General features: G+C 38.6%; 1 long non-coding RNA gene across 1 annotated transcript; it reads left to right on the top strand.

The window, feature by feature from the left end:
- Window positions 1-19475: 19475 nt before the first annotated feature.
- Window positions 19476-20208, top strand: LOC149843319 (uncharacterized). The gene is made up of 2 exons (XR_016431130.1): window positions 19476-20058; window positions 20157-20208. It is a non-coding gene; the product is annotated as an uncharacterized LOC149843319 (long non-coding RNA).
- The last annotated feature ends 40740 nt before the right edge of the window (window positions 20209-60948 follow it).

Here is a 60948-nt window from a genome sequence, read left to right as displayed (position 1 = left end):
AATACACTGTGATTTGTTTAGGAAAATCCGGATCTCCCACAAGGGTGGTGCCGGAGGTTCTTTTCTGCTAAAGCAGAAATTGGAAGTTCAGAGAACTGCGAAATCCCAGCTTGGGATTCGATTTATTTAACAAGGTTCTAAAATCTTAACCGATCCATATTTTTTACATACAATCATAGACAAACAGAGACAGACATAACAAAATTTTTGAGATTTATCGACAAAAAATTGAGCATAAAATGATGACTAGACTGGACGGCTAAATGGAAAATGTATAAACTAATAGGACATGCATTAATGAAACAAGTGAAATGTATCTAATGAAATCAATTAAAAAAAAAAAAAAACAATACCTAAATTATACAATCTATATAAAATCAAAACAAAGGAAAGAGGTGAAATATTTATTTGATATAGCCATTGAAATGAGGGGTTCAATCCATCGGCTAGATGAACCCTCTCATTTACGCATGCTTTGTCATGAAAAGTAAAAAAATAGAAACTTAAGGTTTCCTACCTTCTAACACCATAAAGAAAGCCTTACCTTGCAATAATTTCAACCCCAAATTCCTCATCATTTTCATGAAAGCCATAAGGGTCTCATTTCGACGATCAACCAAGAAACCCAACATGTGGTACTTAATAAGATCAACAAGACATACAATATGTCTTACCTTAAGGGGCAGTTACGGCAATGGAGGAGTGGAACGATGGTTGGCTTCCACAAGTGATGTCACCAGTAAAGATGGTTGGAGCTCTTGGGGAAAACAAAAGGGAATAGAGGAGACTGCACGGTGAAGAAGGCTGGAACAAGGCTGCAGCCGTTTGAAGGTTGAAGGAGGAGGTTGCAGCGTCAAAGAGGCTGCTGTAATAGCTTGCTGCTGTAGCTGTAATGAAAGGCTGTGGATGGCAGCTGTTGGTGGCACTGTTGGGTGCTGTGTAGAAGAGGTGAACTGGCTGGTGGCTGTTGGCTGGAGCAGTGAGCGTGGAACCGGTGGAAGAAGCCGTTGGCTGGTGGCTGTTGGCTGGAGCAAGGAGCTTGGAGGTGGGCTGCAGCAAGGATGGTGGCTGGAATGGAGAGCTGGCTGAAGCTAGAGTATTTGAAGAAGATGGCTGAATGTTGCTGCAGCTGCAAAGAGGATGTCGGAGGTTGAAGATGATCTGGAGCTGCTGGGCATGGAGCTTCAAAGAGGTGCTGCTGGCTGCAAGGAAGAAGATGGCTGAACCGTTCTAGTGGTGGCTGCAGCTTTTGTTCGATGGCTGGGCATCCAAAGAGGTGGCTGTAGAGAGGTTGGAAGACTGCTGTGGCTGTAGCAGCTAAGGAGAGAAGAAGGGAGGTAAAGAGAGAGAATATGAGAGAGAATAGGAGAGAGGCGTGAGATGGGAGAGGAGCCGTAAGTGGCTTCCTTTTCTCTTTCCTTTTAACCAAACCCAACTTAGGTCTTTAATCAGCCTCAACTTAGGGTTTTTAGGGGTTAATGAAAAGAGAGGGAAAGAGTGTACGTGAATGGGTTGGAGAAGGGAAAGGAAGGAAGGGAAGGGAAGAAGAAAAGAAAGGGAAGAAGAAGAAAAAGAAAGAAAAGGGAAAAAGAAAGGAAAGAAAGAAAAGGAGGGAAAAAGGAAAAGGGAAAGAAAAAAATGAGAAAATGGAAAGTGGGGCTGGGGGCTTGGGTGACCACCTTGTGGGTCCCACCTCCTCTCTAAAAAAATAAAAATAAAAAAATAAATAAAAATCAATAAAAACAAAAATAAACAAATAAAAAGAAGCATTTTTTTTATATAAAATAGAAAAGTAAATGAATGGGACATCTCAGAGCGGGTCCAAATTCCACATTTGAAATTCATTTTGACGATTAGAGGGGTAAAATAGTCCTTTTAGAAAGTTTCTAGACGAAACGAGCTATTTTTGGCAGTTTTTTAAACGAGTTCGGATTTTGAAGTTCAATACCCCGTTGCGAAGCAAATCCAGAGTAGAATTTAAAAATGTAATTTTGAAAGAAATCCATATTGTTTTTCTCGAGAAAATGCTTCCAACCGAAACGAGCTATTTTTGGCAGTTTTTGAAACAAGCTCGGATTTTGAAGTTCAATACCCCATTGCGAAGCAAATCCAATGTAGAATTTGAAAATTTGATTTTGAAAGAAATCCAGATTATTTTTCTTGTGAGAAAATATTTCCAAATTTAGACTCCCGGGGGTAAAAATGTCAATTTTGGAAACCCAGGGTTTCAAATTGATTTCTAAAAGCTTTTAAAACTCGATCTGGATTGAAATTTATAAAACTGGAGTTCTGGACTTCGAAAATGAAATGAAATGTGATGAAATGATATGAAATGATGAGAAATGACATGAAATGTTATGCGAAATGCTAACCTTGAATAAAGAATTTTGGATGTCAGACCCCGATTGACACTTGTACCAGTTTAAAAATCATTAAAATTGATAAAATTTGCAAAATAGCTCAAGAAATGGTTTTCGGGACTCTACTGGGTCAGAGTGACACTGAAAATTGGGGTTCGAGCTGGATTGAACTGAAGTGAGCTGAATTGAGTTGGGTTTTAGAGTTTCAGAACTCAAATGAACAGACCAGGCACTGACTCAACTGACCTTTCCGACTGAATTTTCAAGAAAAGCTGCCATTTTTAGAGAAATGGTACGGAATGATCACTAGAGTGAAGTGAATTACGAACCTGAACTGGGTTTGAGCTAGAACAAAGGTCAGTAATACTGATATGAACTAAAATCAAAGCTTGAACACTAGCTCAATTGACTGAACTCAGCTCAATTTCAGCTGAAAGAGCTAAAATGGACTAAAATGGGCTCTTAGACACTTGAAAATGGTTTTGAACTGAAACTGGAGCACTTGAACTTCTGGTGAGCTCAAGTTAGACTCTGGGGAACATGACTGACTGAGAATGACTGACTTAGAGACAATTGGCTTGGATTCAAGTGAGAAATAAGCTCATTTTTGAAGAAATGATCCCATTTTGGCAGGAATGGTCAGAAATGAAAATGGTCTGTTCATTGTGAGCTCAGATGAGCTTGAGATGACTGATATTCTAACTGTCTTGAACTGACCAATGAGCTTGGTTGACTCCGACTGACTGGGGTCTGGGATGACCTAGGGGTAAAATGGTAATTTTCTTAATAAAAATGGGTAAAATGGTGATTTTCTGAAACTGACTCGGGGTTTGACTCCTACATTGACCTAACAGGGTTGGCACTGCCTGAGGAGGATTGTTTGAGAATGGATGTGGAAAATTTGGGGTGTTTACAGATGCCCCTCTTTGCTACTAAGCCGGCTTGAAGATGAGCTTAGTGGCAAAGAAAAACACACCAAATTTGGCCATAAAAATGCCCCAGTTTGATGGATCTGACTGGGTATGAAGAGATTAGCCTTGATGAAAATGGTAGATATGAAATGAAGAATGAAGAAGAGAAATTTACTTCAAAGAAGTGAGATTCAGGTTTTTTCCCTTAACCTGGATGGGACATGAAATACCTCGTGTAGAAACGAAGCTCAGGTTTAACCCTTAACCTGACCGGGAAATGAAATACCTCATCAAAATGAGGCTCAGGTTTGTACCCTTATCCTGATTGGGCGGAAAATGAAATACCTCATCAAAGGAGGCTCAGGTTTGTACCCTTATCCTGATTGGGCAGAAAATGAAATACCTCATCAAAGGAGGCTCAGGTTTGTACCCTTATCCTGATTGGGCAGAAAATGAAATACCTCATCAAAGGAGGCCCAGGTTTGTACCCTTATCCTGATTGGGCAGAAAATGAAATACCTCATCAAAGGAGGCTCAGGTTTGTACCCTTATCCTGATTGGGGAATGAAATACCTCATCAAAGGAGGCTCAGGTTTGTACCCTTATTCTGATTGGGCAGAAAATGAAATACCTCATCAAAGGAGGCTCAGGTTTGTACCCTTATCCTGATTGGGCAAAAAAATGAATAGAATCCTCGAAGGAAGAAACCATGATGGAACCTTCGGATTTCCGCACAATGAATCCGATAGGGGTTTTGCAAAAGGATGAAATTGGGGTCCCTAAATGTTGAAAAGGGGTTTGATTTTGGGCGCCTCATTGCTGAGACTAAATAACTTTTGAAATTGGTGACCTTTTGCGAGAAAATGATTGGTGGCTTAACCTCAAGCCGAAATTGGACTGTCTATGGTGGGACAGTGGGGACACAGGGAAGTGTGCGAATCTGAGAGCCCATGCGCTCAGATTATACCAACAGAAGGGAAGGAATCTTGAAAACTCCCATTATCAAGTCCTTAAAAGGGATAACAACTGATGTCAGGATGCGCCAAAGATGAACCTCAAGCTCTCGCTTCACGCCAGGATAGCTAGAAAATATTGTCAAAATGTTGAAAATTATTGTTGATTCGAAATAATTGAAAGTGATGACATTGCTTTGAAAATATTCCCTCTTTTCTACCTGAAGTATTATCTCTGATTGGGCTTAACTTCGTAAAATCAAGATTCGAATTCAAATTGCTTGCAATTGGCTTTCTTTCAAGGAAGCTATCAATTTCCCTGATATGAGCAGAAAAGAGAGTATTCTTGATATTGTGAAAGCAATTTGTAAAAGAATATTGATAATAGAATTTCACAAAATTTAAAGAGGATTCTTTGGCAGTTTTGGCAGTCTGATATCCTGGAATTCTTTCTCATGACGATCTTTCTGCCTACTATTTTTTTTTGGCAGAATTAGAGCTCTCTTGGGTTTTTGGAGATTACATCATCCTTCATTTTGGAAATGTCTTGACTTTTCTCTCTCTCTCTCTTTTTTTTTAGAAGGGTACGTCACAAACTCCTTCATCTCAGAGATGCTCCGATCCTTCTTTTTCTCTCAGGGATTATATTGACGGTTATTGGCTCTTTGGTTGGAAATCTCTTGATGATAGCAGAAATTAAATATCCTTTAGGGTTTGTCGGGAGGCTCATCGCAGTCGCCTTCATCTTGACGGTGCTCTGAACTTTCCCTGGAAGGATCCGTCACAAACTCCGTCATCTTGGAGATGATTCAAATCTTCTTTGGCCCCGGGGGTCTACTCGCCTAATTCGCCTTCATCTTGACGACAATTGAGAGATCCCTTTTGCAGATATTTAATTGCAGCTTTAGGTGATTGAGGAGATATAGGGATTGGATGGATTTTTCTGTATCACCCAGGATATTTTGACTGCTTTATTTTCCAAGAATGATCTTTAAAAATGTGTCATTGACTGCGATCAATACCGATCACTTATGGCTTTGCAACAACATTGAATTTCCTTTGCTGGCCATATCGAGGATTTATTCTTCATCCTTTTGATCGGCTAATAGAAAGAATTTGAATTTTGAATCCTTTTTCACGAAAGCTTTGACCTTTCAGAAATAATACTGAAGGTATTCTGAGGTAATGTTTTTGTGCAATAAAAATTTTGAAATCAACAAATATTTAATGATAAATTGACAAGATTTTCTTGAAATCCTTTGTGGAAGCGAGTATTTGAAGCACAACGTAACACATCCATGACAAAAATTTTCTTCTCCTTTCCCCAAAGGAGAAGATTCAGACATTGGAAATAGAAATTACTCCTCTCTTCCCTGAAGAGGAGGTGTTTGCAAAACGAACTTTCGAAGAGAAATTAAGCTTTCGTCAAAACTTCCTAACATTAGGCTTCTCTTATGGAAAGGGGGCCGGTAATGGTGAGGTCGGTGAATTGGTCATGAAGGAACGAGTCCATCACACTCTCCCTGAAAAGAGGGTCCTTCATGATGAAATGGCCTAGTTTGAAATTGCGGTCACAAGGAAAGCGAGCTTCCGTCGAAGCTCTCCCTGAATTAAGGGTTCCTTGTATGGAATTGGAAATTTGTTTTGCAAACGGTTTACATAGACACGAGTCCCTTCAAACTCTCCCTGAAAAGGGGCTAGGTGAACAAAGGATAGCTTGCGAAAAGAACGAGCTCCCTTGAACTCTCCCTGTACAAAGGGTCTCTCGCAAGAGGAAATGATTGGAATTGGTATGAAATTGGAATTTGGAAAATTTGAAAATTTGAAATTTGGAATTTGAAATTGGAAATTTGGAAACTTGGAAATTGATATTTGGAAACTGGAAATTGATTGACTCGAAGGTCAAAATTGGTTGACCCAAAAGGCGAAATTGGAAATTTGGAATTTAAAAATTGGAAATTGGAAATTTGGAAATTTGGAAATTGATATTTGGAAACTGGAAATTGATTGACTCGAAGGTCAAAATTGGTTGACCCAAAAGTCAAAATTGGAAATTTGGAATTTAAAAATTGGAAATTGGAAATTGGAAATTGGAAATTGGAAATTGGAAATTGGAAATTGGAAATTGGGAAATTGATTGACCCGAAGGTCGAAATTGGAAATTTTGGAAATTGATTGGCCCGAAGGTCGAAATTGGAAATTGAGTGACCCGAAGATCGAATTTGAAAATTGGTTGACCCGGAGGTCAAAATTGGAAATTTGGAAATTGGGTAGCTCGAGGGCCGAATTGGTAATTGAAATTTGAACTTTGATGTATGATCAACACAAAGACTGAACCCGAGAGGTTGACTGATACGACCCACCAGTGAGACAATAACACAAGTGCTCAATCTTGAAAGAACACCAGCATGAATACCGGGTTTTGAAAATATGTCAACATAGACATTGGATTTTAAAAATATATCAGTTCGAGCACTGGATTTTGGAAGTGTACCAGTTTGAGCACTGGATTTCAAAATTGTACCAGTTCAAGCACTGAGTTTTGAAAATATACCTTGTTTTTAATTTGAAATTTGAATTTTTAAAAGAGACCTATGCTCTTAAAGTATTTGGGAATTGTAACGAGAATGATTGTCGGGGTCTCAGGATTATCCCTTATCCTGAATGGGTAGCGAACTTGATGCAAATGCATGCCAATGAATGCAGATGTATGCAAATATGAAAATGATATAAATGAATGCACATGCGTGCAAAATGAGAGATTTATTTATCCTGCCTACATACAGGATATTTGTAGATAAAAACAAAATTTTAAAAATGCCCCAGTATAACTAGGAAAGGAGAATTTAATCACTATTGAACAAAATTTGGAGGAATTACAAAGAATAAGACATGGTTTAAGTATAGAATTTTTTCAAATGCCGAGCATTGATGGGATCTGGTAATTCCACTCCGTCGGCATTTATGAGCCGATATGAATTATGAGGTAATGCCTCTTTGACAACATAGGGACCTTCCCAATTTGGTGACCACTTGCCACCTGGGCGGTGCTTGAGATAAGCCGTTGATCTGAGCACTAGATCATTGACTCGAAATTTTCTTTCAATGACTGATTTTGCATATTGTCTGGCTATTCTCTGACGATATGATTGAGCGTGCTCTGCTGCTCTGAGTCTTCTTTCATCTAGCAAATCAAGTTGTACTAGCCGCTGTTGCTGATACTGATCAAGAGGTAATTCGAGAAGTGATGCAAATTTCAGAGCAGGTTTCTGAACATGTAGAGGCAATACTACTTCGGTTCCGTAGACAAGTTCTGACGGAGTAGCATTAGTTGGAGTTCGAATGGTGGTTCGATACGCCCACAATGCATCATGAATCTTCTCATGCCAGTCACGGTCTGTTTTCAAAGTTTGCTCGAGGATTCGAATCAAAATCTTATTGGTGGCCTCTGCTTGGCCATTTCCTTGAGGATAATAAGGAGCGGAGAAATGATGATGAATTTTGAACTTCAAACAGAAAGTCCTCATTCTCTCATTCTTGAAATGACTGCCATTATCTGACACAATATCATGTGGTATGCCGAAACGACATAGGATATTCTTATGGATGAATGAGACCACATGCCGACCTTCTACTGTGCATAGAGTGACTGCTTCTACCCATTTAGTAAAATATTCTGTTGCAGCAAGAAAATATTTATGGCCATTTGAAACAGAAGGAGTAATGGGACCAACAACATCAAAAGCCCACATAGAAAATGGCCATGGCGAGACGACAGATTGCAAATATGTCGTTGGCGCATGAATGGAAGGTGCATGCATCTGGCATTGAACACACTTTTTCACAAAACGATAACAATCTTGTTGCATAGTTCTCCAGTAATAACCTGCTCGGATAATTTGTTTGACAAGAGTTTGGTAGCCAACATGACCACCGCAGATACCTTCATGTGCTTCTTGCACAACTTCTTTGACTTCTTCTTCGTCCAAACATCTGGAATATTCAGAGCTGAATCCACGACGATAAAGGACGTCAGCAAGAATAAAATATCGAGCAGACATGCGCTGAATTGCTCGCTGCTCTCTCTTTGATAATTCGGGAGGAAATTCGCCAGTTTTAATGAAATTCTTGATATCATGATACCAAGGCTTCTTCTTTTGCTCAGCCTGGTTTATCTGCTCTACTGGGACGAAAGCGGGTTGATTAAGTCTGCCAATTTCAAATGAGCGACAAGATTCTCCACCCTTGAAAGACATGATGGATCCCAGATTGGCTAAGTTGTCTGCAATTTGATTGAAGTCTCTCTTGACATGGAAAAGCTGGAATTCTTCGAAATTGCTAACAAGAGCTGAGACGATCTTCTGATAAGGAAGTAACTTCTGATCCTTCACTTGCCATTCAGCTAAGACTTGATTGACGACGAGCAAAGAGTCGCCATAAGCATGCACTCTTTTGACATTGAAGTCTTGTAGAATTTTCAGACCTTGTATCAAAGCTTCATACTCGGCCATATTATGAGTGCACTGAAAATCTAATTTGAAAGAAAAGGGGATCATCTCCTTCTCAGGTGTGATCAACAGAATCCCGATTCCTATGCCTGCCATATTCTTGGAACCGTCAAAGAATAAATTCCAAATTGGGGATTGTTGAATATTGCAGATCCGCTCATCGGGGAAATCATCCTCGACTTCAACATCTTCTGCTAGAGAAAAATCTGCTAATTGATCTGCAATTGCTTGGCCCTTGATAGATTGCTGAGAGACATATTCCAAATCGTATTGCATCAATAAAACCTGCCATTTGGCAATCCATCCACTGAGGAAGGGTTGCTCTAGAATATACTTGAGAGGATTTAATTTGGATAGGATCTTGACTTCAGATGTCAACAGATAGTGTCTCAATTTCTGACACATCCAAACCAGAGCTAGACATGTCTTCTCTATCTGAGAGTATTTCTTCTCATAATCAATGAAGGTTTTACTCACATAGTAAATGGCATGCTCTACCAGACTGCCTTTTTCGTATTGCGCCAAGAATCCGCCACAAGCCACTTGATTAACTGAAATGTATAGCAGTAGGGGTTTCCCTAATTCTGGCGGCTTTAACACAGGAGGATTGAGCAAATATTTCTTGATGCGTTCGAACGATTGCTGACACTCTGGTCCCCATTCGAATTTCACTCCTTTTCTGAGCAAATGATTGAAAGGCTCACATCTCATGGCCAAATTGGATATGAATCGCCGAATTGATTGCATACGTCCCTGAAAGCTACGTAATTCTTTCAAATTAGTCGGGGGAGACATGTCAATGATAGCTTTGGCCTTAGCGGGATCAACTTCTATCTCCTTTTTGCTGACTAGAAAGCCTAACAATTTGCCAGATTCGACTCCAAAAACACATTTTTGTGGATTGAGTCTTAGCTTGTAAAGAATGAGCCGCTTGAAAACTTGATTGAGAGTTTCGATGTGATCTTCCTCTTCTTTGGATTTTACCAAAATATCATCGACATAGGCATCCATGATTTTGTGCATCTGATCATGGAAAATGACGGCCATAGCACGCTGATAAGTGGCTCCATCATTCTTAAGCCCAAATGGCATGACTGTATAACAAAAAGTGCCCCAAGGAGTAGTGAAAGATGTCTTGGACTGATCACGAGCGGCCAACTTGATCTGATTATATCTGGAATATCCATCCATAAAAGAGAACATAGCGTGACCTGCTGTGCTATCAATCAAAAGATCAATATTAGGAAGTGGATAATCATCCTTAGGAGTCGCCTTATTGAGATCTCTGAAGTCGATGAAAATTTGAACTTTACCATTTTTCTTGGGAACAACAACAATATTTGCTAGCCAATCTGGATAGTCAATGGTTCGAATGAACCCTGCTTTGAGTAGGTCTTCTAGACCTTCCTTAACTTGTTGTTCCACTCGAGGATCCATCTTTCTCAGTTTCTGCTTAACCGGCTTGACATTTGGTTTTAGGATGAGACGATGTTCAACCAATTTGGTATCTAGACCTGGCATGTCCTCATATGTCCACGCGAACACTTCTTCATGTTGCTTGAGAAAACGGGTGAGCCTTTCTTTCTCTTCCGGGCTCAAACTGCTGCCAATCTTGAGAATTTTAGGATCGTCTTCTGATCCAATATTGATATCCTCAGTCGGATCCTGAACTAAGGATGATGGCTCATCTTGTTTCTGAATTGCTGCAAATTCTGGTAATTCTTGAAGAGCTGAATCAAATTCTGCAGGTTCTTCTGACTGCTTTGTAATCTAACTACATTCTGCTCTTATTTTAACCTGATGAATCACTGTTGGCTTTGAAAAGGCCTCTGGATTAAGAACGAGCTTCTTGATAGATTGGGAAGACATTCTGAAAATTGGAGAATAAATCGATTCAGGAAAATCTCCTATCATAAAACAAATTACTTTTGTTAAGAAAATAATTTGAAAGATAAAAGAGAAGAATAATGGCAAATTTTCAAAGATTTGATAACGAGAAGTAAAGAGACAAATGACATCCAGATAGACAAAGGAAATTTGCAACTTTATTAAAAGATTGAATTGAGGACAATGATTGAAATGAAACGGGATATCATCCTAAATGTGAAAACAAAAGAATAGAAATGAAAGACAAGCAGATGCCCTTAGTGCGTCCCTTTGATAAAGATAGTGCCCTTCTGAGATCTTCTGCCACTAAAGCCCAATCCGGCCCTCTGAGGATAGTGCTGAGGAATTACTGGCTCGAGACGACCATTCCCATTTTTTTTTTCAGGCCTTGAAAAGGCTGATAACCATGCTTTACTAACAGATCAAATCCCTTTTTGGCCTTCATAAATTGGGAGAACAGTGGATGATCTTTGAATGTACTATAGTCAATTCGTCCTCCAATCTTGAAAAACTGTGGGCCTCTCCATCGAGTCATGGCCACTGTATGTGCTAGCTGTTCAGCCGTCTGCAGTATTCCCGAATTTTCTTCAAAGCTGACCTCATCAATGCCCCTAATGCTAGGGATATCAGTAGTGAAAGTGGGCCTAGGAACCATGGGTTGTGCAAGCCTCTTCTCCGGATCCTCGCCCAAGACTGTTGTGATCATTCCACCTTTTGACCACTTGACACACTGATGCAGAGTAGACGGCACCACGTTCGTGTTGTGAATCCACGGTCGTCCCAACAACAGATTATACGTTGGGGGTACATTGACCACATGAAAGAGGACAGAGTGGACCGAGTAGTCAATGAAAATTTCCAAGAAAATTTTTCCTTTAGCTGTCTGGCCATGATTATCAAACCCGTAGATGGTGATCGGGTCCGGGATATATTCCTCTTCTCTAATGCCCAAAGCTTTGGCTGTCATTTCTGGGCATATATTGAGGCTGCTGCCTCCATCTATCAGCACATGAGGAACAGTCATTCCTCTGGCTCGAATCACAACATACAAAGCGTTGTTGTGAAACACATGCGGCTTAGAAAGATCTTCATCTAAGAAAGTGATTGGAGCATTTGTCATGGCCTGATTGACTATCTGGGCCATGTCTTCAGGAGTTATGCTCGGTTTCACTTTGATTTTCCGCAACAGATCATTCAACACTTGCTGGTGCTTGGCGGAAGCTTGGGCTAAATCCAAGATTGAGACATGGGATAATGCAGTAATCGGCTTTGGTGCCGATGTCTCACCTTTCTCCGGAGCGGGCTTAATAAAGTGCTTGGGGAGCCATGGCATTCTTTTAGCCACCTCAGGAGATACTCCAGCGGGTTTATCAGATACTTTCATTTTACCAAAAGCTGCAATGAGATCCATTTTCTGAGCTTTGGACTGAGCCTGCTGCAGCACAAGGACCTGATGTTGGACTTGCATATCCCTTTTAGAGCATGGCCTAATATGCTCCTGCGGCTGAAAAGGCTGTTCAGAGACGACCGCCGTAGAATGATGGGGAAAGGGTTTCTTTAGAATATCCATATTTTCATCTTCGGCACCCTCTACCAGAAGATTCTTGTCGATGAGATCCTGAACAATATTCTTGAGAACGAAGCAGTTCTCAGTATTGTGCCCCACTGTTCTGTGAAATTTACAAAATTGATCTTTGAATTTCCCCATGGGAATAGGGGGATCAACCAACCTAGGCAGTTTGACCATCTCCTTGGTCAACATATACTCGAGCACAGTCTCGAGGGATTGGTCTATTGGAGTGAATTTCCTGTCATAACTCCACCCTTCATGCTTTACTTTTTCTCGGGGCTTCGGTCCCTGTTCTAATTGAAGTGGCTTATTGAATTGAGGGACTGACTTGCCTTTCTGATCGTTCTTGTTGGAACTTCCTACCCCATAACAGAAATCTTTGTTCTGCCCCTTACGGTGTTTCCAATTATTATTTATGACAGAATTAGTGAAGTGAGTCTTCTTCTTCTGCTCAGTTTGGCCGTTGTTCTTAGTAAAGGTGAAACCTTCATAGAAACCATTTTCCATACTCAACTCGAGCCATTCGGCTCGCTCTGTCAGTTCAATGAATGTTCTTGATGGTGCAGTAGAGATGAGACCTCTTAGAGGCTGTGAGAAGTTACTCAGAATTAGGGACAAAGCATGTCCCTCTGATATGGGGTCCCTCATCTTGTTGCAAGCTGACCTCCATCGGTGGATAAAATCTCTGGCCTTCTCATTTTCTCTCTGTTTAAGGCCACAAAGATGGCTGAGGGTGGGAAGTGCCTCAGCATTGAAGAGAAATCGCTCAATGAACATGTTTACCACTTTGTCAAATTCTTTCAACTCAATTGGATTTACATGCTCCGAGTACCATTTAGCTGCGGTTCCCTCCAGACTGCGAGGGAAACATAGGAAAAGTGCACGGTTGTCTCGCTTGAATCTGGAGCATTCAGCGAAGAACATGGCGAGATGAGCTTTAGGATCGCCAGAACCATCGAATTTGATAAACTTTCTGGGGAGATTCTCGAGATTGTCGTCCCCATCCAAACCATCATAGAAGTCTTCACTGGTGAAGACTTTCTTGCCCTTGTCGCGGGCCTGTAGGTCTCGAAGCATTCTGACCACATCTTTGAACTGCGGCTGGTCAGAGTCATTGACAGACTGCTCTTTGAATTTGTGGGCTGACCCCTGCCCCTGGGTAGACTTGCGAAATGCCTGATGGGTCTCAAACTCTTCATCTGAATCTTCCACTGATTCCTCTTCATCAGTTGCATCAACATGCTGGGCAGGCTTCTTGGATACCTTCAAGGCTTTCTTGACTGCCCGACCTTTTGTCTTTTGCTTCACCTGTGCTTTCTCTGTACTGGCTTCAGCTTGTTCTGCCAGCATCTTAGTCATCATCTTCTTAAACATGGCATACATTTGAGGATCAATGTCATCCTCAACCTGTTGCCCCTGATTTTTGCCTGAGCGCGGGGAATCCATTTCTTCGTCTGAAGCTGTCGAATATGCGATTCCCTCGACTGGTGCAGTCTTCTTCCCTGACCTTGTTTGAACCATTGACTGTCACGAATGCTCTCTGCAGAGCAAAATCGATGGTTAGGCTTTTGAGAGAGATTTTGATTGGAAGAAAATATTCGCTGAGAATTTTGGTAGACAATTTGAAAGAATATCCCATTACTAGGGATTGAGTCGTCGCTGGGATTACGACAATTGCGTTGTCATTCCTTTGCAAAGAAAATAAACAACTGAAAATTAAGCCTTGTTACCTAGGCGAGGTCGTCAAACCAAAAATTGAAGAATTTGCAAGATTTTTATTTATTGAAAGAAAACATGATTGCATTAATAATAAACTTGAGAAAGAGGGGGCGGACAAACAATTTGCCACCACTCTTTATAACTAGCAGAGACACGAGGACCGGGAAAAAGCGGAAGAGTAACAAAAGAGTCCCAGCCATATCTGGCAGAATGGTATGCTTCGGACCACTGTGCTGATGTAAGGTCGAACTCTGGCACGACTCCTGATAGCAGCCGCATCTCTTTGTGTTTCTGTCTCTGAGAAAACTATCGAACACACCGCTCCGGATGATAGTAAGCACAGAAGAATGGACCAAGCAACTTGAATCTCTTGCCATATGCATAGGTGTATCTGGGAGGCGATAATTCTCGATCAAAATAGTCCCACACCACTTCTTCTTCCTGCAGATAGTCGATCAGGAATCGGTACCGCGCAACTGGAAGGAGCTCCTTACCGTTGTATCTGAATGAACTAGCTCTGGTCGGTACATGCTGAAGGAACCAAGATTGAAGAGCATAAGTACATCCCTCGACTAAGACGGACTCTCCAAGTGTGAAGCGGGTCAATCCTCTGTATAGAAAAGCAAGCGCGGCCATAGCTATCGAGAGATGGCTGGTCTGTCGACTTCCCCATCTTCTCAAAAGTTGAACTATTCTGACATCCACATAATTCTGTCCATCTGGAAAGAAAGCAAGTCCCACAGTACACAAAACCATCGCATGCTGAATTCTCTCTCGAGCTGTCCTGGACAACGAGCTGACTTCTGCGAATTCTCCATACTGTCGGTAGATCTCGATCAGACTCACGTACTCATTCCCATTTTCTTCAATCAGCGGCCAAGACTTGCGCTCTGTCACGCGAGCTACGGCATCTTTGGGGTCCAGACCCTTGACATTGATCAGAAACTGCTGCTCTAACGGATCTCCAGGCTGACCGGCTGGCTCAGGCAGTCCCATAATCTCTGAAAATTCATCCATCAGTAGTGTCATCTCGCCCCACGGGAACCAGAACGTGCAAGTGTGCGGATTCCACCGCTCTGCCAGTGCATGAATCAGATTGCCGTTGACTGTCAACTTTCCCACTGCAGATGCCAATTCCAACCCACAATCGCTCAAGTGGTCCGGAAACATACGAGAGAAATTTTTGAACCAGACATAGTACCACCGGGGAAAGAAGGGTCCGGTGCTAAGAGATCGATGCTCAGGAAGACTTTGTCGCACCTCATAGGAGATGTGACCCTCAGGAAAAACAGAATCGAGCTGACTGGATGCCATTGGACTGAAAGATAAGAAGACTGGAATTAGACTTTGGAAAAATACAAGAATTTTGAAAATTGTAGGCAGGATAAAATGAAAGATGGAAATTCGAAGTCCAGAGGAATGAAAGAATGGAAAATTTCCTGGAGTTTTGAAGGAAAAGGTGGATAATTTAGAAAAATCGTCCAGGTTTTTTGAGAAAAAAGGAGATATTTCATAAAAGATGAAAAATGAGGTATTTTGGAAAATTGTTTGGTATTTTGGAAAAATTGGGAAAAATATGAGAAAATAAGGCGAAAATGAATATCATATATTCAATTACAAACAATTATGCACATACAACAATCCCTAGGAAGCCAACTCTAAATGCATTGATTTTGAAAGAGCTTTAGGACCCTAATCCTGACTCTAGGCTTAGATCAACTGTGTCCAATCATGCTATGCCGATATACTCGAGCCGAGGCTCGATGTACGTGGCATAAAACTCATCTCCGGGTCTAGGCTTGTGTTTTCCCAACATCCTTGAGCGCCTGCCGATATACGTTGGACTATGACCCTTGGTACGTGGCAGGGGGGCGTTAGCCCAAATAAGTGGCCCAGTTGTGAGGCTCTGTCCCGAACTATGGTTCTGGAAGAGAGCCCAGCAACGTGAAGACCGGGTAGACATAAGTGGGGTGGTTTTTGAAATATGATCACATGCAGGCAAACAGAGGGCTCTAAGTCCTAAAGAGATAGAATTTTGAATTTTTTTGAAGAAGCAAACATTGTTTTCATACAAGTCCTAGATTGAGGAGTGTTGTATTTCAGACCTAAGTCTAAGTGAGCATGCATAATTCTCCTCAATATGGTCCTATCAAACCATGCCTAGTCTACATGCAATCCATGTCAGCTGGGTTCAAGTCTAGTCTCCTAGGTTCACATGATATCAGAAATTAAAACTGACAGTTCAAAGAGCATAATTTTGATAATTGAACTAAGTTAAAGCACACAATTGATCAGGCGAAGACAGGTCCCATCACGGTCGCCAAACCTGTTATCATCGCAAAATTTTTCCCCTCCCTTGCGAGAGAGAAACGAATTTTGCGAGTCAAACTCGACCAAAGTTTTGAAATTGGTTTTAAAAATTACTCGCCTCCGTTTTGAAAATTTGCGGGAAAATTCCGTAGAATGGGATCCGCCTGTCGGTACGAGGTTCAACCGTTCCTGGCGCCTTTACCAGGGATAATTGAACCAAGGATCAATTATGTACTTTAACTTGACTCAAATATCTAAATGATGCTCTATTTTTCCTAGAATGCACAAAGAATCAAGCTTGTGCTATGGAATTTTAAAAAAATGCAAGTTTGAAAAAAATATGATGTTTGCTTTGGAAAATTGAAATATGCTGGAAAAATGATTGGAAAAGTACTTGAAATTGGGATTCTTGGGAAAATCATTGAAGTTCATTGAAAATCAGAAATTTGCATTGGAAAGTGATTTCTCAGGAAAACTTGAACTTTGGAAAATCGATTTTGAAATTTGGAATTGCTTTCCTGAGAAAATGGATTTGAGAATTCTAAGAAAATCTAAGAAATTCATTGGAAAATGACTTTTGAAATGGAAAATAAATTCTCAGGAAAACTGGAAAATATGAGAAAATAGATTTCTGAAAACTTGAGATTTTGAAATTTGAGAATTTGAAAACATAGGAAAATCTTGGTTTGAAATTGGGAAATGCTTTGAAATCTCTTTTGAAAACTCAGGATTTTGAGAAAATCAGATCCTGAGAAAAACTTGGAAATTTTTGAGAAAGCTGAATTTTCTGAAAATGAAATTGGAAAATGAATTTGAGAATAATGCAATTTGAATGATATGAATGAATGAATATGAATTTGAAAAAGGAATTTCAATTGAGAAATTGGGAAATCCTTTTAAAACTTTGAAAAATGCAGTGCATTTTTGAAGTTAGCCTAAGAGTGTAGGCTGAATGTGGTTGATATAAAGATCATAAATCTTGGTTTTCTTCGTATTCTGACTATGGCCATAAATACGAATCCCACCGAGTTTATAAACTCCATAAAAGCTTGTGCACGTGCCATTCGTGTAAACCATAGTGGATTTGAAATAAATGCACATGAATCATACATCACATATTAAAATTTGCATAAATTAAACTATATGCAATGCAGCCCTATTCTAAGCAGAAATGTAACTCTTATTCCAAATATTACATTGATTTTTACATTGAATTGAATAAAATAAATAAATAAAATGGCTAAGTCTTCTTCTTGAATATTCCTGCAAAACTAGAAAACAAGGTTAGCACAAAAATGTAGGTTATTCTGAATTTATCCGAAAATATGAGAAATTATCGGATATTATTCAGATATAAACCCAAATTCATACCCCCCCTTTGATATAAACATAATAAATAATGAATAAATTTTGAAAATAAACTTGAAAATTCGAAATTGGGGTTCAAAATGACCAAAATACCCCTGATGACCTTGAAATCAGGGTTTTATGAAAGAATTTTTGTAAATTTTGGAATTTTGAAAATCAAATGAAATAAATCAAACATAATATGATAAAATATGATGATATGCATGAAATTTTGTAGAATTATAAATTGAAATTTCAAAATTTAGGTCAAAATGACCAAAATACCCCTGATAACAAGACTATGGCCTTGAAACCAGGGTTTTCTGAAATAAATTTTGCAAAATTGAAAAATATGAAATGCAAATGAGATTAAAATTAACCCTAATATGATTCTACATGCTTATGTACATGATACAAACCCTAACATGGCGAAAATATCACAAAATATCGAATTTAACTTGATTTTCGCTTCTGAATTTAAAGATAAACTAACACATGGAGCAAATGAACTTGGAATTAAACCAAATTTGGCATGGACAACTAAAATAACCCTATAAACATAATGGATCTATAAAATATAATTTTTTTGTATTTTTAAATATGGAAATTCAAATAAAAACCCTAAATTTTGTGATTTTTGCCTAAAATGTTGATTCTAAAGGGGATTTAGGATATCAAAATTCCATAAAAATTTCCCAAATTTCACGGGGTGACAGAGGACAGTAAGGCAAGGATTTTTGCTTTTAACACTTTCTGGTTTTGACCTACGGTCGGAGCTGTACTACTCCGGCAAGTCGGATTGGAATCCGGCGACCCTAGGATTTAGGGGAAACAGACAGGTTTCGGTAGAAAACATGGGAAAAATGGTATACAGATGGGAAAAAGGCTGAAATTATGGGAAAATGTCCCTGACAAACATAGGAAGATTTTATATTTTGACACTATTGGGATTCGGGTTACGGGTTGGAAAAAACCACACTGTTATCAGAAACCTAAATCTCTGGAATTTCTGGATATTGGAATCTGTCAGACAGAAAATAAAATTTCGGGAAAAATACTGAAACAGTTCCAAAAATCCCCAAATTTTGGAAAATGACAGTAAAACATGTTAGGAACAACTTTCATGTTGAAAGTTTTTGAAGATGAGCTACGGATTGGGTGGACTTGATGCATTAGGGTCTGTCTATACCCTGACAAAGGAAAATTGAGATTTTCCCAGGGAGCTGGGAAATCCGATTTTTTACAGAGGTCAAAACTAACTAGACAAACTTCAAAATTTCCAGATCATTAGTAGATTTGATTATGAATACACTGTAATTTTTTAGGAAAATCCGGATCTCCGACAAGGGTGGTGCTGGAGGTTCTTTTCTGCCAAAGCAGAAATTGGAAGTTCAGAGAACTGCGAAATCCCAGCTTGGGATTCGATTTATTTAACAAGGTTCTAAAATCCTAACTTATCCATATTTTTGACATACAATCATAGACAAACAGAGACAGACATAACAAAATTTTTGAGATTTATCGACAAAAAATTGAGCATAAAATGATGACTAGACTGGACGGCTAAATGGAAAATGTATAAACTAATAGGACATGCATTAATGAAACAAGTGAAATGTATCTAATGAAATCAATTAAAAAAAAAAAACAATACCTAAATTATACAATCTATATAAAATCAAAACAAAGGAAAGAGGTGAAATATTTATTTGATATAGCCATTGAAATGAGGGGTTCAATCCATCGGCTAGATGAACCCTCTCATTTACGCATGCTTTGTCATGAAAAGTAAAAAAATAGAAACTTAAGGTTTCCTACCTTCTAACACCATAAAGAAAGCCTTACCTTGCAATAATTTCAACCCCAAATTCCTCATCATTTTCATGAAAGCCATAAGGGTCTCATTTCGACGATCAACCAAGAAACCCAACATGTGGTACTTAATAAGATCAACAAGACATACAATATGTCTTACCTTAAGGGGCAGTTACGGCAATGGAGGAGTGGAACGATGGTTGGCTGCCACAAGTGATGTCACCAGTAAAGATGGTTGGAGCTCTTGGGGAAAACAAAAGGGAATAGAGGAGACTGCACGGTGAAGAAGGCTGGAACAAGGCTGCAGCCGTTTGAAGGTTGAAGGAGGAGGTTGCAGCGTCAAAGAGGCTGCTGTAATAGCTTGCTGCTGTAGCTGTAATGAAAGGCTGTGGATGGCAGCTGCTGGTGGCACTGTTGGGTGCTGTGTAGAAGAGGTGAACTGGCTGGTGGCTGTTGGCTGGAGCAGTGAGCGTGGAACCGGTGGAAGAAGCCGTTGGCTGGTGGCTGTTGGCTGGAGCAAGGAGCTTGGAGGTGGGCTGCAGCAAGGATGGTGGCTGGAATGGAGAGCTGGCTGAAGCTAGAGTATTTGAAGAAGATGGCTGAATGTTGCTGCAGCTGCAAAGAGGATGTCGGAGGTTGAAGATGATCTGGAGCTGCTGGGCATGGAGCTTCAAAGAGGTGCTACTGGCTGCAAGGAAGAAGATGGCTGAACCGTTCTAGTGGTGGCTGCAGCTTTTGTTCGATGGCTGGGCATCCAAAGAGGTGGCTGTAGAGAGGTTGGAAGGCTGCTGTGGCTGTAGCAGCTAAGGAGAGAAGAAGGGAGGTAAAGAGAGAGAATATGAGAGAGAATAGGAGAGAGGCGTGAGATGGGAGAGGAGCCGTAAGTGGCTTCCTTTTCTCTTTCCTTTTAACCAAACCCAACTTAGGTCTTTAATCAGCCTCAACTTAGGGTTTTTAGGGGTTAATGAAAAGAGAGGGAAAGAGTGTACGTGAATGGGTTGGAGAAGGGAAAGGAAGGAAGGGAAGGGAAGAAGAAAAGAAAGGGAAGAAAAAGAAAAAGAAAGAAAAGGGAAAAAGAAAGGAAAGAAAGAAAATGAGGGAAAAAGGAAAAGGGAAAGAAAAAAATGAGAAAATGGAAAGTGGGGCTGGAGGCTTGGGGACCACCTTGTGGGTCCCACCTCCTCTCTAAAAAAATAAAAATAAAAAAATAAATAAAAATCAATAAAAACAAAAATAAACAAATAAAAAGAAGCATTTTTTTATATAAAATAGAAAAGTAAATGAATGAGACATCTCAGAGCGGGTCCAAATTCTACATTTGAAATTCATTTTGATGATTAGAGGGGTAAAATAGTCCTTTTAGAAAGTTTCTAGACGAAACGAGCTATTTTTGGCAGTTTTTTAAACGAGCTCGGATTTTGAAGTTCAATACCCCGTTGCGAAGCAAATCCAGAGTAGAATTTAAAAATGTAATTTTGAAAGAAATCCATATTGTTTTTCTCGAGAAAATGCTTCCAACCGAAACGAGCTATTTTTGGCAGTTTTTGAAACAAGCTCGGATTTTGAAGTTCAATACCCCATTGCGAAGCAAATCCAATGTAGAATTTGAAAATTTGATTTTGAAAGAAATCCAGATTATTTTTCTTGTGAGAAAATATTTCCAAATTTAGACTCCCGGGGGTAAAAATGTCAATTTTGGAAACCCAGGGTTTCAAATTGATTTCTAAAAGCTTTTAAAACTCGATCTGGATTGAAATTTATAAAACTGGAGTTCTGAACTTCGAAAATGAAATGAAATGTGATGAAATGATATGAAATGATGAGAAATGACATGAAATGTTATGCGAAATGCTAACCTTGAATAAAGAATTTTGGATGTCAGACCCCGATTGACACTTGTACCAGTTTAAAAAGCATTAAAATTGATAAAATTTGCAAAATAGCTCAAGAAATGGTTTTCGGGACTCTACTGGGTCAGAGTGACACTGAAAATTGGGGTTCGAGCTGGATTGAACTGAAGTGAGCTGGATTGAGCTGGGTTTTAGAGTTTCAGAACTCAAATGAACAGACCAGGCACTGACTCAACTGACCTTTCCGACTGAATTTTCAAGAAAAGCTGCAATTTTTAGAGAAATGGTACGGAATGATCACTAGAGTGAAGTGAATTACGAACCTGAACTGGGTTTGAGCTAGAACAAAGGTCAGTAATACTGATATGAACTAAAATCAAAGCTTGAACACTAGCTCAATTGACTGAACTCAGCTCAATTTCAGCTGAAAGAGCTAAAATGGACTAAAATGGGCTCCTAGACACTTCGAAATGGTTTTGAACTGAAACTGGAGCACTTGAACTCCTGGTGAGCTCAAGTTAGACTCTGGGGAACATGACTGACTGAGAATGACTGACTTAGAGACAATTGGCTTGGATTCAAGTGAGAAATGAGCTCATTTTTGAAGAAATGATCCCATTTTGGCAGGAATGGTCAGAAATGAAAATGGTCTGTTCATTGTGAGCTCAGATGAGCTTGGGATGACTGATATTCTAACTGTCTTGAACTGACCAATGAGCTTGGTTGACTCCGACTGACTGGGGTCTGGGATGACCTAGGGGTAAAATGGTAATTTTCCTAATAAAATGGGTAAAATGGTGATTTTCTGAAACTGACTCGGGGTTTGACTCCTACATTGACCTAACAGGGTTGACACTGCCTGAGGAGGATTGTTTGAGAATGGATGTGGAAAATTTGGGGTGTTTACAGGTTATGGCTAATGCCCCTATATTTTAATATTTTAGGTAATGTATAAGCTAGAAGGCGATGACAGGAGGCTCGAGGTGGTGTCAAGAGGGTCGCATTTCTTTAGGCTTGTTGGAGGGACTAAATGATTTAACTTACTCTATTATTGTTCTTTAGTCTTATAAACTCTAATGTTTGAAAGACTCATATTGGATTTATTGCAATTTAGTTAATGATTTAATTTAATTATTCTAGTCTTTCAAGTATGTGTTGATAATTGTAACCCGCCTAAGGTTTGAACCAAATCTAAAAACAGTTTCTGCTGTATTTCTAAAAATCATGTAAAGGGATTCAAATTTAAAAAAAATAAAAATAAATCTAAATTTTTTGGTTTTAAAAATTGGGGTATTACAGACTTGGTATCAGAGCCTAAGTTAAATGATTTGGGACTCTTGACCCGTCAAACATCTAGTCACCACTGTAAGTATGATCCAACTTATTCGTAGTTTCTTTTGATATTGTTGTTGCTTGAAAATTGTAGTGTGGTGTGTGAACTTAGTAATATGTTGGGGACACTATATGGAGAGTTTAGTATAAACTCATTTATTTTCTTTGTTATTTTTTTTTAATAAATGATATTAGAAGCTTTAGTACTGAGGTCCTCTTTGATTCGAGAGCGACCCATTCTTTTGTTTCTATTTGGTTTGCTTGTATGTTAGACCTACCTCCTGTAGTTTTGGGTTATATACTTGAGATCATAATGCTTTTGATTGATAGGTCTATTGCTCGAGATAGAGGTCAGTATTATTGGATAGAACCTATCTGTCAACCTAATCGTTTTGGATATGATTGGGTACGATGTCATCCTAGGGATAGACTGGCGATACGAGCATTATGCATGTATGGATTGCCGTAATTAAAAAATTAGGTTTATGTGTCCAAATCACCCTATCTTAGAGTATCGAGTAGGGAAGCATTTGGATAACGTTACTGATCCTTCTTGGCCAGCGTTACTGATCATGCATATATTTTAAGGTGATTTAACATTAAAATATGCATGATTTTATGAAAAAAATGTTTTAAAAACCCAACTTTAGGCCAGTTTTCGTTAAATGAGCCAAATTGATTTCAAAACAGAAAATGTATGAAAAATAGCTTTATTTGTATATTTTAGTACATATTTTAATGTTTGATATTAACATAGTATTTTAGTTTTAGTTTTCAATAAAAATAAAAATAAAAAAATAAAAAATGGAGAAAAATAGTTTTATATTCATTTTAAGTGTTTGTTTTTTTTAGAAATGAAAAAAAATTAATATAAATAGTTAGAATAGTTTTTGAGTTTCTTTATAAAAAAATTTTGTTTGTAACTTTTTGAATTTTTTTTCTAATAAACCGGTTTACACGGTTTTTGATTTTTAACTGAAAAAATTCTGTTTTGAACCGGTTCAAGCCGGTTTTGTTTTTTTTAAAAACTGAATAATAAAACAAAACAGCAACAAACCGGTTTCAAACCGGTTTGCTTGCTGTTAAAAACCCCAAAAACGAAATTTTCAATCGTCTTCACCCTGTGCGCCAAACCCAATCCTCTTTCCCCTCTGTTCCCTCTCTTTTCCCCCTTCTCCATCACCGGATTCTCCTTTCCCATCTTTTCCCCCTTCTCCATCACCGGATTCTCCTTTCCCATCTTTTCCCTCTCTTCTTTCCTCCTTCTTCCCCTTTTCCCTATTATCTTCCTCAATTCGGTGGTGGATCTTCAGTCCGGCGGCGACGGCGTGAATGGTGGAGGCCACCTCTTCCCCGATTTCTTCCATTTCACGGTAAGCATTTCTTCTTCTTCTTCTTCTGTTCTTTTTCCACATTTAGCGTTTTCTTCTGGTTAATGAATTCAGGTTGTCTTCTTCTGTGAAATTCATGTTGTGTTCTGTGTAAAGAAAAACAGAAAAAAATTGATCGTCGATTGCTGTTCCTGAATTTTTTTTCCCGATCTTCAATTCTGAAATTGATTCTTTAGTTAGATGAATATTAACTCTAAATTCCAGTTTACATTCTGAAATCCATTGCTCCTTTGATTTAAAAATCTATCATCGGATTCCAATACAATTCTTCAAATATTGGATCAATCATCTGGATCGATTTTTAATCTTGTTTTGGATACAGATTTGTGATTATGTTGCTTTGACAATCTGGTTTGATCATTTGGACATCAAGAACTCTAGTACCGATCAGAGCTTTAGATTTGCAGTGAATAGCTGATCGAAATCCCTTGTGTTAGCCACAAATTTCACAATCAGAGTGAAGATTTCTACATGGCTGTTGTTTCTGGTGGAGGATTTCTATTATGAATATGTTCATTGATTGTTATTGAACATTTGATATCCGGTGAACACTGTATATTTACTGTGCTACAGTGAAGTCCATAAAATCTGGATTGTGCTTTCACTGAATGTTGCTGAAAATTGTTGGCACTCCACTGTTCATTACTGGAAATCAGTAAAAATCACTTTTCAGTATTATCTAAATTCCGGCAAGAGCTATTGACAGATTAGATTAAATTGAAAGTGGAAATTGTTGTTGATTATCTTTAGATTTCAAGTTGATGAATGTCTGAAATTCTAATTAGCATGATTTGAAATGTAACTAAGTTTTTAATGAAATGTTATAAAGTGTAGTTGTTGTTAGGTTAGTTGTTAATTGACCTGTTAGTTGCTGAGTTACATAGATAAGTCAGCTGATAAGTGTGTTGTAATGAGTTTAGGTAATTGTTAGCATTAGTGTGATTCGGTAACTATTAGTCATTAATTGCATATTAGTTAATTAGAAATTAGTTTTACTTAGTTAAGATAATGTGGTCGGCTAGTTTTTTATTTTAAATTTAGTTTTTAAAAGTGCTTAGTGAATGGTTTAGTCATAGTATTTTAGCATTTACTTTGCTTAGTGTAGTCACTATTAGTATCTTTGGTACTGCTCGTGTTCATTTGAATTGTGCAGGATAGCACAGGAGTGGAGCGGAAGTGATTACGTGACACGAAGTACGAAGAGTAGAGCTTCTTTTTACTTTTTAGTTTAGAATTAGGAATTTAAAATTTGAGTTTGTAAATATTGCACTTTACGCCCTCTGCGAAGGGTATTCATTTGTTGTAATAGTTAGTTGTTTTTACCTTTCTTGAACATTTTACATTTCAATAATTCGACAATAAAGAATAGTTTAGATTTGTGTGTTTGAATACGATATATTCCCGTTCCCTGAGTTCGACCCGGTCTCATCCACTAGTGAGAACCGATTTTTATTATTTGATGTCTGGTTTTCACATGTTTTTCAATTAAAATTCTTTTCAAAATTACAACGATTATAAAGAAGACATCAAATTTTTGCCCCCTTCTGTTGAGGTATCATGGAGATCGACTCGTTAGTAGAAATGATATGGGGCTCATGAGTCGATTCCCGAGTGGAGTGACACGCCTTCCCATACTGAAGGGATGTAACAGATTTGACTTGCTCATGATGTGAATCAGTTTCGCCAACCTGGGTTATGGGATGGTGCAAATAAATCAGGCATGGGTTTAGCGAAACCTTGGGCAGCATTCACCTGCTCCTGAACGAATTCAGGATATAATGGCGCTGCCGGACAATCGGAAACACAATGTGCAGGGCTAGCACATAGCTCGCACACTCTTTCTACTGGATTTCTCGAGGAATTGGCTACGAATTGATCTAACTTCCTAGTCAACTGGTCAACCTTGGTACACAATTCTAACTCGGACCCAACTTCGGAAATCCCTATTTTCCTAGGACCACTAGACAGAGATGTAGTCCTATCGAGCCGTGAAGACAAAGCATGATGCATCATGTTTTCACTCAAGGTCTCAAATAGAGACCACGCCTCATCCTCACTCTTGAGCATAAAAGTGCCCCCACAAGACGAATCAACCATTTGACGATGCTTCTCAGTAAGCCCATCATATAAATACTGCACCAACTGCCAATGAGGCACCTGGTGATGGGGACACTTGCGGAGAAGATCTTTCAATCTCTCCCAAGACTCGTGAAACTGTTCTCCCTCAAGTTGAGAAAAACTTGTTATAGCTTTACGAAACTGATTCGTTTTACCAATTGGGAAGTACTTTTTTAGGAATTCGCGTTGCATTCCTTCCCAAGTAGTAATACGAACCGTCTCAAGAGATTTTAGCCAGTGCTTGGCTTTATCTTTGAGAGAGAACGGAAACAAAGTCAACCTCATAGCGTCATCTCCAAAATTATTGATTCGCACTGTCGAGCAAATCTCAAGGAATTCGTCGAGATGACGATATGGGTCTTCATTGCTAAGGCCATAAAACGAAGGTAGCATTTGAATCACACTGGCCTTAATCTCAAAATGGCTCGCTCCTACATCAGGTCTCGTGATGCAGGAGGCGGGAGTATACGTATTTGGCATGAAGTACTCCCTCAAAGGACGGATCAATTGATGATCGTCAGCCATTGCGTACACCTTGGAGTAGACCGGTGTAGCACATGTCCTAATTTGGGTTTTTTTACCTAACTAACGCACTAAGCGGCCAAACCACGCAAACCACAAAGCGAGTAAACTAAAAACAACAAAAAAACTAAACAAACACCACGTAGTTACACATAACAGAGATTATGCATAGAAATATAAAATCTATGTGTACGGTACCAATCGTACACAGTCACCTCTAAAGGGATCCTAGTAGGTGGGTTGTGCAGAAAAGTAAGCTCGTCTCTAAGATATGCACATACATGGTTCTAAACCTAAATGCAACACCAACACTAGGCAATAAAGTGAATACTAATATTACGTCGTTCCCCGGCAACGATGCCAAAAATTTGATGTCTTCTTTATAATTGTTGTAATTTTGAAAAGAATTTTAATTGAAAAACATGTGAAAACCAGACATCAAATAATAAAAACCGGTTCTCACTAGTGGATGAGACCGGGTCGAACTCAGGGAACAGGAATATATCGTATTCAAACACACAAATCTAAACTATTCTTTATTGTCGAATTATTGAAATGTAAAATGTTCAAGAAAGGTAAAAACAACTAACTATTACAACAAATGAATACCCTTCGCAGAGGGCGTAAAGTGCAATATTTACAAACTCAAATTTTAAATTCCTAATTCTAAACTAAAAAGTAAAAAGAAGCTCTACTCTTCGTACTTCGTGTCACGTAATCACTTCCGCTCCACTCCTGTGCTATCCTGCACAATTCAAATGAACACGAGCAGTACCAAAGATACTAATAGTGACTACACTAAGCAAAGTAAATGCTAAAATACTATGACTAAACCATTCACTAAGCACTTTTAAAAACTAAATTTAAAATAAAAAACTAGCCGACCACATTATCTTAACTAAGTAAAACTAATTTCTAATTAACTAATATGCAATTAATGACTAATAGTTACCGAATCACACTAATGCTAACAATTACTTAAACTCATTACAACACACTTATCAGCTGACTTATCTATGTAACTCAGCAACTAACAGGTCAATTAACAACTAACCTAACAACAACTACACTTTATAACATTTCATTAAAAACTTAGTTACATTTCAAATCATGCTAATTAGAATTCCAGACATTCATCAACTTGAAATCTAAAGATAATCAACAACAATTTCCACTTTCAATTTAATCTAATCTGTCAATAGCTCTTGCCGGAATTTAGATAATACTGAAAAGTGATTTTTACTGATTTCCAGTAATGAACAGTGGAGTGCCAACAATTTTCAGCAACATTCAGTGAAAGCACAATCCAGATTTTATGGACTTCACTGTAGCACAGTAAATATACAGTGTTCACCGGATATCAAATGTTCAATAACAATCAATGAACATATTCATAATAGAAATCCTCCACCAGAAACAACAGCCATGTAGAAATCTTCACTCTGATTGTGAAATTTGTGGCTAACACAAGGGATTTCGATCAGCTATTCACTGCAAATCTAAAGCTCTGATCGGTACTAGAGTTCTTGATGTCCAAATGATCAAACCAGATTGTCAAAGCAACATAATCACAAATCTGTATCCAAAACAAGATTAAAAATCGATCCAGATGATCGATCCAATATTTGAAGAATTGTATTGGAATCCGATGATAGATTTTTAAATCAAAGGAGCAATGGATTTCAGAATGTAAACTGGAATTTAGAGTTAATATTCATCTAACTAAAGAATCAATTTCAGAATTGAAGATCGGGAAAAAAAAATCAGGAACAGCAATCGACGATCAATTTTTTTCTGTTTTTCTTTACACAGAACATAACATGAATTTCACAGAAGAAGACAACCTGAATTCATTAACCAGAAGAAAACGCTAAATGTGGAAAAAGAACAGAAGAAGAAGAAGAAGAAGAAGAAGAAGAAGAAGAAGGAATGCTTACAGTGAAATGGAAGAAATCGGGGAAGAGGTGGCCTCCACCATTCACGCCGCCGCCGCCGGACTGAAGATCCACCACCGGATTGAGGAAGATAATAGGGAAAAGGGGAAGAAGGAGGAAAGAAGAGAGAGAAAAGATGGGAAAGGAGAATTCGGTGATGGAGAAGGGGGAAAAGAGAGGGAACAGAGGGGAAAGAGGATTGGGTTTGGCGCACAGGGTGAAGACGATTGAAAATTTCATTTTTGGGGTTTTTAACAGCAAGCAAACCGGTTTGAAACCGGTTTGTTGCTGTTTTATTTTATTATTCAGTTAAAAAAAAAAACAAAACCGGCTTGAACCGGTTCAAAACAGAATTTTTTCAGTTAAAAATCAAAAACCGTGTAAACCGGTTTATTAGAATTTTTTTTCAAAAAGTTACAAACAATTTTTTTTTATAAAGAAACTCAAAAACTATTCTAACTATTTATATTAATTTTTTTTCTTTTCTAAAAAAAAACAAACACTTAAAATGAATATAAAACTATTTTCTCCATTTTTTATTTTTTTATTTTTATTTTTATTGAAAACTAAAACTAAAATACTATGTTAATATCAAACATTAAAATATGTACTAAAATATACAAATAAAGCTATTTTTCATACATTTTCTGTTTTGAAATCAATTTGGCTCATTTAACGAAAACTGGCCTAAAGTTGGGTTTTTAAAACATTTTTTTCATAAAATCATGCATATTTTAATGTTAAATTACCTTAAAATATATGCATGATCAGTTACCTTGTTGGAGTCTGGACCGACTAGCTTGTGTGACCTGGATGTGGTGAATGAGTTTGAGGATGTGTTTCCTAAGGAGCTACCTAGGTTACCTCCTACTCGAGAGATTGTCTTCGTTATAGAGTTGGTGCCTGAAATGACTTTAATCTCAAAAGCCCCTTACCAAATGACACCAACTGAGTTGGAGGAGCTGAAGAAGCAGTTACAAGAGCTGCTTGACAAGGGGTTTATTTGACTTAGTGTTTTGCCATGGAGAGCACCAGTCCTTTTCATAAAGAAGAAAGATAAATCAATGACGTTATACATTGATTATAGGATGCTTAATTAACCATGCCACTGTGGAGAATAAGTACCCATTGCCGAGGATCGAAGACTTGTTCGACCAACTTCAGAAAGCCAAGGTAAATTTAAGTTAGAGAATTTTGAATGCTATACCCTAATTAATAACATTGATTTTGGATCTTTTAATTGGGTTGTTGGTGTTTTAAAGGTATTTTTGAAGATCTATCTGCGGTCTGGATATCATCATTTGAAGATTAGAGAGGGAGATATTCTAAGATGACATTTAGAACATGTTATGGGTACTATGAGTTCGTAGTTATGCCCTTCAGGCTTACGAATACCCCAACAGTGTTTATGGATCTCATGAACCAAAAATTTAGACTGTAATTGGATCAGTTTGTGATTATCTTTATAGACGATATCCTGGTTTATTCGGAGAGCATGGAGGATCATAAAGTTCACCTAAGGATAGTATTGCATACCCTTAGAGAACATCAGCTATACGTTAAGTTCTCTAAGTGTGAGTTTTGGCTCGAGAAGGTTATGTTCTTGGGCCACGTGATCTCGAAGGATGGAATGTTTGTGGATCCTTCCAAGGTAAGTGATTAATTTTGTATCCCCAACTTGTGTTAAGTTATCATTATTTATTATTTCTGTTGGTATATTGAAGGTGGCGACAATATTGGATTGAAAACCATTAAAGAATATCACTAAGATATATAGTTTTTTGGGGTTAGCAGGCACTACAGGCATTTTATTAAGGATTTTTTCTAGATTGCCCTACCTATAACCAAGTTACTATAAAAGGGGACTAAGTTTGTATGGGACATCAAGTGCGAAGAGAGCTTAAGGCCTCTAAAGGAGAAGCTCACGACAACCCTAGTGTTGACCTTGCCATCAGGGCAAGGAGGGTTCATAGTCTACACAGATAACTCAGGTACAAGTTTGGGAGGTGTTCTTATGCAACACGGGAAAGTGATAGCCTATGCTTAACATCAATTGAAGGTGCATGAGAGAAATTACCCTACTCACAACCTTGAGTTAGCCGTGGTTGTGTTCACATTAAAGATTTGGAGGCATTATTTATACGGTGAGCAGTTTGAGGTATTCACCGCACACAAGAACCTTAAGTATCTTTTCACCTAGAAGGAGTTGAATATGCGGCAATGCCAATAGTTAGAGTTCATGAAAGACTATGAGTTCATGATTTCCTACCACCCAGGGAATGCAAATTCATTAGCAGATGCCCTTGGTCAGAAGGCGAGCAGTGTCTTGTCTAGTTTATGGAGTTTGACTGAAGACCTTATTGAGTGAAATCCTTTTAGATCAGATCAGGAAATGATTTTCTTATGTAGCATGGCCATAAGAACTGAGCTGATGGAGCGAATTATCGAAAAACAGAAAGATGATCCATAATTCTCACAGATGTTGGATATGTGCAAGCAAGACCAAACATCCCTACACTTAGAGGAGGCTGAAAGCATTCAGTTCAGATACAGATTGTGGGTGCCTAATGACCCGTAGATTAAAGGCGATTTGTTAGATGAGGCTCATTGGAGCAAGTACATCATCCACCCTAGTAGTACTAAGATGTTCAAGGATCTACAAAGGAATTATTGGTGAACTTGTATAAAGAAGGAAGTGGTTGAGTATATGTCTAGGTGCTTGACTTGTCAGCAGATCAAGATAAAGCACCAAAGGCCCGGCGGTTTGATGCAACAAATAGAGATCTCTTAGTGGAAATAGGAAGAAATCATAATGGACTTCATGGTTGGCTTATCGTGGACCCGCAGGGGTAAATATGCGATATGGGTGATAGTGAATCAACTCACCAAGTTGGCTCATTTTCTTTCGATCAAGATCAGTCAGTCTTTGGAGAGTCTGGCAGACTTATACATGTAAGAGATAGTATAATTGCATGGGGTGCCACTATCGATCATTTCAAACAGAAATTCAATGTTCACATCCAAGTTTTGAGGACAGTTGCAGAAGGCCTTGGGTATGAAGTTAAAGTTTAGTACAACCTTCTATCTTTAGACAAAAAGGCAGTCAAAGTGGGTGATTCAGACTTTGGAGGACATGTTGAGAGCCTGTGTCCTGGACTGGACATGCAAGTGGGATAGACATGTTGTGTTGGCAGAGTTTGCCTATAACAACAATTACCATGCCAATATAGGAATGGCATCTTACGAGGCACTGTATGAACGATCGTGCATATCACCAGTATACTGGGATGAGATTGATGTAAGGTCAATTGATGCACCAATGGTGATTGAGCATTACACTGAGTAGGAACAGAAAATACAAGACATACTTTTGGCAACTCAGAGCAGGCAGAAGAGTTATGCAGACCGACGACGTAGAAAGCTCACATTTGAGGTATAAGATTTTATTTTTGTATGAGTGTCTCCTACCAAGAGTGTGTTGAGATTTAGTAAGAAGGAGAAGCTCAGTCTCAGGTATGTAGAACCGTTTAAGATCCTAGAAAGAATCAGCACAACAACTTACTGGTTAGAGTTACCACCTCAGTATTCATAGATTCATAATGTATTTCATGTGTTGATGCTAAGAAAATATGTACCTGACTCATCACATGTGATCCAGTATAAGGATATTGAGATTCAGGAAGATCTGACTATTTAAGAACAACTTATTGAGTTTGTTGACCGTAAGAAGAAAATATTGTGATCAAAGACTATTTTCTTAGTAAAGGTGCGCTGGCAACATCACGAAATTGAGGAGTGTACATGGGAGCCTAAGTCTGGCATGAGGGAGAAATACCCTCACTTATTCGATTAAGGACTAAATTTTGTGAACAAAATTTATTTAAGGGGGTAGAATGTAACACATGCAATTTTGTTTCAGTTTTAGCTTTTAAATTTATGTTAAAACCAATTTTATATTTAAGCAAAATTCGAGAATCTAAGTTGACCGAGTTGTGTTTTAAACTCAAATCAGGTTTCATGAGAGGCTTAGAGGGGTCACGCCTAGCCCAGTGGGGTGCCAGGTATGGTCATTGTGGCCTACAGGGGTTCAAGAGACTCAAGGTTTTGGATCTTGGATAAGTTAGGTTCGGATCCAAACCTAAGTGGATTGGACCCATAGGGTCAGATGCTCTGAATAACATCATTATTGTTTTATCAAAAATTTTGGCCGATCGATGACTCACATATTAGATCGAAGTTGACATTAAAGTTTCTCATTTTGAGGGCATTAAAACTGACTATCTATATGCTCAAATTGGTGTTTATTTGAGTGTTTTATTATTGACGGAAGTTCATGCCTAATTGTAGGTAAAAAATTAACGTTGTTTATCATCAACTAAATTTTTTTGTCGATCTGTGTATGTACGATTAAATTTATGACGATTAAGATGATCTACATTTTAAGGGCTATCAAATCGACTATTTAAACGTCAAATTCTATTGAGTCTTTGTGTTTATAGGCCTTTCAAAAGGTTAACATGTCACTAGAGCCCAAGTCAGGGTAAGAAGTTTCTACTTTTCTTTTATAGCTTAAGTAATTTCGAAATTTAATGAATTAAGATCAATAATTTATTTACTTATTTTATTAATAAATAAAATTATCAAATATTAAACTCTTATATTAGAGATGAGACTCTTGTCTAAGCCCATCTATAAATATAGGCTCTCGTGAGGAGGATTAACAAAGTTAGTTCTCTCTCCCTCTCATCTTCTTATTAGAATTCTCTATATTCTTCTTTTTCCTTAGAGCTTTTCCCAACAGCCATTCAAGCTACTCTAAGGTTCTAGGATGGGAGACTAAGGTCTTGGTGGTTTCGAAAATACGTTTCAGGTAGGATTCATCCTTCGTGTAGCATAGATCGAATGCAAACACATAAACCATGAGTCTTGCCGATTCTACGGGCTGATCCATGGTGGATCAGATCTGTAATAGGTTTTGAAAGTATTTTTAATACAATATCATGCATTAAAACATATTTATAAATCATGATTGTATGGATTTTTACCTTGAATCTTGTTCTTACTCCTTTGATCTTACATGAGATTGAATCTTGGTTATTCTGTCTTCATTTTTTTATCCTCACCTATTTTAGAAAAAAATTGACATCTCTATGAAAATAAAGTTAATAAATAAAACTAAAAATATTGGAGTGTTCTATGTTGAGAAACTATATTTTGATGACACACAATATGATACACTGTCATATTTGATTTAATATGATATGATAATATGTCTTCTTGAAAAATGTTATATTATGACGGGATATGCTTTGCCATGTATCTAACGAGTATTTGATTCAAGGATATCTCACCCAAAAGGATGGAGACCTCCTGTTCAAGTACAACTATGGTGCAATCATACTTTTTGAAGAAAAAGCTTGATGAGCCATGCATTCTTAAAGATCATCTAAAGAGATCGGCTTCCTCAAGATGAAGACTTTTTTCTTCTTTAGAGTCATATGTAACAGAACCTTTAGAAGCATGCATATTGCAGATTACATACTTTATCATAAAAGTCACTCATTCCCAAAAGCTATATTTCATAAAAGTATACGATAGTTTCAAAAAGCACCTTTTTGAAAACCAATAATTGTACCTTCCTACAAACCTTTATGGAAAAGGTATTTTGACATGATATATTAGCTCATGATTTCAAAAAGCAATAATTGTACCTTCTATCATGTATAAGACAACTTGAAAAGAAATAAAAAGAAATGATTTCAAGTGTGTAAGAAAAAGACAAAACATAGAAATCGGCTAGACAAAGAAAAACAAATATAATATGTTTAGAAAAGACTTTAGTTACCTTTTTTCAACTCAAGAATGTCGACTTACTTAAAGTCATCATTCTCTTTGTAAAACATTAAATACCTCATCTAAAAATCTTTTTAGAAATAACTATTTTAATCCCACTCAAGAATGTCGACTTGCTTAAAGTCTTCATTCTCTCTGTAGACATTAAATAGCACATCATAAAGCAATTCTTGATATAACTATTTACAAATAAAGATCTCAAAGCATTTAATGTACTTACACTCATTTAAGTAAAGAAGTGACAATTTCTAAATAAAATACTTAAGTACTACAAATCATTAATTAGAATAAAGACAAAACTACATGATGGCTTACACATCCAACGTTCAATGTACTATTATAAGAAAACGACGTTTTATATAAAATATATCATACCTAAAATACTACAACGACTAGTGTACCCCAAATACTACTTTTATGGAAAGAAGACTTTTTCGAAAATCCATAAAGATGTTTTTTTTAAATGACTTGACATCTCACATCCCAAAAAAGACTATCATTTCAAAAAGGCAATGACTATTTTTCTAAGGCTATATAAACACAATCAAATAACTTATTCTAAAAGGACATGTGAGCTTACAACGAGAAAAATTCTTATTCGATATTTGAAAGAGAGCCTTGAAAAAGAAAAAGAAAAGAAAGAGAAAAAGTCAAGAATAGCTCTTTGACAAAGAGTATCGTATGAGTGAAAAGAACAGAACATTATGAGAATTCTTCATTCGTGCATTCATATCATTCTGAAGGTTCTATAGGAAGTATTGTAAACTTTCTGTTATTCACTGTATTCCTTCTTTGTTGAAAGAAGTAGACCTCTGTGAAAGAGGGTGTTCCCCTTCTCTGTTGAGAGAAGAAGACCTCTGTGAAAGAGGGTGTGCCCCTTCTCTGTTGAGAGAAGAAGACCTCTGTGAAAGAGGGTGTGCCTGCTCTCTGTTGAGAGAAGAAGACCTCTGAGGAAGAGGGTGTTGTACTATTTATTCGGTAACTCGGATGTTATAATGGAAAGCTCAAGTGGTTTGCTTGGGGACTGGATGTAGGTCAGGGTTTTGACCGAACCAGTATAAATTCTGTGTTTTATGTGTTTTGCCTTATTGCATTTTATTTTTAATTTATCGATCTATTTAGTATTTTACTATTCACCCCCCCTCTAGTGAAATTTCATTTGGTATCAGAGCAGGTTTGCTGGTTTCGACATAACAAGTCTTCCAGCACAAATGACATCTACCTCTTATGCTGGTGATATTGAAGGTCAACACGCATCTCATCCTCCTTTCTTCAACGGCTCCAACTATGGATACTGGAAATGCAAAATGGCTATATTTCTCAAGTCCATAGATTTTGCTGTATGGAAAATTGTTGAGCATCCATACACATCTCCATCTGCAGACTATAGCTTATGGTCTGATAAAGAAAAAAAATGGCAAATCTAAATGCAAAGGCTATGAATGCCTTATATTGTGCCATTGATCAGAATGAATTCAAGAGAATATTCATTTGTGAATCTGCTTATGATATTTGACATTCTTTAGAGGCTATTCATGAAGGAACCAACAAAGTAAAAGAACCAAAATCTCATCTCTGGTTCAAAAATATGAGCTGTTTAAGATGAACAAAGATTAACCCATCACATAGATGTTTACTAGATTCACCAACATCACCAACGACCTGAAATCTCTGGGAGAAACCTATTCTCAGGCAGATAAGGTGAAGAAAATCTTGAGATCTCTCACAACTGATTGGGAGAAAAAGACTACAGCTATTGAAGAAGCTCAAGATTTATCCAAGCTTACCCTGAACGACTTAATAGGCTATCTTATGGCCTATGAAGTCCATATGAAGGAAAGAAGAGAAGAGGAAAAACCTACAAAAAAAACTCTAGCCTTCTCAGCTCTTTCTGAGAATGAGGACTCAAAAAAAGAATCTGAATTTGCGTTACTCACCAGAAAATTCCAGCGCTTCATGAGAAAGAACCGGCTTCCAAATAAGCACAAGGAAAGAAAAGACTCTAAGGAAGATTCCATGTGCTATCAGTGTAACAAGCCAGGTCACTTGAGACGTGACTGTCCTCTTCTCAAAAGAAAATCCAAAATTGAGGAACCAAAGAAGAGGTTCTTCAAGAAAAAGGCTCTGCATGCTCAATGGGATGATTCAAAACCATCCACAAGTGAAGAGTCAAGTGATGATGAAGCTGAAACCGCCAACATGTGCTTCATGACAGAAAGCTCTGTAAGTGAATCCCTTGACTTCTCTTTTGAAGATCTTCAAAATGCTTTTCAGGAACTTTTTGAAGAATCAAGAAAAACGATTCTAAAAAATAAACATTTGAAATCTGAAAATCTAGAGATTATGTTGAAAAATGAAAAACTCAGTATTGAAAATTTTGAGTTACAAAAGAAAAATTTTCTGATTACTTCTGAAATCTCTTCTACTAGCTCCAAGACTAAAAATCTTCAAGTAGAAATTTCAGAATTAAAAAGTAAAACTGAGAACCTTATGAAAACGATTTTCAAGTTTACTAAAGGAAAAGAGAACCTGGATAAACTCCTATCCTCTCAAAAAGTCTTTTTCTACAAGAATGGTATTGGCTACTCTCATTTTAACAAACCTTCTTGTATGAATCAAAAGACTACTTTTGTTAAAGGTTCTTCTCAACCTAAAAAGGAGTATTATTTTAATTCCTTGTACTCCTCTAAAGTTATAGACAAACCCAAATCAAAATGGATATGGGTTCCTAAGTCTAACAAAAAGGGACCCGATTGGGTACCACAAAGGATTTTTACTTGATATTTTGCAGGCTCCAAAGAAGAACAGATGGATACTAGACAGTGGATGTTCAAAACACATGACAGGACATCCAGATCTTTTTGCTGTTCTTCATCATAAAGAAGGAGGAACTGTCACCTTTGGAGATAACAACAAATGTTTGATAATTAGTATTGGTAATATTGGCAATATTGATAAACCTCTTATCAAAGATGTTCTCCTTGTTAAAGGCTTAAAACATAACCTTCTAAGTATAAGTCAAATGTGTGACACAGGTTATAATGTTAGCTTTAAACATGAAGCATGTCTTATAGCAGACACCAATGAAAACATCATTTTAAAAGGTATAAGAAGAAATAATATATATGAATTATACCTAGAAAACATTACTGAACATTGCCTTATAGATAATAATGACACTCAACATTTATGGCACATGAGAATGGGTCATGTCAACTCCAAATACATGTCTAAATTAGCTAAAAACAAGTTAGTATGTGGGTTACCTAAAATATCTTTTAAAAAGGACTATTTTTGTGATGCATGTCAACTAGGAAAATTGTCAAAATCATCTTTCAAATCAAAAAATATTGTTTCAAGTAAAAGACCTTTAGAGCTTCTCCACCTGGATCTTTTTGGCCCTTCTAGAGTAGCTAGTCTTAATCATAATAAATATGCTTTTGTCATTGTAGATGATTACTCAAGATTTACTTGGGTTATATTTTTGAAAAACAAAAGTGATACGTTTTGTGAATTTGAAATTTTATTTAAAAAGTTACAAAATGAAAAATCTTGTTCTATTATAAAAATCCGTAGTGACCATGGAGGAGAATTTGATAATGAACTTTTTATAAATTTTTGTAACTTGCATGGTAATTCTCATAACTTTGCCTTTCCTAGAGCTGCACCTTAAAATGGTGTAGTAGAAAGAAAGAATAGAACCCTTTAGGAATTTGCTAGAACTATGCTCCAACATAATAATCTTGCTAAATCTTTTTGGGCAGAAGCTGTTAATACTGCATGCTATATAACAAATAGAGTTCTTATTAGGCCCTTATTAAATAAAACTCCTTATGAATTATTCTATGACAGAACTCCAAGAATAGACTATTTTAAAGTCTTTGGATGTAAATGCTTTATCCTTAATACAAAAGATAGCCTGGATAAATTTGATGCTAAATCTGTTGAAGGCATATTCTTAGGATATTTAAGTCATAGTAAAGCATACAGAGTTTTTAATAAGAGTTCATATACTATTGAAGAATCTATGCATGTCAGTTTTTGTGAATCTATTGATCAATCTGTTCTTAAGCAGACTAACGATGATGATGTTGAAAGTACAAATTTATTCCTAGATAACACAACTAAATCTAATAAAGATGATCATCAAAGAACATTTATTGAAATCAGAGATCATCCTCAAAAGCAGATTTTGGGAGACCTGACCAAGGGGGTTCAAACTAGAGCTCAGTTGGAACGGATTGCAAACATGGCATTCATTTCTCAACTTGAACCAAAGAAGATTGATGAAGCCATCATCAATGAGTTCTGGATGCTAGCCATGACTGAAGAACTGAATCAATTCCAAAGAAATGATATTTGGGATCTTGTACCAAGACCAAAGGATCATCAGATCATTGGGACAAGATGGATCTTCAAAAACAAGCTAAATGAAACAGGTAATGTTATAAGAAACAAGGCAAGACTAGTAGCTCAAGGATACAACCAGGAGGAAGGTATTGACGTTGATGAAACTTTTGCTCCTGTTGCTAGACTTGAATCTATTAGAGTGTTTTTAGCATATGCAAGCTATATGGATTTCAAACTATATCAAATGGATGGTAAAAGTGCATTTCTAAATGGTTTTATAAATGAAGAAGTTTATGTAAAACAACCTCCAGGCTTTGAAAATGAACAATATCCAGATCATGTTTTCAAACTAAAACGTGCCTTATATGGATTAAAACAAGTACTTCATGCTTGGTATGACAGACTCAAAACTTTTTTATTAAAAACTGGTTTTTCTGTAGGCAAAGCAGACTCTACTCTATTTGTGAAAATAGTGAATAATCATACCCTAATTGTTCAAATTTATGTGGACGATATCATCTTTGGATCTATGTGAACACCCCAATTTTTTCAAAATGTTGTAAATACCCCCTTTTTGTCCTTTTCCCCCATCCTTGGGATAATTGAGTCGATTTTAAATCTAAATTCCATTTTTTTTCTCAAATTTTGTTGAAATTAAATTTATTTTACATCTCTGACTCAATTTCGGATCCGGACCTACATCAAAATCCAAATCGGAGCTTCATTATCCAATTTTAAATCAAGTTCTCAAAATTATCAAAAATAACTTTTTGAAAAGATCAGACACTTCGTCCGGTATCCATTTGGATCCATCGTATTATAGTCCTCAAATCGAGGTTTAAAACTCGAATGTTTTCTCAAAACTTGGATCCAAAACACATTCTTCTGAAAAAATTTCCCCAAAATGGTCTGAAATTCTCAGAAAAATACTCTTGTATATATTTCTCAGAAAAATACAAAAAAATTAGTGTTCAATCTTTGTTTTCGTGTAAAAAACTCAGATTCTACTACAAAAATACAAAAAATGGAAAATCATTCAAAAAACCAAAGAAATTAGGAAAAACTACGTGTTTTTTTTTTGGAAGATTTTGCCGAAAAACTCACCCTCAACCACCTTTTTAGAAAAACCTGAAAAGGAGGCCCCTTTTGGAAAAACTGACTTTTAAGGTTTAAGGGTCGAGTTAGGGTTTTTGAAAACCCTAACTCGCCTTCCTCCCTCGCCCTCCAATCTCCCATGGATTCGCTTCATCCCTTCATCACCAACAACATCTCCTTCCATCGTCGATTCCCAATGGCTTCTTCTTCAACCCTTGATCTGTAACCACCACATTACTCCCTCTGTTCATCCTTAACGAACACCTTCGGGAGCCTTCCTTTCCCTCTTTAAAAAGGGGACACCCAAGCCTCATGGGGGTATCGATTTTTTTTCTAAATCATTCATTTTCTTCCTTCAAGCACCATCCACGGCCATCTCCTTCTCCTTCTTCATTGAAAAGGGGGTTCAAGAGGAAGATAGAAGGGAAGCTCCCTCGTCCTCCCTGCGTAAACGAAATAATCTGGTAAGTCATAACACTCTTTTCTCTGATTTCTTTTCTTTAATTTCCTTTTTAAAGATTTTCCCATTATTGCCCCATTTACGCATTATCGATGGTGTTGAGTTGCCTGTGCAACATCAACCCATCCCTTGTGCAATATCAAGAGGAATTTTACATTCCAACATTATTTCCTCTATTTCTCTTTTTTTCTTCTTCTTCTTTTTTTCCATTTCAATTATCCAGTTTTATCGGTTGATTGTCCATCGGTTTCACTTGTTGTTCTGACATTCATTCAAGTCTGGGTGTTTAAAAAGAAGAAGGAATATGGTCATGATACGACGATCTTTGCTAAATTGTGGTTCAACAACTTGCTTATGCTGAAATCCCTTGACCCGTTGTTATCAAGGCCAATTGGCTAGTGTTGAGGGAGTTGATTCTACAAAGGATAGTCTGCTAAAAGCAACTATTCCCATGGCCTTCATCTCTTCATCATGATAATATTACATCCTCATATCTGCTTCACTGCATTTCATAACGATGTCTCATGACCAAGGAATTTGGTCTACATCAATGGTGTCATAATAAAAAAAGAAAACCTACAAAGACGGGTAAAAGATGTTTATAAATTACTGTGATCATCAATTTGATCTTATGTATGCCAAGCATACCTGTATTCACCGGCATGCTGGTAAGGATATGAAAGAGGATGAGTCCTTTGATGCTCATGAAAATCTGACCTCACTGGAGGATTATGAAAAGTTGGAGCTGAGGGTGATGAGAGGGCATGAACATTGACTTGTCTGCCATAATCCTATTAATGATGTTTGGATTATCAGTTGGTTTGGGTGCTTGGCGTGTTCCCTTTATAGGCGTGTATCAACCTTTTAGAACTGATCTTGATCATCAACAATGTAGCATCAGTGAGGTAAACGCATGCTCATGTGCCATAAGTTCTACGTTATACTCAATCTGGGTGTGTGTATATATCCTTTTATTGCCAAAACATCTATCGCACTGTGTTGTCTTACCATTTCATCTACTGACTTTATTTTGTCCCTATTATTTATTACTAATGTCATTGCCTGCATGTTATTTATAAACTCTAGAATCAGATTTCATCTCCTGTTGCTTTACGTCAAATGTTCTGATGTTAGTCCATCAAACTTGCATTAATGATACATGTTTAGATATTGATTTTCATCTGGTAAATACAGCTGTAAGGTTGGGTCATCTGAAATTTGACACATTGCTGGAAGCTTCTCTATACCTGCCAGGTTTCACTTTGAAGCATTTTTTTTTAAATCATATGTTTGCTTAGCTGAACTTCAAGATTCAGCCTGACAACGGCAGTATCATCAAGACTTCAAGTGTGACTCTTCTGAAATCTGTGTATATAGTAAGGAAAGTTCACAGTTGTTAGCAGAAACTCTAGCATGACAATAATTTTGAATCATGATGTTCATTGTTGCATGACTAGTTAGATGACTACTTAACCTCGGTCTTGATTCAACACACCATTATATCCATGTACAGTATTGTGTTATCCCCCTCCATCCTCACCTGCAACATTACAACCAAGAACCTACACTATGTCATAAAAGCCATAATAAGCTCATTCATACAGCATATCTCTTTCAATCCATGAAGATATTGTGCAGAAAAATTTCATTATGCTATCAATCTGACTGAACCCTTTTGTAGGAGTCAAACGGCAAGCCAGGTTGTGGTAATCAGGTACGAGCCATTTTCTCATCTCATCCATTGCTATCTCTGAATGTTAATTAATATATTTACAATACATTTTGTAGAACCCATGTAGCATTCACCCATAGTATTGCACTATTGCCATTAGCCACATTTTCTCACTGAATACATACATGCACAACCCTGTTATTCATTTAATTTCCAGCATAATTGATTTCAAGACACCCATCCTGTTTGAAGGGCGGCGGAAGCCAATTCTATTATCCATGTGATATCGTCTACCTACAATGGTGTACCAACTCACTGCCAAAACGATCTACTGCTAAGAAAATCTTGATTTGCTCTAAAATATATATATATATATATATATATATATATATATATATATATATATATATATATATATATATATATATATACCGATGTACTGAATCATTGATTCACTCACTGGATTCTTTACTGTAAAATACATGGGTATTGTACTTGAGATTAAATCTTTGGATTGGCTGCGCATTTATATGGCATTCTGTATATCAACAGTATATCAGTGGCACCTGCATTTTATGTCACAGCGCCCAGCTGGGTCATGTTTGTTCTTTCAGGATATCTACAACATACAGTGTTCACCACTGTTATGATGTGTCCATAGCCATGATGTGGCTTCCATTTTCGCTGTCTATGGCAGTGTTTTAACCCTGTTGTGACTCCAGTGTACATAACAGTGTTAAATATTAATCTCTCACTGCGCTGCATCCGATCACACTTACCTCCTGCAACATCTCTTCATTCATGACCCACCTGCCACTTCCTTGTGGGCTACCCATTGGCATTTCAACTTGTTATTTATTCGCTGTTATGGATGTCAATTTGCAGAAAGTTGATCCATAGTTTGCAATCTGTAGAAGTCGTTACCTCATCAATTTGGATTTGTATTGATATTTTATTGCAATAGTTAACAGGGTTTGTGATCTAACGGTTCATAAGTTGGGTTATGGATATACTAAATCCAATAATTTGTACCTGGTTTTGATTTAATATTTGATATATGCATTTCCTCATATAGGAGTTGAATTAGCTTAAGCGTCCATGTACTTTTAGTCTTTTCATTAGGTTGGTATATTTTTCACACACTCAATTCTCCATCAGTTTAGGATGCTTGCCCATATACATCTTTCATGTAAAATGAGAATAGTATTTTATTCTCAATTAGAACTGGTATAACCATTTGCATTTGCATTTGCATTTTCAACCTAATTTCTTCCATTTTCTTTTATCTTTGCCTTGTGATAACTTTGTTTTGCAGGGAATATGTGGGAAATGTCATTATTTGGGATTATAAATTCAATTTTATGTGTTGTAATAAGTTAGGTCTTAATAAGAATTTACATTTTCAGCTTTTAGATAGAATGAATGAGCATAGTAATGTCATAAAATGCTTGTTTTCATACTTTTTTATCTTTATTTTCCAAAATCTCACAAATGGTGAAACACGAATGGCATGTGCACCATTTCGTAAGAGGTAAATCAATCCTAAGTTGATGATCCATATCAATGGCCATAGTCAGGGTGTGGACAAAACTTAGGATTTTTATCTTTTACGAAATAACACTGGATCCACACTGGATCCGTTTTCAAAATTCATCATATTTTCCTTAAATATCTTCTTCTTTTATTAGAATTTAACTTAAAATTAATTCAAAATATATACCAATGGCCATAGTCAGGGTATATTGAGAGTTAATTTCATTTTAAATTCTATAAAAGCACCAAATGTATTTTATTCTTCACCTGAATTTAAATATAGATTATTATATAATACATTCAATGACCATAGTCAAGGATGTATTATATCTTCAATCTTGTTTTAATTCATTTAAAGAATGGAATAGCTCTTCAAAATCCAATTTCAAAATTTTAAATTCATTCATCATTTATGATAGAATTGCATCATGTCTTCAAAAATTTCTTTTTCAAAAATCCAAGTAATGTAAAATATCTCCTTCAGATCTATCTTCAATTTTTATAAAATTCAATTCATCTTTTCATTTCTAATTCTATTTTCAATCTCAAAGTTCAAATTAACTTTGAGATTTCAAATTCATTTTATATTCAAAAACTCTGACCAAATTCAGAGTTCAAATCAATTTTGAGATTCTTTTTCATTTTTCTAAAGTTCCCAATTTGAAACTTTGAATTCAAAGTCCAAATTAACTTTTAAATTCATTTTTATATTCAAGATTCAATTCATTTTCCAAGTTCAAATTAAACTTAGAAGTTCTTGATTCATCTGCTGAACTCAAACTCCAAATCCATTCTAGGATCCTGGAGTCAACATTCGTATCGAATCTCAGACTTCAGATCCAATTCCCCCTTAGGACCCAGAATCCTACTCTACCTTTGGATCTTAGACTTCAGATCCGATTCTACTTTAGGATCCAAAATTCAATCGCATCTTGGATTCCAGACTTGGATCCAATTTTCATCTTTAGGATCCAGAATCCGATTTCACTTTGGATCTCAGATTCCAGATCCAAATCCAAATCCATTTAGGATCCAGAACCCAGCTCCACCTTTTGGATCTTAGGCTTCAGATCCAATTCCATTTTAGTACCCAGAACTCAACTGCCATCTTGGATCTCAAACTTCAGATCCAAATCCATTTTAGGGTCCAGAATTCAATCACAATTTGGATCTTAGACTCTAGATCCAAAATCCATCTTAGGATCCAGAATCCGATTTTACATCAGATCTCAGATCTTAAAATCCATTTTTAGATCCAATTTCATTCCCAATTCTAGATTTCGAATCCAATTCCCTTTTCAAATCTCATCTGAATTCCATAAATCCACATCTATTTTAGATCCAGTTTAAAGATCCAATTCCATTTCCAGATTTCAAATCTAAATCCACTTACAGATCATATCTGGATTTCTCAAATTCATTTCTACACCATTTAGATTTCTCAGATCCATTCTAAATTTAAGATTTCCAATTTCAAAATCTAAATTCAATTCCATCTCAAGTATTCATTTCCTTTCTTAAATTCAAGTTCAAATTCAAAGTTCATTTCCAACTTTGAAATTTCATTTCCTTTCATTTTTAAAAGCTTCAAGTCATTCTCAAAATCAAGATTTATTCTTTCAATTCGGATTTACTTCGAAAACTTAGAACTTCTCTGGTCTATCTCAAGTTCTAAAGTTAAAATTCAAAACATTTCTTCATTCCATTACCAAGTTCATCTCAGAACACTTGGAAATTTTCAAAAACATGTTTTTCAAAATAGCACACATCTTTACATTGCACAAGCATGATTCTTTGTGCATTTAGAGTTAGAATAAATTCTTAGATTATATTTAGGCAAAGCAAAAGGCATAGATTCGATCATTGGTTCGATTACCCCTAGTAAAGGCGCTAGGAACGGTCGAACCTCGTACCGACGAGCGAATCCCGTCTCTCCATTTTCCCGCAAATTTTCAAAACGGAGGCGAGTTAAATTTCTAAATATTTTCAAATTAAGGTCAAGTGAGACCGCGCAAAATAGTTTCTCCTCTCTCTTTCTTTTCTTTCTTTTCTCTTCTCCTTCTCTTTTCTCTCCTTTATTCTTCTTCCTTCAAAAAGGAGAGAAATAGAGGTTAGAAAAGGAAAAGAGAAGGAAGAGAGAGAAACCACAAGAGAATAGGAAAATTTTTGCGATGATCACAGTTTTGGCGACCGTGATGGGACCCGTCTTCGTCCGGTTGAATCTATGCCTTTGCTTTACTTTCATATAATCTGAATCTTTATTCTAACATATGTCAGCTACGTTTCCATGCAAACCTTAGGAGCCTAGATTTTGTCCTAAAGCTGACATCATTGCATATAGGATCTAAGTATGGTTTGGTAGGACCATATTGAGGAGATTATATCCATGTTCACATTAGACTTAGGTCTTAAATACAACTCTCCTCAATTTTAGGGATTGAATGCAAAACAATGTATGCAAGTGTATGCTTCTCTTTATTTAAATCTATCTCTTTAGGACTTGCATTAGAGCCTTCTGATTTTATTGCATGTTGATCATATTTTGAAAACATCCCTACCTATATTGTCCCGGTCTTCACGTTGCTGGGCTGTCTCACTGAACCATAGTTCGGGAGAGAGCCTCACAACTGGACCACTTATTTGGGTTCACGCCCCCTGCCACGTACCTAAGGGCCATAGTCCGAGGTATATCGGTAGGTGCTCAAGGATGTTGGGAAGCCCTTACCTTAGAACCGGAGAAATATCTTATATGTCACGTACTTCGAGCTTCGGCTTGAGTATATCGGCGTACCTTGATTGGAATCAGATGATCTGAACCATAGAGTTAGGATTAAGGTCCTACAAGCTGTTTCAAATATTGCATATAGAGTCAGCCTTTAGGGAGTGCTGTGTGCGCATCCTTGTTTGTGCAGCTATGATTATGCGATATTTTCCTTGTGTTTTCCTATGTATATCAACCTCTTTTAAACCCTGGGTGTACTATTCAAAATTTTTCCTCTATTTTCCAAAAACACCAGGTGTATACTTTTCCTTTTACCTACATTCTTTTCTCTTTTGTGTCAGAATTTTCCTTAAAAACCCTGGAAAGTCTTTTCCTGAGCCCCTTTGATCTTTCAAAAATTTCCAGGATTTGTGTCTATCCTTTTTTCCATCATCAAAAGTCTATCCATAAGTCCTGCATTCTATCTGACTCTTTTCCCTTTTGCCTCAGTATCACTCCGATGGCATCCGAATCTCCCGATGCTATCTTTCCTTGGGATCATGTCTTCTATCAAATAAGGGATGGAACCCCAGATCATCGGGTCATCCAGTCTCGTACCTTCTTCCCTCGGTGGTACTATTCTTGGTTCACCGCCTTCTCGCGTATGTTCCCAGGCCACTTGGACGATTGTGGATTGGAGATGGCATCGGCAGTGGGCAAGCGAACCATCAACGGCAGTCTGATTCAAGCTATGGCAGAGCGATGAAACCCGCGTACCTGCACGTTTTGGTTTCCATGGGGAGAGATGACTATGCTAATGGACGAGTTCAGTGACATCATGGGGTTGCCAGAACCAGCTGGTCAGCCAGATGATCCGGTCGAGCAGCAATTCTTGATCAATGTCAAAGGGGTAGATGTTCGAGAAGCATTGGCCAGAGCTACAGGGAGCAGATCCTGGTCTCTCACAGAGATCAGCGAAAGTCAGTTCATCGATCTGTTCGAACTCTACAACAAATATGAGGCCTACGAAGAAGTCGATACCTTATCTCGAGCAGCAAAAGAAAGAATTCAGCATGCCATGGTCCTATGCACAGTAGGATTAGCATTCTTTCAGGATGGTCAGAATTTCATCGATATAAGAGTCGCCCAACTCTTTCGAAGATGGGGAAGCAAGCAGACCCGTCAGCTTTCAGTATCCATGGCAGCTCTAGCTTTTCTCTACAGAGGTTTGGCTCGATTTGCCCTCGGAGAGACCATTTTGGTAGAAGGATGCACGTATGCCTTACAGTCGTGGTTCCTGCGACATGTGCCGTCAAAAGCCAGTTCTTTCAGATTCAGCAACAAACAGCCGAAGTCAGCCATTCAATGCTGAACTTTGATCTTGAAGCTGCACCAGAAGGAAATCGTTTGGGATGTCTTCGACAGAAGAGAGATCGTTCCTCGGTACACTTATGCTCGTGACAAGCGCTACAAATTGCTCGGCTCTTTCTTCTGCGTAGACTATCAGCCAGAGAGGTGTCTTCGATAGTTCTCGCAGCGGCAGATTCGTGTCAATACCCGCTTCCCGACAGGCCGCATGCCAGAGTTTGATCTACGGTCGGATCAGTGGTCTGGAGCATACCACGTCGCCAAATACACTTGGGACTCTTTCATTCCTTTGTCTATATTTCCCGGTCCTAATGTATCATCAGAGTATCGAGAATGGTGGCAAACTGTCTGCCCACCCTCTTTGTATTTAAATTTGGTCATTTAATGAAAATGCAAACTTTTGTCCTGATAAAAAGCTTTTATGGCCAAATCTTATTTTGTTTCATATAGTTACGGATTCATCCCCAGTGATGAGACCCATTTTGTCTATTCTTTTATCCCTCGTCATGACAGACGACCTCGCCTAGGTCATAAGGCGCATTTTGTCACCATAAAAGGGTGATGCGATCATTGCAAAAATTTGTCAATTCCTTCCCTCATGAAATCACATTTCCAAAAATTTCTCCCGAACCCTAACCATTCCTTTCACCTTCACAGGAAATCACTGGCATTGTCAAAATGGTTGTAACAAGAGCAGGAAAAGAAACAGCTCCTCGACACAGTGACAGTGAGGCCGAAGGGATGGATTCTCCCAAATCAGTCAGGGGACAGAATCAAGCAGATGATATAGATCCAGCCATGTATAATCTATTCAAAAGAATGATGACCAAAATGATGGCTGAGCAGGCCGAGGCTAGTCAGAAAGAAGCTACTCCAAAAAGCAAGCCAAAGAAGAAGGCTGTAAAGAAACCAGTCATGATTGTTAGAAAGAAAGTACAGCCTGACACCACTTCTGAAGAAACAGAATCAGCTGAAGAATCGGAAGAGGAAGAGCAGTATGTTTATCATCATAATCCCCCACCGCAGTTGGTAAAAACCACTGCAGAGCCCGAATCAATCAATAAGCCTGTTCCCGTTAATGACCCAATGCAAGAGCAGATGAAAGAAATGAATCGGGCTATCAAAGATATCCAGGCTAAAAGCAAGGGCAAACAGACCTACTCCGGTGAAGATTTTTATCATGGTCTGGACGGGGATGACAATCTGAAGAATCTCCCCCGCAAGTTCCTTAAATTTGACGGAACTAGCAACCCTAAGGCTCATTTGGCCACCTTTTATGCCGAATGCGGCCGTTTCAGGAAAGACAACCGGGCATTATTCATCTGCTTTCCTCGCAGCTTAGAAGGGGTAGCAGCCAGGTGGTATGCAGACCACATTAATCCTATCGAGCTACGAGAGTTCGATAAGGTCGTAAACTTGTTCATTGAGCGCTTCATGTTTAATGTCGAAGCCTCACCAACCCTCAATCATCTGTACAATTTGAAACAGATGGAGAATGAGAAAGCCAGCGAATTTATCCACAGGTGGAGAAGCACCTGTACAGAATGAAAGTTCCCATCCCGGAGGAGCACGCCCTGCAGATTATTCTGAATAATTTTGCCCAACCTCTGAGGAACCTCATTTCTACATCGCCTGCTAAGTCATTTATCAAACTGATTGAGAGAGCCGAGTGGCTCGAGACCGGCCTGGATAATGGCCTATATGAGGGTTACCCTTTCGTCCGAGGAAACCTTGAGCAGAAGAAAAAGGCTCATGTCGCTTATTCCACGGATTTTCCCGACAACAGCGGTAGCTTTGGCAAAAAGAAAAGCAAGAAGAATCGCAGCAAGAACTCAGGGCACCCCAGGGCCGAAAGAGCAAACTCTGCAGCCTAGAAGGGAAAATTTGTTAAGCCACAACCCGTCCAACCAGTGCCCCAGCCAGAAAAGCCGAAGCGCGAAGGTTGGAGTTATGATCGAGAGTTCTCAGCTTTAGAGCAGTCCCGCGAAGACATCTTAGAATATATGATGTCGAAAGGAATGATCAAACTTCCCAAGGTGGCGGACCCTCCCGTAGCTATGGGTAGATGGATTGACAAGTTCTGCAAGTTTCACCGGACTGTGGGACATGACACCGAGCATTGCTTTGTCCTCAAGAACATCATTCAGGATTGTATTGACAAGAACATGCTGATTGAGGACGAGAATGAGCAGCAGCCAGAAGTCTTGTCCAAACCTTTTCCTAAACATTCAGCTTCAGTCGTTGCAGAGCAAGCATTCTCTCTGCAAGGCAGTATCCAACCATGTTCTAGGCAGGACATTCAGGAGCAACATCAGGTCCTAGTCCTTCGCCAAGCACAGTCCTCCGCCAAGAGGGCGGATGACACTATATTTTCTAGTAAATCAACAAAGGCAGCGACAGGAACTGCCAAGCTAGTTCCCAGGATCCCGAAGCGCTTTATCAAGGCAGCTTCGAAGAAAGAAGAGGCTTCAGGGTCAGTTCAGAAGCCGATTACTGCATTATCCAACATCTCTATCTTGGACCTGACTCACGCTTCATCTGAGCACCAGCAAGTGCTAGAAGATCTTCTCAGAAAGATCAAAGTCAAGCCTAGCACGACTCCGCAAGATATGGCTCAGATCGTCAATCAGGCCATGACAAATGCACCGATCACCTTTTCTGATGAGGATTTGCCAAAGCCTCATTCGTTTCATAACAATGCCCTATACATAGTAGTGCGGACCAGGGGCATGACAGTCCCTCATGTGCTCGTCGATGGAGGCAGCAACCTAAATATCTGTTCAGAAATGACAGCCAAGGCGTTGGGTTTAAAAGAAGAGGAATACACCCCAGATCCGATCACGATCTACGGTTTTGATAACCATGGGCAGACAGCCAAGGGGAAGACATTTCTCGAGATCTTCATCAACTATTCGGTGCATACTGTACTCTTCCATGTGGTCAATGTACCGCCAACATACAATCTGTTGCTGAGGCGCACCTGGATCCACAATGCCAATGCTGTCCCATCAACCTTGCATCAGTGTATCAAATGGTCGAAGGGAGGCATGATCACTACGGTCCTAGGAAAGGATCCGGAAGAACGACTCCCGCAGCCGATGATTCCCCGTCCCACTTTCACTGCCGACATCCCGAGCATCCGGGAAGCCGAAGAGATTGATCTGAGTGAAAGTCTGGATATGCTAAATTTGAAAGAAATCCAGCCAACAGAAAATGTCACCGCAGTTGTTCAGTGGCAGGGACCTCACTTCTTCAAGCTAGGAGGACGCCTCGATTGCACCTCATTTAAAGATCACCCTCTGTTTCCTCAATTCTCAAAATCAAGGAAAGGATTTGATCTTCTAATGAAGCACGGTTACCAACCCTTCAGGGGTTTGGGCAAAAATGAAGACGGCATCCTGGAGCCGATCATCCTTGCTCAGCATGTCACCGGTACAGGCTTGGGTTTCACAGGTCAGTCATCAGGCAGAAAGACCATCTTCGTCAAGGGAGCCCAGTAAAAAAGACAATGCCAGTGTTTTCTGTTCTCTTTCCTTTCTGTCATCTTGTAAGGGCAAGATCCGCCCCAGTTTCTTTCTTTTTCTCAAACAATCGCTTGTAAATATCAAAATTTAGTTAATCAATAAAAAGTTTGTTTGCTCTGTTCATTTTGGTGTACACAAATTCTCTGCTTATATCCTTATCTATGTTGTCATTCTCTGTCTCTGTACAAAAGGCTATTTTTTTGAACATTTTACCTTTTTCTCAAAGGCCTTCCTTTTCGCTCATCAGGATTGCCAGGATCATGGCTCCTAAATCGTTCAAAAAGCTCGTCATCAATACCAACCTTTTTCAAAATAAACCAGCCAGAGCATGCAAAGCGAAGGCAGGGGCAGAAGTCAGCAAAATGACAGAGCAGATTGAAGAATTGGCAGAATTCGACTCGACAATTCAAGGTTTGCCAGAATTTTCCAGCATTCAGAAGCAGGATGAACCATCGCCGTTAGTTCAAGATCCAACAGAGGATGTCAATATTGGTTCGGAAGACGATCCAAGAATCCTCAAAATTGGTTCCAGTCTAAGTTTAGATGAGAAGAAAAGGCTCATCTACTTCCTCAAACAGCATCAGGAAGTCTTCGCTTGGACTTATGAAGATATGCCAGGTTTAGACTCCAAGTTAGTCGAGCATCGCCTTGTGTTGAAACCGGATTGCAAGCCAATCAAACAGAAACTCAGAAAAATGGATCCTCGAGTGACACCACAAGTTAAAGAAGGGCTTGAAGAGTTATTAAAAGCAGGGTTCATTCGGACCATCGAATACCCAGATTGGTTGGCGAACATTGTGGTAGTCCCCAAAAAGAATGGCAAAGTTCGGATTTGTATTGACTTTAGAGATCTGAACAAAGCAACCCCGAAAGATGATTATCCACTCCCCAACATCGATCTTCTGATCGATAGCACGACAGGCCATGCCATGTTCTCCTTCATGGATGGATACTCGGGCTACAATCAAATCAAATTGGCCGCTCGTGACCAATCCAAAACTTCTTTTACTACGCCTTGGGGCACCTTTTGCTATACAGTCATGCCGTTTGGACTCAAGAACGCTGGGGCAACCTATCAGAGAGCGATGACAGTTATCTTCCATGACCAAATGCACAAGAACATGGATGCCTACGTGGATGACATCCTGGTCAAATCTAAAGAAGGCGAGGATCATCTTGATGCTCTCAGCCAAGTCTTTGAAAGACTTATCCTCTACAAGTTGAGACTCAATCCGCAGAAATGTGTCTTCGAGGTAGAGTCAGGCAAGCTGCTTGGCTACATGATCAGCAAGAAAGGCATAGAGGTGGATCCTGCCAAGGCAAAGGCGATCATTGACATGCCGCCTCCCACCAACCTCAAAGAATTAAGGAGCCTTCAGGGGCGCATTCAGTCTATACGGCGCTTCATCTCCAATTTGGCCATGAGATGCGAGCCCTTCAATCACTTATTAAGAAAAGAAGTGAAACTCGAGTGGGGACCAGAATGTTAGCTCTCATTTGAGCGCATCAAGCAGTACCTCCTCAATCCACCTGTTCTGAAGCCACCAGAACTTGGAAAGCCGCTGCTCCTGTATATTTCTGTCAACCACAATGCTTGTGGCGGATTTCTTGCGCAGTATGAGGAAGGCAACCGGATAGAGCATGCCATCTACTACATCAACAAGACTTTCATCGATTACGAGAAGAGATATTCTCAGATGGAAAAGACGTGCCTAGCTTTAGTATGGATGTGCCAGAAGCTGAGACATTATCTTATGGCCTCAGAAATCAAAATTTTGTCAAGGCTCAATCCTCTCAAGTACATCCTTGAGCAGCCTTTTCTTACTGGACGGATTGTGAAATGGCAAGTCCTCCTAATGCAGTATGATTTGGAATACGTTGCTCAGAAGTCAGTCAAGGGTCAGTTCATCGCAGATCAGTTGGCAGACTTCCCGTTGACATAAGAAATCAAGGCGGAAGATGATTTTCCTGACGATCGAATTTGCAGTATTCAGGAATCTCCAGTCTGGACTCTATTCTTTGATGGAGCTAGGAATATGTCTGGTATAGGGATTGGGATCTTGTTGATTACTCCCGAAAAGGAGATGCTCCCTTATTCCCTCAAGCTCAATTTCCAATGTAGTCATAACATGGCCGAGTATGAAGCTCTAATACAAGGCCTCAAAATTTTGCAAAGCTTTGATGTCAAGAGAGTACACGCCTTCGACGACTCATTACTTGTTGTCAGTCAAGTTAATGCTGAATGGCAAGTCAAGGATTCAAAGTTAATCCCTTTTCAAAAGATTGCCTTAGCTCTCATAGGCAACCTTGGAGAATTTCAGCTCAATCATGTCAAGAGGGAATACAATCACATAGCCTATGGCTTAGCCTGCTTAGGCTCTATTTTGCCTTTTAAAGACAGTGAATCCTGTCGTTCCTTCGAGATCGGCAGACTTGATCAACCTGCCTACATTCCAACTGAACAAGTGAACCAAGCCGCTCAGAAAGAGAAGCCTTGGTACCACGGCAACAAAAGCTTTATCGAAACCGGTGAATTCCCACCAGACATGCCAAGAAGGGAACAACGTGCAATTCAACGCATGTCAGTCCGCTATTTTATCCTTGCCAATACTCTCTACCGTCGTGGGTTCAGTTCTGAGTATGCTAGATGCTTAGATAAGGATGAAGCCTTGGAAGTTGTCCAAGAGGCACACGAGGGAATTTGTGGTGGCCATGCCGGCTACCAAACACTCGTCAAGCAGATTATCCGTGCAGGATATTACTGGAAAACCATGCAGCAAGATTGCCATCGATTTGTAAGGAAGTGTGTCAAATGTCAGATGCACGCGCCTTCCATTCACGCGCCAGCCGCATACTTGCAATCCGTGGTCTCTCCTTGGCCCTTTTCGATGTGGGCCTTCGACGTGGTGGGTCCGATCACTCCTTCTGCATCTAATGGCCACAAATACTTCCTCGCAGCTACAAAATACTTCACCAAATGGGTCGAGGTTGTAACTCTGCGAACAGTAGAAGGCCGGCATGTGATTTCATTTATTCATAAAAATCTTCTCTGTCGCTTCGGCGTCCCACATGATATTGTGTCAGATAATGGCAGCCATTTCAAGAATGAGAAGATGAAGACCTTCTGCTCGAAGTTCGGGAATCATCACCACTTCTCAGCTCCTTACTATCCCCAAGGGAATAGCCAGGCTGAGGCCACCAACAAGATTTTGATCCGCATCCTGGAAAGAACAGTGGAAACAGGCCGTGATTGGCACGAGAAGATGCACGATGCACTCTGGGCGTACCGAATCACCATTCGGACCCCAACCAATGCTACGCCTTCTGAGCTTGTTTATGAGACAGAGGTAGTGTTACCTCTCCACGTTCAGAAGCCCGCACTCAAGTTTGCATCGCTCATTGAACTTCCGCTTGATCAGTATCAACAGCAGAGTTTGGTACAACTTGATCTATTAGATGAAAAAAGGCTTAAGGCGGCAGAGCACGCTCAAGCCTATCGTCAAAGGATAGCTCGGCACTACGCCAAATCGGTCATTGAGAGAAGATTTCGAGTCAATGATCTTGTGCTCAGATCGACAGCTCATCTCAAGCATCGGCCGAAGGGCAAGTGGTCACCCAATTGGGAAGGCCCTTATGTGGTTAAGGAAGCATTGCCCCATAATTCCTTTCGTCTGATCAATGCAGATGGAGCGGAATTGCCAGATCCTATTAACGCTCTACATTTGAAGAGATTTTACACTTAAATTCCTAGCCTTTTGTACTCTTCAAAAATCTGTCTCAATAAAGCGACGATTTTCTAGTAAATTCTCACATCTTCTCCCTGATACTGGGGCATTTTATTTTGGTCTATACATGTCTTCCCTCGTCATATGCAGGCAGGATTAGACGAACTCTTTTTCTGAAAAACTTATCAATTTTTCAGTTGACCTATTTTTATTTAAATTGCATCTATTTCATTTTCCGATTTAATTGAATTTTCATCGATTTGTTATCCATTTTTATCATTTTGTCAAGTTTTATCAAGTTTTTATCAAACTTTTTCGATCTTTTATTTTACATCCCTTTCATGTTAAAGGATAAAAACCTGAACTACTTCTCATAAACTCTTCAATTCATATCAACCTTTATTCATTCTTCCTCAGGATAAGGGAAAATCCTGAAGTAATCAAAGTTCAGACCATCTTGGGTCAAGAATCTTGAATAAATCTCTGTAATCGTCGGAATCTATTCATGCATTTTGTCAATTCTTCTAAAATCCGACTCTTGGGTAGGAATTATCTCCTTCTCATCTGGATTCCGACTCAGATTTTTTTTTTTGTATATTCTCATTTTTGAAGTTTCAAGTTCCGACTTGAACTTCCTTTTGAATCCAATGCTCGTGTTGGACAAATTGTGGTGTTGAGAATGCGAGTTTCCAAACTCAATTCTCATTCATTTTCTTATATTTAAAAACCGGGTTCCGACTCGGATTTTCCTTTTTGTATATTCTCATTTTTGAAGTTTCAAGTTCCGACTTGAACTTCCTTTTGAATCCAATGCTCGTGTTGGACAAATTGTGGTGTTGAGAATGCGAGTTTCCAAAACTCAATTCTCATTCATTTTCTCATATTTAAAAACCGGGTTCCGACTCAGATTTTCCATTTTGTATATTCTCATTTTTGAAGTTTCAAGTTCCGACTTGAACTTCCTTTTGAATCCAATGCTCGTGTTGGACAAATTGTGGTGTTGAGAATGCGAGTTTCCAAAACTCAATTCTCATTCATTTTCTCATATTTAAAAACCAGGTTCCGACTCGGATTTTCCTTTTTGTATATTCTCATTTTTGAAGTTTCAAGTTTCGACTTGAACTTCTTTTTGAATCCAATGCTCGTGTTGGACAAATTGTGGTGTTGAGAATGCGACTTTTCAAAACTCAATTCTCATTCATTTTCTCATATTTAAAAACCGGGTTCCGACTCGGATTTTCCTTTTTGTATATTCTCATTCCTGAAGTTTCAAGTTCCGACTTGAACTTCTTTTTGAATCCAATGCTCGTGTTGGACAAATTGTGGTGTTGAGAATGCGAGTTTCCAAACTCAATTCTCATTCATTTTCTTATATTTAAAAACCGGGTTCCGACTCGGATTTTCTTTTTTTTGTATATTCTCATTTTCTGAAGTTTCAAGTTCCGACTTGAACTTCCTTTTGAATCCAATGCTCGTGTTGGATGAATTGGTGTGTTGAGAATGCGAGTTTCCAAACTCAACTCTCATTCATTTTCTTATATTTAAAAACCGGGTTCCGACTCGGATTTTTCTTTTGTATATTCTTATCTTTGAAGTCTCAAGTCCCGACTTGAACTTCCTTTTGAATCCGATGCTCGTGTTGAGAATTCGAGTTTTCAAACTCAATTCTCACTCATTCCTTATATTTGAAAAAACCGAGTTTCGACTAGGATTTTTCATTTCCCCTAAATTTTCATCAAATGTCCATTCTATTTCCCCTTTAGGATAAGGGATAATCCTGAAACACCGGCAATCATTCTCGCTCAATTCTCAAATATCTTCGAATGTCTGTCTCATTTTTCAAATCCTCCTTTTGGGAAATCCAGTGCTCGTACTGGTGTGCATTTTTCAAAAACCCAGCGCTCATACTGAGGCATTTTTCGAAATCCAGTGCTCGTGCTGGCACATCTAGCGCTCGTGCTAGTGTTTGGCTGACTAATCAGTTAGCCCTCTAGGTTCAGTCTTTGTGCTAACCAAGCATCATCATTTCAAGTTCTAAATTCTCAATTTCAACCTTCAGGTCACCATTTTATCAAGAATCAATCTTTTTCTCTTGCAAAGGACCCTCTTCAGGGAGAGTTCGAGGGAGCTCGTTCTTTTCGCATGCAACCATCTTTCGTTCGCAAGGACCCTCTTCCAGGGAGAGTTTGAAGGGACTCGTTTTCTTTGCGAACAGTTTGCAAAACAACAACCAACTTTACACAAGAGAACCCTTTTTCCGGAGAGAGCTTCGACGGAAGCTCGTTTCTTTTGTGGTCCCTGTTTTATCATCTTTGGCCAACCCCTTCACAGAGGACCCTCTTCTAGGGAGAGTGTGATGGACTCGTTCCTCTGTGATACTTTCTCAACTTTGTTTTTCGGCCACCTTTCCATAAGAGAAGCCTAGAGATAGGGAGTTTTGACGAAAACTTAATTTCTCTTCGAAAGTTCCGTTTTGCAAACACCTCCTCTTTCAGGGAAGAGAGGAGTATTTCCAACTTCCCATTCAGGTAAGGGCTTAAGCCTGAGTCTCTCTTTTTGGGGAAAAAGAGAGGAGAATTTTGTCACGGACGTGTCAATTCGATATCGAGCATTCTCTTTCATCAGGGATTTATAGAATATGTTGCCAATCTGCTATCAAAAATCATTGTTGATCTCAAAAGTTTTCATCGCACAAAGAATTATCTCAAACTACCTTCAGTATCATTTTCAAAAGAGCAAGACTCTTGCGAAATAAGAACTAAATTCAAGCTTTTTCTGTTGGTCAATCAAGAGGATGAAGAAAAATCTTCGATATGATCAGCAAAGGAAAATTCAATGATGTTAAAAAGCCATAAGTGAACTGATATTGATCATAGCTGTGGCGCATTCTTAAAGATTATTCTTTTGGCGGTAAGACAGTGGAAATATCCTGGGCAGTAAAAAGAACCTACCCAATCCATATATCCTCAGTCATCTAAGCTGCAATCAAATATCCGCAAAAGGGATCTCTCAATTGTTGTCAAGATGAAGGCGAATTAAGCGAGTAGATCCCTGGGGCCAAAGAAGATTTGAAACATCTCCAAGATGACGGAGTTTGTGACGGATCCTTCCAGGGAAAGTTCGGATCACCGTCGAGATGAAGGCGGATGCGACGAACCTACCGACAAACCCTAAAAGATATTTGATTTCTGCTATCATTTAGAGATTTCAACCCAAGAAACAATGTCATAATTCCCGAGAAAGAAAAAGAAGGATCAGAGCATCTCCAAGACGAAGGAGTTTGTGACGTACCCTTCCTCGAAAAAGAGAGAAAAGTCAGGACATCTCCAAAATGAAGGAGGATGTAAAAGAACCCAGAAAAGATCCATAGTTCAAAAGAGTGCAAACAGATCATCATGGGAAATGCCCAGGATATCAAACTGCCCGAAACTGTCAAAGAATCATCTTTATCTATGTGGAATTCTTTATCAATATCTTTTCACTTAATTGCCTTTATGAAGCTAAGAATGTTTCCTCTCTTTTCATATCAGGGAAATTGATATCTCCCTTGAAGAAACTCAACAACAACAAATTTGAATTTTAGTTCTCAAATTCTACAGAGTTAGCCCAATTGAAGCTAATACTCTAGGTAGAAAGAGGTGATATTTTCACACATGAGCACAATTCAATCATTCTGAATCAACTACAATTTTTGGCATCTTATTGACAATATTTTCTAGTTATCCCAACATGAAGTGTGAACTTGAGGATCGTTTTGACGTATCCTGACGTCATCCCTCCTTAGGACTGAAAAGTCCTTTCCTTCCGTCTGATCTGAGCATTCTCGGATCCGCACACTTCCCTGTGCTCCCCACTGTCCCGCCATGGACAGTTCCCGCTCAGGATAAGGGATAAACCTGAACTTTTTGCAAAAGATCTGTTATTGTCAAAAGCTATTTTCAGCCTCAGCAATGAGGCGCCCAAGAACAACCCCTTTTCAAAGCTTTAGGGACTCCCATTTTCATTCTTTTGCAAAAACCCCTCGTGGACTTGTTGTGCAAAGTCTAGAGGCCCATCGCAGTTTTCCTCGCTCCTCGAGGATTTTGTATCCTAAGGATTAAACCTATTACCTCGCTCCTCAAGGTATCACCCAAACCTTCTGCGAGAGGTCGTCTGTTTTAGAAAACTGATTTTAGTCTCAGCAATGAGGCGCCCAAGATCATCCCTTTTCCAAGCTTTAGGGAAACCCTTGATTTTCTCTTCTCGCAAACCCCTTCTGGATTTGTTCGTCCAAATTCCAAAGGTTCCATCATGGTTTCTTCATCCGAGGATTTCGTATGGTCGTCCCTTTCAGGTTAAGGGTTAAGCCTGAACCTCACTTCACGAGGTACCTTCCGTTCAGGTTAGGGTTAAACCTGAGTCCCATTTCCGACTAGATATCCTTTCTAGTCCCATCACGGTTTCTCCATTCGAAGATTTCGCTTCATCTCCCACTCAGGTCAAGGGTTAAACCTGAATCTCGCTTCGGCGATGTATTTGTTGTCCCATCACGGCTTTCTTCATCCGAGGATTCCGTATGGTCGTCCCTTTCAGGTTAAGGGTTAAGCCTGAACCTCGCTCCACGAGATACCTTCCTTTCAGGTTTGGGTTAAACCTGAGCTTCGTTTAGGCAAAGTAATCCTTCCCGTCCCATCATTGATTTCCCCACAAAGGAATCCGTGCTCTTTATACATCCATCCAGGAAAGGATTGTCCTTGAGTTTCATCTCATGAGGCATTTCCCTCAAAAATGTCCCATCGAGGTCCGTTTATGTTTCCTTTTCCCATCCAAATTATCCTGATCTATCTTCGTCCCATCCAGGTTAAGGGCTAAACCTGAGTCATTCCAAAGGGCTGATCTTGTCTCACCCACGAGACTTGATCAAAATCCTTATCTTTCACCATCCCTGGGATTTTCACCCAAAATCCCATCACGATTTCCTCACTTCTATCATTCAGTCGTATCATTGTCGAGGATTTCATCCCCCCAGGACCATTCGGGATAAGGTCTTAAGCCTGAAAAGTCGTGTTTTAAAAATAAATTCTTCCACACTCAGTTCGGATCGGCTGACTGGGGCATTTTTCAAAATTTGGAGTGTTTCTTTGCCACTAAGCTCGGCTTTCAACCGGCTTAGTAGCAAAGAGGGGCATCTGTGAACACCCCAATTTTTTCAAAATGTTGTAAATACCCCCTTTTTGTCCTTTTCCCCCATCCTTGGGATAATTGAGTCGATTTTAAATCTAAATTCCATTTTTTTCTCAAATTTTGTTGAAATTAAATTTATTTTACATCTCTGACTCAATTTCGGATCCGGATCTATATCAAAATCCAAATCGGAGCTTCATTATCCAATTTTAAATCAAGTTCTCAAAATTATCAAAAATAACTTTTTGGAAAGATCAGACACTTCGTCCGGTATCCGTTTGGATCCATCGTATTATAGTCCTCAAATCGAGGTTTAAAACTCCAATGTTTTCTCAAAACTTGGATCCAAAACCCATTCTTCTGAAGAAATTTCCCCAAAATGGTCTGAAATTCTCAGAAAAATACTCTTGTATATATTTCTCAGAAAAATACAAAAAAATTAGTGTTTAATCTTTGTTTTCGTGTAAAAAACTCAGATTCTACTACAAAAATATAAAAAATGGAAAATCATTCAAAAAACCAAAGAAATTAGGAAAAACTACGTGTTTTTTTGGAAGATTTTGCGGAAAAACTCACCCCAACCACCTTTTTAGAAAAACCTGAAAAGGCGGCCCCTTTTGGAAAAACTGACTTTTAAGGTTTAAGGGTCGAGTTAGGGTTTTTGAAAACCCTAACTCGCCTTCCTCCCTCGCCCTTCGATCTCCCATGGCTTCGCTTCATCCCTTCATCACCAACAACATCTCCTTCCATCGTCGATTCCGAACGGCTTCTTCTTCAACCCTTGATCTGTAACCACCACATTACTCCCTCTGTTCATCCTTAACGAACACCTTCGGGAGCCTTCCTTTCCCTCTTTAAAAAGGGGACACCCAAGCCTCATGGGGGTATCGATTTTTTTTCTGAATCATTCATTTTCTTCCTTCAAGCACCATCCACGACCATCTCCTTCTCCTTCTTCATTGAAAAGGGGGTTCAAG

Source organism: Nuphar pumila, chromosome 3 (assembly GCF_984573655.1).
Source record: "Nuphar pumila chromosome 3, dmNupPumi1.hap1.1, whole genome shotgun sequence".
NCBI lineage: Eukaryota > Viridiplantae > Streptophyta > Magnoliopsida > Nymphaeales > Nymphaeaceae > Nuphar > Nuphar pumila.
Note: the sequence above shows the minus strand (reverse complement) of the source record. Positions and strands in the feature narration are given on the sequence as shown.